Below are 72,089 nucleotides of genomic sequence, written 5' to 3' on the forward strand. Positions count from 1 at the left end.
CATTATTAGTATTCTTTTTTTACTAGAAAAAAAACTTTCATTTGTTTCGTATGAGTCATTTTATTAACATGTTTATTATTATTTGTTTGTTTTGGATTTTTTAAATGCAATCTTATTGGTAATATTGTCAAATTATCTATTACATAATTGAGAAGTCGATTATAAAGGCTCATTTTTTATACTCGTCCCAGGCCCCAAAATTTTAAGAGGTTCTTGGATATGGCCCTGTGCGATAGTGTGTATTGCATACAATTATTAGTGTTGTATTTGCATATATTCAATAGTATGTATTGTATAATGTAATTGTGTTGTATTATATGCAACAAAACACTATTGTATATATGCAATACACCTTAGTGCACATATGCACTACATCGACGTTTTTTTAAGGCACAATATCATCTTATTAGAAGGAGGAAAGGAAAAAAAATCACAAAATATTGTTTTAAAAAAAGTTAAAAATAATTCTTTATTAGTTCTTTAGTTCTCTTTAAGAGATGTTCTCTTTAGATTCCACCCCTATATATATTATATATATAGGGAGAGGATCAAGAGAAAACTTATTTTTAGAGAGAAAACTTAAAAACTCATAAATAATTATTTTTAATTAAAAATAAAAAAATATTTTCAAATTTCTGTTTTTGCCATTATTCTTATATTTTCTTACCCTTTGCTCGAAAAAAATAAAAAAAAATAAAAAAAACCCGTTGTAATGCACATATGTATTACTGTGCAATACCGTTGTATTACACATGTGCATTACTATGTATTTTTAAGTTTAATAGTGTTTAATTGCATATATTCAATATTTGTATATTGTATATGTGTAGTAGTGTTGTATCATATGGAAAAAATAATAATAAAATAAATGTCGATGTAGTGCACATATGCGTTAATGTTGTATTACACATACGTACTAATGTGTATTCGATATGTGTATTATTCTTATATTGCATATAACCAATAATGTGTATCAAATATGTGTAATAGTGTTGTATTCTATGCAATAAAAACACTTTTGCATATATGCAATGCACAATATATATTACCCATGTACACTACACCGACGAGGTTACCGACAGGGTTTTTTTTTTGAACCAATAATAACATATAAGAATAATTGAAAAAAATAAGAAACTTCAAAAAATATTTTAAAAAAAGTTAAAAATAGTTTTTTAGGTGTTTTTAAGTTTTCTCTTTAAAAGGAGTTATCACTTGATCCCACCCCTATATATACTAGCTTTAGAACTCATGTGATGTACGAGAAGCTCAGAAATACAAATAAAATATAGCGATTAAAGGATTAAATTAAAGAAAAACCTATTTTTTATCAATTAAATAACTTAATAAATTCAAATTATATTTTCTGATGGAATATTCATACAAATACGTGGTGCATTCTCACGCAATTTTTTCATATCACGAAAAAGATACTCCTAGTGACATTATAAGTTTGTAATTATATTTTTTAATGGAATAACGAATTCTAACAAAAGATGATAAGATTATTCATGATAAATGATATAAAAAGAGAACATCTTGTATAAATTTTGCATAACTAAAACACACTTCTGTATTACAGATTTGAAAGAGATGAATGAGAACTCTATGGATCTGTGACAATCGTCAATTTCAGGTTAACTCCGTTAACTCAACTCCGTCAATTCAAACTTAAAGATCATTGAATCTATAACGCACACCTCATTACATTTAAACTAGGGTTTAAATGACGCTTGACACTTACTACATGTGTAGTCTTTCGGGAATTGCACCGAAACGCAAACGAATTGACGCAAACCATTGGTGAATAAACGAAAAACGTCAAAACAATAATTATATGATAATTATGTGTTAGACTTATGTGTTATGTGATAATTGTAGGTTCCTGGACGGATCGTACACGGGATGTCGCTATCTGCGCAGGTGCGGAATCCCTGCGTAGGTAGATACGAGCGTAGAATACGTATAAAACAAACACACGAGCAATAACCGAAACACGTTATATTGATAACCCGAACACGTGACACGAGGTCACTATTACAGACTCTGACTAGTAAACACGTAACTCTCAACTGAAACGAACCCTAACAAAACTCGCGAACTCCCACAACTGTTACGGTGAACAGTTTATATAAACACGACAACTTCGCCTCAGGCGAAGTTGTCCATAACTTTGCTTGTTCAACAGGTTCGCCTGAGCGAACTTGTTAACAACTTCGCTTGTTCAACAAGTTCGCCTGAGCGAACTTGTTAACAACTTCGCTTGTTCAACAAGTTCGCCTAAGCGAACTTGTTGACAACTTCGCTCGTTACATAAACATAAACATAATCAAAAACATAATTACATTACAGACTCGATTACAAACGTTAGACTATGAACTACTGACATACATGTACCAACAGACTCCCCCTTGGCAGTAGCTTCATATCTTGATCTTCAAAGCTTGAGTCTTGTAATCTTGTATCTTTACGCGTGCGCTCCTTCTCTAACACATACCGACACCACCCTTTGATATTTCCTTGCTTGATCCTTCCAAGCAGGAATGTAGAAGATCTTCTTTTCGTTGAGCATCTTCAGATCAGCTTGCGATAGATTAACAAGATGCATCGGGTCGTAAACCCTAAGCACTTCTTGTTCATCCTCATCTTCCATTACCGCCTCCGCTGTTTCACAATCCACGAACCACCATTTTAGGTCTTTGAGCACGTCCTTGGGCATAAGCTTCATCGGTACTTCTTTAAGGCACCGGATCGGTTTATACTTCATAACCATCCAAGGCTTTCCATCAGCTCTCAAACCTCTATCCTTGTCTTTGACAAGTTTCCCCTTTTGTGGTTTCAGCAGCTCAAACTTCTTCTCCTTAATGCTCTCTTTCCATACGATCTTTCCGATGACTCTAGCCATGTTATTGTCACTTCGATTTATCAACCCCAATCTGGCTAAGTCTTTAACCTCACATTCAGGCAGTGTGTTTAATGATCTCAAAGTTCTCCTGAAGTACTGAATCCCGTCATATCTTTTGATCACGAAGAGCCGCAGCTGCTCATCATATATCCAGCAGATAATACCTTTCTTTGCTTCAGCGTATCCCTTAATATTGTAACTCTTTTTGAACATTTTAGGGACCGCCGGTTTCTTCGTCTTTACGAACCATTGAGCACAACCTTCCTTCCAATTCGGCTGCTCTTCCCATTCAGTATCTTCCACAACTGTCTCATCACCCATATCGGGCATCTCAACCTCTGGAATCTCGTGTTCAATATCTTCATCTACTATCTCCCCTTCTTCTATCACGTTTTCAACAATAATTTGCTCACCGATCTTCTCAATCTCATCACTCGGCAGCACATCTTCTTCAAGCATAAAATCATCATCATCATCTAGCTCTTTCAACGCGTCAATTACATCATCAACATCATCATCATCATTATCTACCACATCATCACCAGCTGCGCTTGTAGACTCCCCCTCAGCTGTGGAAGTACCAAGAGCTATAGAAGTTCTTGGCAGCTCACCACCTGCACCTTCCGGTGCATTGGGATCATCGTCATGATCTTCTCTCCGTTTTGTCCTCAACTCATCTCCCCTACAGCTCATCTCCCCATGAGATGCCAAGAACGCTTTCATAGCGTCTATGATCTTCCCATGCTCGACCAGGAGGGAGGCCTGTAGTTGGTTTGCTTCCACTAGGCTTTGAATAGTCTTGGACTGCTCAGCTACGATCCGCTCTAGTGAAGCTATCCTTTCGGAGTCTGAAGTAGGCGTTGGAGTTGGCGGGACATCAGCAGCAGAAGTGACCGCAGGTGGTACACTTGGTAACCCTGCAGTAGTAGTGACGGTAGACTCAACAAATCGTGCTACTACCACCGATGGAGTAAGCGATTGAGGTGGTAGAGACACAATTGTTGGAGTCGACGTCTGAACGACAGTAACCTGTGCTGTAGAAGGAATAAGAGACATACCAGACAAGGCAGGTGGAGCAAAACGTACCAGCCTTGAAGTTTCTCCAGCTCCCGAACCCATACCTGTCCGTTCTCTTCTTGAACGTCTGAGCACTAGCTGAACTGCTTCTTCTTCATCATCTTCCTCGACATCGTCGTCAACCGTTCTCATCCTCTTCCCAATCGTTCTCTCCCTAGACACCAGCAAACGTCTAGCTTCAGCAAATGTCTCATCAAGATCGGAGTCAGCTACCAAAGTAACTGCTCTAGTAACATCCATGACCTGAGAACCCGAGACATCCATATCAAACAATCCTTGGCCGCTAAAAGCAGCATCAAGGTCGACGTCTTCAGCAGTAGGCACAGCAGGCGCAGCTGATACAGCATGAGGTGCTGCCGCCTGTTGTGGTCTTGGGTCTCTGAACTCGTCCCCACCAGCAGGAACATACTCCGGATTGACAAGATACCCGAACAGTGGAGTATGCCTGGGACGCAGCTCAGGCTTGCTTCGTGCGCTAGAAGTGCGACACTGAGCAAAGATACGCTTCGTCACACATTCAACGTATCTAATAGGGCGTCTCTGAGGTAGCAACGGAGCCACATGATTGAGAATCATTTGTAAGAATCGAGGATACATAATAAATCGCTCACGCGCCACAGCCCTCCTCTGACGATCAATCTCGTAAAATATCAGCTGACTAAATGAATATCTTCTGTTGTAAGTCAGGGCAGTCATGGCAGACTGCATTGTCGCGCCCATTCCATCAGTTCCTGCCTTCCTCCCAGACATGCACACGATCAAGACGTGCATTAGGAAGCGCCACTGATCTAACAAAAATCCTTTTCTCCTCTGCGTGTCCCCCAACGGACCTGAATAACCCATCCTGAGATATGCCCCATCACGAAAAGGAGCGACGAACTCCGTTGGGTCATCCCTCGTTTCTTCTCCAAGCTGCAAAGCCAACCGTATATCTTCTGAAGAGAACTGCACAACATGACCATTTACGGTTGCTCGCATCACCGGGGGCTCAACCCGGAAATCATAATCTACCGACTGCCAAAAGTCTTCAATGTTAGGTAGTGAAATAGGCAGGGTATTCGTGATCGCATGGAAGATCCTTGAGCGTAGGAGAAATGTGATTATTTCCCTGTAGTCCTCCACGCCACTTGCGTCTGGGTCTAACATGATGTACTGGTTATGCGCTGGAAAGAACTGTCTTTGATCATTACCGTCATCACCACCAGCACCGCCAACAGCAGCCATATCTGCACTAAACGAACCAAGTTAGATAACTGTTAAGCAACTCACAAGTTCGCGTTATACCATGAGCGAAGTTGTGATTAAAACTGTATAGGCGAACTTAAAGGTGAGGCGAAGTTGGGAACAACTTCGCTTCATCTGTAAGTTCGGCTAAATAACTGTTAAACAAATTGGTTTAGGCGAAGTTGAAGATAACTTCGCCTTATCACAACATCGCCTCAGGCGAAGATAAGTGTTAGGCGAAATTAAGCTTCAGGCGAAGTTGTGGATAACTTCGCCTTAGGCGAAATTAAGCCCCAGGCGAAGTTGTGGATAACTTCGCATAAACCCTAACTTCGCCTGAACTTAATCGGCGACTGTTAGGATTCCAACACCGGAAATCCGGTGTTTTCGGCTAAGATCGACGATCAAGGACATCAATACACATGATATTAAGGATGTGAAGTTGGAAAGGATGTCCATGGACACGTTAACACAAGTTTTTAAGATTTCGGTTTTGAAGGTCCGACGACCCGAGGTCTCGAACCGGGTAAAAACGATCAAGAACGAACAAGTTTGTGAGAGATATCGACAACACATACCCTCAATGATAATGAAACTAGAAGCAAAGATCGAAAACGGAGATAAAAACAAGTTCGCCGGAAATCGCTCAAGTTCGCCGGAAAACTCTCAAGTTCGCTGATATTATAAATGAAGTTTACTGTTAATAAATCACCTTATATAGGGTCAGAGTTGGTCAGGCGAAGTTAAGGATAACTTCGCCTAGGCGAAGTTAAGCACAAGTTCGCCTGATTCAACAACTTCGCCTATATTTTCAGAATCAACCCTTTAAGTTTGAACATTTTGCAAATAACATTTGAAAGTTTCATAAAGAGTTAAACAAAAATGATCAAGTCTAAGTAACCAGATATAAAATAATACAACTACAAAAATAGAAAAACTTATAAAAATTTAACGAAATAAGGGATCAAATTTCAGTCTAGTCAGGGACCACTATGTTTTTAGAAAAGATCCTAACAGGAATCACACTCACTATGTGACTGTCATATAGATCCGTGTTTAGCCGTATTATGACATAGAGAAACAGGTTGTAAGCATGTAAATAACTTAAATGGTTTTCATCGTTTCTGTGATATGGATTAAGGTTCAATTTAGCTCAAAATTTAAGTGGGCAACAACTCAGAGATAATGAAGCCTTCTATCTATTCTCAAAGCGTATTTGGCTATACCCAAGTCACCCCGAATTGACTTCGACCCATAGTGTCTGATTAACTTGTAGATACTCGTTGTCTGCTTCCTGTTCTCTTCTTACTCCAGTATTGAGAAGTCTTGATTGTTACAATAACTCATAAGTACTTAAATTTTTTTTTTTTTTTTTTTTTTTTTAACCACACATACTTATAGACTTCGGAGTACTAAACCACTGCAAGTCCCGAATCTGGATCACTGCAGTGTCTTGAAATGCTTTCTTCATGGGAATCAGAACACTTACGGGCTCGTGTATGACTGGGTAGTCGCTTTTCTGCCTATCATTCGGAAAGAAATGCATAAAGACATTCAAAACTCTTAAGGAGTTTCCACGTAAAATCGAGTAATTTAAGTTAATATCACATACACTTTTACGCACCATAAAAATTACCATGACATACAATGACTGTCCGAAAGTCTTTTAAGCCTAACAACTTCACTAGTTAAGCACACACAATCAGTATATATATCATTTTCCAAGGTTGGATCAACTTTCTGTTAAACATAGCACATTTACTTCATACGAAGTAATAGACTTGAAAAGTAATTTCATTTCCCAAAAAAATTTTGACTTCAGTCACCCCGATCAAGTCAAAGTCTTCAGGTAAACGGCAATCCTGAAGATCCAATGGATCAACTGGACCGACCACATACAAGTATGTGTCCTTCTAACTATGTATGACCGACTAATTTTCAGCGACAGAAAGAGAACACATCATAACTGCCCCGGTCACTTTCAGTCATCTGGTTAATGGCGACCCTCATTTTCTAAGTAGAAACAAGGACCAAAACATATCCGTGGATATGTCCATCAAACTGAGGTAACAGACTAATTTTAAGCAATAGTGACGTTTTATTTTTTATTTTTTAAGACACAAAAGAAAAGCATGGTTACTCGGGATTGATCATCCCGTTTAGCTCAATTAGGTTTTGAAATCTGGATTTATCAAACGCTTTTGTAAATAAATCAGCGAAATTCTCGAGCGTATCGACTTTTTCGATCTTAATCAGTTTCTTCTCAGCACAATCCCGTATGAAATGATGACGAATGTCAATATGTTTGGTTTTACTATGTTTCACGGGATTGTTAATTACTGAGATGGCTGCAGTGTTATCAATTAAAATAGGAGTGAGTAAGAAATTCAGACCATAGTCGCGCAATTGTTGCTGAATCCACAAAACCTGTGAACAGCAGTTGGATGCTGCCATATATTCAGCTTCACATGTTGAGATTGCAACTGACGTCTGTTTCTTGCACTGCCAGGAAACTAATCTTCCACCGAGAAACTGACATCCTCCTGTTGTCGACTTCCGACTCTGATTGCACCCTCCATAATCAGAATCAGTATAAGCTACCAGTTCTACGTCTCCTCCCTTCGGGTACCACAACCCTAGCTTCGGCTTGCCTTTGAGATACCGCAAAATCCTCTTCACACCCTTCATGTGAGATTCCTTTAGGTTTGCCTGAAAACGAGCACAAAGACAAACAGCAAACATTATATCAGGCCTAGAAGCAGTTAAATACATTAATGAACCTATTATCGCCCGATACAGAGTTGGGTCCACATCTGCGTCACCATCTGATTCAGCGCCCAATTTGTGATTGACGCAGATTGGAGTGTCATATGGAGAACTGTCCTCCATCACATCATGAACGTACTTCGTCTGATGAATGAACATCCCGTCCTTCTTCTGATCAACCTGCAATCCTAGAAAGAAAGTTAGTTCACCCATAGCACTCATTTCGAACCTTTTCTTCATGACATCCTCAAAATCTTGACACATGGAGACTCTTGATGCAGCAAATATGATGTCATCCACGTAGACTTGAACTAGTAGGAAGTCGCTTCCTTCTCTCTTCACGAACAGTGTGCTGTCAATTAAACCCCTTTCAAAACCATTCTCGAGCAAGTAGTCCGATAACGTTGAATACCAGGCACGAGGTGCCTGATGTAATCCATATAGCGCCTTGCTCAACTTGTATACGTGATCTGGGAAGTCTGGGTCAGGAAAACCCGGAGGTTGCTCAACATACACAACCTCATCCACTTTCCCAATGAGGAACGCACTCTTCACGTCCAACTGAAACACTTTCATCTTTTTAAACGCAGCAAACGCCAAAAACAATCTTATCGCTTCCAACCGGGCGACAGGAGCAAACACCTCATTGTAATCAATACCCTCTTGCTGATTAAAACCTTTAACAACCAGCCTTGCCTTGTTTCTAATGATAATCCCCTTTTCATCCCTCTTGTACTTAAACACCCATTTTGTGCCTATAGCATGCACATTCCTTGGTTTTTCAACCAAAGTCCAGACTTCCATCTTATCGAATTGAGCCAACTCTTCTTGCATGGCCTCGACCCACGAGCTGTCCTTAAGAGCCATTTGATAATTTTTCGGTTCAATCTGGCTAATAAAGCAGGAGTACAAACATTCGTTCATTATACCCGTTTCTTTAATGCTTGTATAAACACAGGTGTGCTCATTCAAGTTACTTCTGGTTTGTACACTGGAGGACACATCACCTATAATATTCTCCAATGGGTGATCTTTGTGAATTCTCGTGGTCGGAACAGCACCGACATGCAAATTATCTTCCAAATTTGAAGAGATCTCATCAATGGTTGTTTCTGGCTGAGAGTGAAATGGATTGATAAACTCATCTTCAGGTAAGGCAGCAGGGGTATCAACAGTGTTTGATGTGGAAGGTTGACTTTTCTCAATAAGCTGTCGTTGCAATAGATTCTCTTCCTCATCAAGTATCATCTTCGACGCAATTCTTTCTTCTTCTTCAGAAATTTCCAAATTAGGGATGTTAAATGACTTAAACAGCTTAACATAGTCGAAAAGCTCAACAGGTCCATTGCTTGGTTTTGGCGATTGGTAACTAGTAATGTCGGTGTTACACACCACCTCCACCTTGCAAGTCGACGTATTGAAGACCCGTCTGTTGGGAGTCCCAACAACATAACCGACTAAGATTCCTTCATCGGCTACTTCACCAAATTTCGAATTAGTCTTCAAAATCAAACAAGGAGACCCGAATGGTTCAAGACCGCTCAAGTTGGGCTTCCTTCCATGCATAAGCTCGTAACATGTTTTTCCAAGTCTCTTAACGGTTAACACCCTATTCAGAACATAGCAGGCTGTAGCAACTGCTTCAGCCCAGAATATCACAGGAAGTTTTGAATCTGCCAGCATAGTTCTGGCTCCTTCAATTAAAGTTCGGTTCTTCCTTTCAACCACTCCATTCTGTTGCGGAGTATACGGAGCGCTGTATTGATGTTCAATTCCTTTCTGAAGACAGAAGATTTCCATTTCAAAGTTCTTGAACTCTGTTCCATTGTCACTTCTGATGTATTTAACTGATTTACTCATGACGTTCTCAACTTTTGTAATTAGATTCTTCACCATTTGAGCTGTCTCATCTTTCGATTTCAGAAAATATACCCACGAATATCGCGAGTAGTCATCAGTGATCACCAAGCAGTAAGAAGTACCTCCTAGACTTTTTACATTCACGGGACCGAAGAGATCCATGTGAAGTAGTTCTAGAGTACCGGCAATAGAGTTGACCTTCTTGGTGAGATGGGATTTCTTGTGTTGCTTTCCCTTCTTGCATGCTATACATTTGTCTTCAAAGTTAAAACTTTTTAAGGGAACGCCCATCACAAGCCCATTCTTGACAATGAAGTTCATCTTCCGAAGATGAATGTGCCCCATTCTCCTGTGCCACAATTCAGATTCTAATTCGCTTGCTTTCGTCATTAAACAAGATTCTCCCATGGCCATTTCAGTAGACCTCATATCCATCACATATGTATTTGTTTCACGTGGAGCTTTCATTACTATCCACTCGTCTGGTATCTGGAAACCAGGCTTCAACACGATCGCTTCATTCTTCGTGAAATGGACAGTGTAATCTTTATCACAAATCTGCGACACACTCAGCAGATTGTGCTTCAATTCCTCCACAAAATTCACATTCTCAAGTGTCATCCTTCCATTTGACACTGTACCTCTACCAGTAATTCTTCCTCCGCTTTCACCAGCAAAACTAACTCTCGCTCCCTGAACAGGTTTTAAGTCTTGCAACAAGTGTTTGTTGCCCGTCATGTGCCGGGAACAGCCGCTATCTACAATCCAAAGACTGTGGGCAGCCCTGTTCAACTGTTCCTGCACAATAAAACAGAGAATTAGAATCTTGGGACCCAAGACCAATTGGTCTTGGATCGATACGTCCCGTACCCTGGCTTTCCAAAGTTAGCATCAGGATAATTCCTGTAAGTCCTGTTAGGAAATCTCCTTGAAGATTGAGTGTGATGCCTTCCAAACCTATGTGAATTGAAAGTGTTATATCTTGTGGTTTGGTTGAAAAACTGAGGTTTGTTTTTATGAAAACTTGAATTAGTTACATTTTGGCATTTTGAAAAGTTTTCATTTTTAGCAGTATCAAACTGATGCTTATTCTCAGTTTTATTAGGCCTCACACCTCTGTATCTCGGCGTCAGAGGGCAATCTGCAACAAGATGTCCTAATTTATTACATCTAAAGCAACACCTACTCTCCATTTTCTTTTCAAATGTTGGTTTGGATGTAGAGGCAGTGTTACCGGCCGTTCGTCTCACAAAAGGTGGGACATACGGGTTGAGTGGAGTACTCTTTTTAGAAGATTTATTTTTATCTCCACCAGTGGGTAACACTACCTTCTCTTTCGTCTTACCTGATTCGGACAACTTATCCGAATCCGATGAGACTGGACTCGTAACAGAAATATTTACACTAGAAACAGGCGAACTCATTTCGCCATTACTAACAGTTGGTTCTTCACATGTAACCTTGATTGGAACTGTCTGAGGAACTTCAAAATCCACAGATTTCTGAATACTAGGGTTGAAAGTGTAGTTGTGGTTATAAGGTGGTGGCACCTCGTGATAACCAATTCCTCCCCTCTTTGCAGAGGTACCTTGATCACTAACGAGGTGATCTAGAATAGCTGAGGAATTTCGGAACTGCTCGAGTTTTCGGTTCAGTTCCACCACTTTCACCTGGTGGTCAGCAATCTGCTTTTCACGTTCAGCAATAAGTTTAGTCTTTTCTTCTAAAACCTCATAACTTAGGTCAATTACATCAATTTTTTCAGCAAGTTTAGTTTTTAAGCTTTTGACATCTTTTTCACATGCTTTTATTTTAACTTTATAACTGTTTTCTCTTGCCTTATTAAAATGATGATCTTCTTTAAGATTTTTAAATTCAGCATCTAAACGAACATACTGATCAGTTATGGTCGCAAGTTGCTCAGACAAATTCTCACATTTTGTACAAACAGGTTTAGAACTTACCTCGGAGGGTTGACCATCGTTATCTGCCATGAAAGCTTTCTCCTCACCAGTAGCTTTCTCCTCTCCAGTCATCTTCTCACAATCTTCATTTTCTACCTTAGCCATATTCGCCTGCTCACCAGTTTCATTCGCATGCAGGTTCCAGTTGTATTCACCGGCTTCTCTAGACAACATGGCATTGACTTCTTTACTAATTCCAGTAGGCTGTGCAGACCGGCCTTGACCCCGTTCAACTCTCTCGTTTCTGCATTCTTTAGCAAAGTGCCCATACTGTTGACAGTTATAGCACCTCACTTTAGACTTGTCGAATCCGGGCCTACCACCAACAAACTTTCTCCCCGTCTTTTTCATGAAACGCTTGACTCGCCTCACTATCATGGCCATTTGCCATTGCAAATCCATCTCCTCCAGATCATCAGCATCGATCTGGTCATAATCCTCATCCAAAACAGCAGGGTCCACAATCTTCCCTTGTATGTAGTTCTCATATGAAGCAATAAAAGATGCATAGACTGCAAACTGCTCTTCAGCAGATTTGACACTCATTGGCATCTTGGAATAGTTATTGCTTGAGGCACTGGGAGAGAAACTACTGTTGGATGTTTGAGGTTTCGAAGCACTTGAACCTCCAGCAACAAAGCAAACATCACCGTTCATGTTTACTGAAACGTTTCCTTCATGAGAAGAGTCAGAACCTGACTCTCCTTTGGAGTAGTAAGCAGCAGATTCAGGCTTCGAACTTGAGCCTGACTTAAGTTTGGCACCAAACATACCAGGGTCTTGAATCTGATCTGTTGGTGTCTCTTTACGAACCATATTAAGCTCAAAGGTTCTGAGCTTGTTTACTGCTGTCTCCAAATCACAATTTGGAAAGTCTCTGTCTTCCCTCATCAGAACTGTGTACATTTCCCACTTCGGTGGGAGAGCATCGAGAAGCTTTTCAACTATCTCCTCTTCTCTGTAAGCAATCGAATAGTTGTTTAGCTCTGTCATTAGATGATAATATCGAGTGATAATATCATCCAGAGATTCGTTCTTCAAATATTTGAAGACAGAGAACTGAGTCTTCAACAGTTTAATCTTCGAGGCACGAATACCTACGTTCCCTTCGAATCTATTCTCAAGAGCATCCCAAAGCTCTCGAGCCGATGTATACTTTCTGAAAGTATGAAGGATCTCCTGTGGAAGAGCCATAGTGATAGCTGCGTGAGCCTTGCTCTGATACCAATTGTAGGTTCCTGGACGGATCGTACACCTTCTTCTCCTCTTCCTCCATCTTCCTGTACTTCTTAACCACATCACGACCTTCGTACACCATGGTCGGTGGGATATATCCATCCTGGATGCACACCCACATCTTTGCATCCTGGTATTTAATATACTGAATAAACCGATCCTTCCATGCAACAAAGTCGGTTCCTTTTAACAGCCTTGGGGCCTTAGTGGCTGACCCCGCTTCGACTTCCATTTTCACCAATTCAGAGATGTTAATTTGCGACATCTTCTCAAAAACCCGAAAAATTCAGAAATTTGTCCAAACAGTACTAAAGGCGAAGTTAAGAATAACTTCGCTTAAGTGTTAACTTCGCTGGAAAAAATTCTTAAGTTCGTGTGACTCGGGGAAGTTGAGAATAACTTCGCTAATGGTAAGCGAACTTATCAGGTAAGCGAAGTTGAGGATAACTTCGCTTAGGCGAACTTAGCAGGTAAGCGAAGTTGAGGATAACTTCGCTTGTTCAACAAGTTCGCCTGAGCGAACTTGTTAACAACTTCGCTTGTTCAACAAGTTCGCCTAAGCGAACTTGTTGACAACTTCGCTCGTTACATAAACATAAACATAATCAAAAACATAATTACATTACAGACTCGATTACAAACGTTAGACTATGAACTACTGACATACATGTACCAACAATAATATTGCTTAAAACGTTAACTCAAGATGCAAACAACTTAGATTAAGCTAGAAAAATAATGTTTAGAAGTGGAGGGGCCTTGATGTAACTTATTATTATTAATAATATAAATCAAAAACCCTAATCTCTTTCCCTTTCTCTCTCAAAAACCCGACGGCACCTCACCCCCCTCCCCTCTTGCGATCGGCAGCCATACATCACCACCATACCACCCTTGTTTGATCTTGGTTTTCACAATTGAAGCATCCTACACTCGTTTCTAAGCACCTCTCGCGTTTCTCTTGGTTATCTCTGCTTTTTTAAGGTATATATATGAAACCCTAACTATTGAATATCATATATTAAGTGTTTTATGATTGATTAGGCTAGAAGATGATTAATTATGTGTTAGTGATTGATATTGATAGTCATATGTGATTTTGAACGGTGAAAGATTGATGAATCATTAATTGTTTGTAAACCCTAAAGGGTTACTACTGATTTTTATGATTAATAATGTTTATTGCGTGTTTTGAGTTATGTCATATGCTTAGGATGCATGTTAGATGATTGTTTATGTTTGCTGAGTTTGACAGCAGTGATTGTGAAAATTGAACAGAGTGTAACTTGTTGAGTATATAAGCAAAATGAGCTAATTATGAGTCTACAAAGTAGTACTCTGAGTCTAGTTTTCAGAAAGTCCAACCACGCCTAATTTGGGGGTGTTTTGGTTGGTCAAACGATTTAAATGCGATTAAAGGTCAAAACTGGTACTGGACAGGTTGTAAGTTATGATTAGACAACTGTAACTAAATGTTAATGTAAGAATTGGTTGAGATTATTGATACTACAGTAAACTAGGTTGAGTCTAGTTTCTAAAGAATATAAATTTGCAATTTTTGGACGTGTAAAAGTTAACCTTTATGATTTTACAAAAACGTTGTGCAAAGCTGAGTTGTTAGACCTGCTGTTAGGTTGTTTTGTAAATATTATATCTCATGAACTACGAGACCAATTGGGTTGGTTCCACTTCTGGAAGTTGACTTGTTGAGTTAGGAACCTAACCCAAGTGGTCTTGCATCTGTTGGACTATTCATTTAACGGGAATTTCAAATAAAATTCTGTTGCGCATGAATTTGACTGTTATGAGTTTGCTGTAATGTTTTGATCATTGTGAGAAACCTATGTGGAATAAAAATAAAATAAAACATGTTCTGGAAACCTAATACATGTATGCTTTTGTGATGATTTTTGATGAATTAATTGAGATGCTATGATCGGTGGAATAGTATAATCTTTCAAGTAGAATTCTGTCTCGGTAAAGTTAACTGCCGAACTTTGTGAAAATGCATGAAAAGTGCTAGTTGCTAGTTAATTGTTTTGTTTTGACCAAATTGCCCCTGCGGGGAATACTTGCTAAATAAGTGTGGTATTTTGACCAAATTGCCCCTGCGGGGAATAGTTGCTAGTGATATACGTTATTAATACATGACACGTAAATAATTGTTCACACACGTATCGTATCACAAATGTACTCGTTAAGTCACACACGATTCACAAACAAACACGAAACGTATCTTGTGATTAGGAATTATGTGCCGGGTCTGGAGACTCGATATTAGTTCCGATACTTAGAAAATCTCCTTATTGTTTTAGAACGCTAGAGAGAGTTTTCTGTGACGCGCATCACTTGGTGATTTATTTTGGGAATTCTTCGCAAACAGTGAGTTTCACTTACCCCTTTAAACTGTTTTCAAACGCTTTTCACTTGGGGAGATAACATACTCCGAAAACGCATTTAAGATTTTGTTAATATAGATTATATATCACTTGTAAAGACTAAGTGGCAAACGCGTTAACTAAAGTCCTTCATTCACATCGAACCGTTTAATATTGGATAATAGCGAGTCATTGTTGAGTAGTACTACTGGGTTTGACAAACCCCACCCAACGCTAAACTCGACTGGAGGTCGAGTGGGTGTAATCTTGGCTAAACACATACCATGGTCGGGATAGACCTGGTGGCAAGGCAAATGATAAACAGTCAGCTTCGGTGTCGAACACTTAGTAATACTTGTTTTATAGGCTAGCTACCTATAGATATATAATTGACATAACACTATCTGGTAACGCAAAACGCTTAACGCAAAACGCTTTATTTTATATAAACTTGTGAACTCACCAACCCCGTGTTGACACTTTTAGTATGTTATTCTCATGTAGCCGAGGCGGGCGCGCGGTTTAGGATCATGCATTGCTTGAAACACTTTTAGTTATGCAAACTTATTTTAAACTGTTATCATTGGGTTTTTAAGTCGTCCTGCGTGACGCAACATTGGTTTCTATGGTTTTACGCTTCCGCACTTATTTTCATTTAAACGTTTTTATGGTTTGATTATAACTAATGATTCCGATCCTGTTAGTTCACACCCTCTGACGGTAAAACTCCGTTAGTGGATTTTGTGGGTGTGACAGATTGGTATCAGAGCCATTGGTTATAGCGAACTAGAAGCTGCATGCATACTAGACTATAACCGCTACGACCCATTAGTTATAATGATACGCACTGCATATGTTTGTGTAGTCTTTGTAATCTTATCTCTTTACCTCTTTCACTCATACGCGCGCATACACGGCTTACCTGTAAGGATGTCGACGCTACCATCATCACCATCCGATCAGATGACTCATGCCCATGGGAAGGAACTGCAGTTCCCCACCTCATCGCCACCCCATGTAGTACCGGAAGTCGAAGCTCCTTCACCGAAGAGGTATCGCTTATCCGGAGGCATGTACGAAAACGAAGTTAGCTGGGATTGGTACCCTAATATGATTAGGCGTATGGTTTATCGCGAACAAGTTCCCCCGCTACCCCACCCGAACCATCCTGCTTACCCCAACACTCTACCACCCATAACCGAACCTGTAGAGCATGTGCTCGCAGCTGTTGTTTCTTGTTTGGATCGTGACGTGGGTTACATGCGCTATACGAGAGCTAACGTTTCCGGACTGTTAAAAGATGGAACCGAGACTAAGGAGGAAATTGCCCGCATGACAGCGGCCAGGAAGGAAATGCAAGAGGCTAGTGATCAACAGATGAAGATTATGAAAAAGATGCAAGCCGAGATGATAGACTTGTAAGAGCAACTCCAAGTAGCAAGAACCCGAACCGAGATAGCTTTAGAGCGTTGCGATGTCTTACAAATGCAAATTGCTCAGAACGCAGCCGAACCTGAGGCAGAGCCCGAAGAGGAACCCGAAGAAGATCCCGAAGAGGAGCCTGAGGAGGATCCCGAGGAAGATCCCGAAGAGGAACCCGAAGAGGAACCGGAGGAAGAACCGGCTGAGCCAGAGGCACACTCAGAGGTGTCCCAGACGATGTGCAAATGTGCAAATTCTTGGATTGGAACTGGCTAACGCTATGAACTGAGAGGAGTTCAAGAACATGATGCGAGAAGAGTACTGTCCTAGGGAGGAGATTGCAAAGTTAGAATCAGAGTATTGGTCATTAAAGATGGTGGGTTCGGAAATCGAAGCCTACACTACCTGTTCTCACGAGTTAGCTGTGATGTGTCCGCGGATGGTAGATCCGCCGAGTAAGAGGATTGAAATGTATATTGATGGGTTAGCACCGCAAATTCAGGGCATGGTAACGTCTTCCAGACCAGCCACGATTCAGCAAGCGATTCGGTTAGCTCACAAACTAACGGATCAAGAAGTGACCCAATGTGCGCTACCACCTAGGGGTTCAACCACTAAAGCCCGTGACAACCCGAGCACTGACAACAACAACAACAACAGCAACCCGAGCAGCGGGAAGAGAAAGTTTGACACCACCAGATCCTCATCCTCGAACCCCCCACAGCAGCAACACTACCAAAAGCCCGAACTCACTCGGGGCTTCAACAATCAGGGTCACAATAACAATAACAACAGTAGCGGGCAGGGTTCGAGCGGATATGCTGGGAAATATCCGAAGTGCAACAGGTGCAACTATCATTATGCTGGCCCGTGTGACCGTGTCAAGTGTCAGAGATGCGGAAAGATGGGTCACCAAGCAAAGGAATGTAGAGGAGACCTTGCGGCAAAGGGTGCACCTAAACCACCCATGACAACCAAGAGTGTTTTGAGTGTGGACAAGAGGGACATTTTAAGAAGGACTGCCCTAAGCTGAAACAGAACGACAACAATGGAGGTAATGGAAGTGGCAGTGGTGGTGGAAACAATGGTAAAGGAAGAGCTTTTGTTATTGGGTCGGGTCAAGCCCGCAATGATCTGTACGTGGTGACTGGTAAGTTCCCTGTGAATGATTGTTTTGCTTCTGTATTGTTTGACACTGGAGCTGATAGGAGTTTTGTGTCGAAAGCCTTTAGCCAACTCTTAGACTTAACTCCAACCCCGTTAGATGCTAAGTTTCCTGTTGAATTAGCTGACGGTAAGACTATAGTAACGACTCATGTACTTGCGGGATGTAAGTTAAAACTGTCAGGTCATATTTTTGATATCGACCTTATTCCTTTTACGCTTAGTAGTTTCGATGTCGTTGTCGGCATGGACTGGTTATCCGAGAACCGAGCGGAGATTATATGTTATGACAAGATAGTCCACATTACTACCCCTTCCGGCGAGATCGTTTCGATCCAAGGTGAGAGAAGCGGCATGACCACCAGCGTCATTACCCTCATGAAGGCGCAGAAGTATCTACGAAAGGGTCATCCGGCAATTTTGGCGCATATTGTTGAGAAACCCGCGGAGGAGAAGCGAATTGAAGATATACCGATTGTGCGAGATTTTCCGGAAGTTTTCCCGGAGGATTTGCCTGGACTCCCTCCTATACGACAAGTCGAATTCCAAATCGAGTTGACACCCGGTGCAGCACCCATAGCACGAGCCCCGTATCGGCTCGCACCGGCGGAGCTTCAGGAACTGTCCACTCAGTTGTCAGAAAGAAGGACGGGACTTTCCGCATGTGCATCGACTACCGGGAGTTGAACAAGGTGACGGTCAAGAACCGTTATCCTTTACCCCGAATTGATGATCTGTTTGACCAGCTCCAAGGATCGAGTTATTACTCGAAGATCGATTTGCGATCTGGTTACCATCAACTAAGAGTGCGCGAAGAAGATATTTCAAAGACGGCTTTCAGAACACGGTATGGTCACTACGAGTTTTCGGTTATGCCTTTTGGTCTAACTAACGCACCAGCCGTATTTATGGATCTCATAAATCGAGTATGCAAGGCGTACCTCGACAAGTTTGTGATTGTTTTCATTGATGATATTCCCGTCTACTCCAAGGACAAGGCTGACCACGAGGAACACTTAAGGGTAATTCTGGAATTATTGAAGAAGGAGCAACTGTATGCTAAGCTCTCGAAATGCGAATTTTGGCTTCGCGAGGTTCACTTTTTAGGACATGTGATCAACGAAAATGGTATCCATGTCGATCCCGGTAAAGTAGAGGCCATCAAAAACTGGGAAGCACCTAAGACTCCGACTGAGGTGCGGCAATTCCTAGGACTGGCCGGCTACTACCGGCGTTTCATCGAAGGATTTTCAAAGATTGCTCAACCCCTCACTGCTTTGACTCACAAAGGCACTAAGTACAATTGGGGTGACGCGCAAGAATCTGCTTTTCAACTGTTGAAAACCAAACTCTGTAGCTCCCCTATTTTAGCCCTCCCCGAGGGAACAGAGAATTTTGAGGTACATTGTGACGCATCGATACAAGGTCTCGGTTGTGTGCTGATGCAACTCGAGAAGGTTATAGCTTATGCCTCTCGACAACTACGGGTTCACGAGAAGAACTACACGACCCATGATTTGGAACTCGGAGCTGTGGTGTTTGCCCTTAAGATATGGAGGCATTACTTATACGGTACCAAGTTTACCATTTACACCGACCACAAGAGTCTCCAACATATCTACGATCAGAAGGAGCTGAACATGCGACAGCGTCGTTGGGTCGAGCTGCTTAAGGATTAAGATTGTGCCATCAAGTACCACCCTGGCAAGGCCAATGTAGTGACCGACGCTCTCAGCAGAAAAGAAACAGATAAACCCAGACGAGTGCGAGCATTGCAACTCACGATTCATGCCAGCTTACCCGATCAGATTCGCGATGCGCAACTCGAAGTTTTGAAGGATGAAAATCTTCCATCAAAACTCATGCGGGGCATGAACAAACAACTTGAAACCAAATCGGACGAGGTCCGATATTTTGAGAACCGGATTTGGGTTCCACGATACGGAGAGTTGAGAACTCTAGTGATGGACGAAGCCCACAAGTCCCGATATTCTATCCACCCTGGCTCGGATAAAATGTACCATGACTTAAAGGCACTTTACTGGTGCCGAACATGAAAGCCGACATTGCCACCTACGTGAGCAAATGCTTGATTTGTGCCAGAGTCAAAATAGAATACCAGAAACCATCTGGCCTACTACAACAACCGGAACTTCCAATGTGGAAATGGGAACACATCTCAATGGATTTTATCACGGGTTTACCTAAGACACCGACGGGATGCGATACCATCTGGGTGATCGTTGACCGGTTGACTAAGTCTGCACACTTCTTAGCGATTAAGGAATCGGACAAAATGGAAAGATTGACTCGCGTCTACATGAAAGAAGTGGTGTCTAGACACGGAGTGCCTGTCTCAATCATTTCTGATCGAGATTCTCGTTTCACTTCGCACTTTTGGAAGTCACTACAAAGCGCACTAGGCACACGTCTTGATATGAGCACAGCCTACCATCCTCAGACGGATGGGCAAAGTGAACAAACTATTCAGACCTTGGAGGATATGTTGCGTGCATGTGTGTTGGATTTCGGAAAAAGTTGGGAACCTCACTTACCTTTGGTAGAGTTTTCATATAATAACAGCTACCACGCAAGTATTAAAGCAGCGCCGTTTGAAGCACTGTACGGACGGAAGTGTCGATCACCTCTCTGCTGGGCAGAGGTGGGTGACAGCCAAATCACTGGTCCAGAACTGGTACTCGAAACTTCGGAAAAGGTTGTTCAAATCCGAAACCGCATGGCAGCAGCAAGAGATCGCCAAAAGAGTTACGCCGACAAACGCCGAAAGCCTCTCGAATTTCAAGTGAACGACCAAGTATTACTCAAAGTCTCACCTTGGAAAGGTGTGGTTCGCTTTGGGAAGCGAAACAAACTCAACCCACGATACGTTGGTCCTTACCGGATAACTGAGCGCATTGGTCCGGTGGCGTACCGACTGGACCTACCAACGGAACTCAGTGGCGTACACAATGTATTCCACGTATCCAATTTGAAGAAATGCCTATCTTATGAAACCCAAGTAGTCTATTTGGATGAACTGCAAGTTGATGAACATCTACGCTTCATTGAAGAACCAGTCGAAGTTTTGGATTGGGAAACCAAAACACTCAAGCACAGCAAGATTCCAATCGTTAAGGTTCGTTGGAACTCGAGACTTGGATCGGAGTTCACGTGGAAATGCGAGGATCAAATGATGAAAAAGTATCCTCACCTTTTTGAAGGGCTGACCAAACACAGAAAACCGCGAAACCCGACAAACCGTCAGAAATCACCGGAGGTATGAATTAAATTTCGGGACGAAATTTCTTTCTACTAGGGGATGATATGACAAACTGAAAATTTTTCTTACTTTTTCAGACACTCATCACGACTTAACTCAAATTTTCGGGACGAAAATTCTTTAACATGGGAATGATGTGACAATCGTCAATTTCAGGTTAACTCCGTTAACTCAACTCCGTCAATTCAAACTTAAAGATCATTGAATCTATAACGCACACCTCATTACATTTAAACTAGGGTTTAAATGACGCTTGACACTTACTACATGTGTAGTCTTTCGGGAATTGCACCGAAACGCAAACGAATTGACGCAAACCATTGGTGAATAAACGAAAAATGTCAAAACAATAATTATATGATAATTATGTGTTAGACTTATGTGTTATGTGATAATATTGTTTAAAACGTTAACTCAAGATGCAAACAACTTAGATTAAGCTAGAAAAATAATGTTTAGAAGTGGAGGGGCCTTGATGTAACTTATTATTATTAATAATATAAATCAAAAACCCTAATCTCTTTCCCTTTCTCTCTCAAAAACCCGACGGCACCTCACCCCCCTCCCCTCTTGCGATCGGCAGCCATACATCACCACCATACCACCCTTGTTTGATCTTGGTTTTCACAATTGAAGCATCCTACAATCGTTTCTAAGCACCTCTCGCGTTTCTCTTGGTTATCTCTGCGTTTTTAAGGTATATATATGAAACCCTAACTATTGAATATCATATATTAAGTGTTTTATGATTGATTATGGCTAGAGGATGATTAATTATGTGTTAGTGATTGATATTGATAGTCATATGTGATTTTGAACGGTGAAAGATTGATGAATCATTAATTGTTTGTAAACCCTAAAGGGTTACTACTGATTTTTATGATTAATAATGTTTATTGCGTGTTTTGAGTTATGTCATATGCTTAGGATGCATGTTAGATGATTGTTTATGCTTGCTGAGTTTGACAGCAGTGATTGTTAAAATTGAACGGTGTGTAACTTGTTGAGTATATAAGCAAAATGAGCTAATTATGAGTCTACAAGGTAGTACTCTGAGTCTAGTTTTCAGAAAGTCCAACCACGCCTAATTTGGGGGTGTTTTGGTTGGTCAAACGATTTAAATGCGATTAAAGGTCAAAACTGGTACTGGACAGGTTGTAAGTTATGATTAGACAACTGTAACTAAATGTTAATGTAAGAATTGGTTGAGATTATTGATACTACAGTAAACTAGGTTGAGTCTAGTTTCTAAAGAATATAAATTTGCAATTTTTGGACGTGTAAAAGTTAACCTTTATGATTTTACAAAAACGTTGTGCAAAGCTGAGTTGTTAGACCTGCTGTTAGGTTGTTTTGTAAATATTATATCTCATGAACTACGAGACCAATTGGGTTGGTTCCACTTCTGGAAGTTGACTTGTTGAGTTAGGAACCTAACCCAAGTGGTCTTGCATCTGTTGGACTATTCATTTAACGGGAATTTCAAATAAAATTCTGTTGCGCATGAATTTGACTGTTATGAGTTTGCTGTAATGTTTTGATCATTGTGAGAAACCTATGTGGAATAAAAATAAAATAAAACATGTTCTGGAAACCTAATACATGTATGCTTTTGTGATGATTTTTGATGAATTAATTGAGATGCTATGATCGGTGGAATAGTATAATCTTTCAAGTAGAATTCTGTCTCGGTAAAGTTAACTGCCGAACTTTGTGAAAATGCATGAAAAGTGCTAGTTGCTAGTTAATTGTTATGTTTTGACCAAATTGCCCCTGCGGGGAATACTTGCTAAATAAGTGTGGTATTTTGACCAAATTGCCCCTGCGGGGAATAGTTGCTAGTGGTATACGTTATTAATACATGACACGTAAATAATTGTTCACACACGTATCGTATCACAAATGTACTCGTTAAGTCACACACGATTCACAAACAAACACGAAACGTATCTTGTGATTAGGAATTATGTGCCGGGTCTGGAGACTCGATATTAGTTCCGATACTTAGAAAATCTCCTTGTTGTTTTAGAACGCTAGAGAGAGTTTTCTGTGACGCGCATCACTTGGTGATTTATTTTGGGAATTCTTCGCAAACAGTGAGTTTCACTTACCCCTTTAAACTGTTTTCAAACGCTTTTCACTTGGGGAGATAACATACTCCGAAAACGCATTTAAGATTTTGTTAATATAGATTATATATCACTTGTAAAGACTAAGTGGCAAACGCGTTAACTAAAGTCCTTCATTCACATCGAACCGTTTAATATTGGATAATAGCGAGTCATTGTTGAGTAGTACTACTGGGTTTGACAAACCCCACCCAACGCTAAACTCGACTGGAGGTCGAGTGGGTGTAATCTTGGCTAAACACATACCATGGTCGGGATAGACCTGGTGGCAAGGCAAATGATAAACAGTCAGCTTCGGTGTCGAACACTTAGTAATACTTGTTTTATAGGCTAGCTACCTATAGATATATAATTGACATAACACTATCTGGTAACGCAAAACGCTTAACGCAAAACGCTGAACGCAAAACGCTGAACGCAAAACGCTTTATTTTATATAAACTTGTGAACTCACCAACCCCGTGTTGACACTTTTAGTATGTTATTCTCATGTAGCCGAGGCGGGCGCGCGGTTTAGGATCATGCATTGCTTGAAACACTTTTAATTATGCAAACTTATTTTAAACTGTTATCATTGGGTTTTTAAGTCGTCCTGCGTGACGCAACATTGGTTTCTATGGTTTTACGCTTCCGCACTTATTTTCATTTAAACGTTTTTATGGTTTGATTATAACTAATGATTCCGATCCTGTTAGTTCACACCCTCTGACGGTAAAACTCCGTTAGTGGATTTTGAGGTGTGACAGGATCCATGGAGGTTGAATGAATGTGTGCTAATAAAATTGTTATTCATTTCATAATTTCCTTTTGCTTTTATCTTCTTAGACCTATAAATATCATTCATTAATTTTTAGCTCATTCATCTCCTATACTGAAAAAAAGATAGATATGATTTCATTAAAGATATAATTATTTTTATTATACTAATATAAATACCCGTATATTTTTAATCTCTATAATTTAGGTAATTAGTTATTTGATTAAATGATAGATTGATGCTTTGATTATACTGATATAATTAAGTTTTCATTAAAAATAGAAAATTATAGTTTGAGCGTGAAATTTTGGCCAAGAATGAATGCCTAAGTAACATGTGTTCCTAGTTATTTTATTTTATTAAAATACAGGTAGATTGATTTGCCAAATTTAAAATAATTTAAACACGATCACCAGCTACACATGATATTGATCCGTCACATTAAATATTGTCTTAGTCAAACCTAGACAGGTGGCCGGGATCGATTTATATTTTATAGCATTAAATCATATAAAGAATACATATTTACGTATGCAACGTAACTCCATTCCATAATTTTAATGTGAGCTTCAAATAATCAAATATATTGTTAAAAATGTAGAAATACACCCTTACAATGGTTCTATTAAACAACTCAAGAACTATGTCTTGATTTACAAATTAAACACCAGCTTGCAAATGAAAATAAGAACAACTAAACATTATAATAACATTAACTCATTTGGTATCATTACCTATTTACATCTCATGTTTTTTTAACATTAATTGAAGACATGAAACGCGAAATCTCCTCGTACAACTCTTTGGCTTTGGTTTTGTCAAAATATTCAATCCCGTGTTCGCCGTCGCTGTAGAAACATGTGCACTCTACACCTCTTGACTCTAAAGTCTTTGCAAACTTAACTTGACGATCTATCATCAAATCCCCGTCATATCATCACCGGCCAACCAACGTCTTTGATCCGCCTGATACCTTCCAGATTACCCATCATCAAGTTGCAATACCCATGGTCACGATTTGCACCGACAGGGAGAGCAAAATCCCACATCGTATCGCTTAAGGATAACGTAAAGAGAGACCCAGTGGTCGCCAGTCTGATATCTGACTCTGTCCTTTCCAGTCCTCCCATGAAAATATTGTGAAAGATCAAACCTTTAATATTTAAGGGCTCAAGATCCGTAAGTTGTTGGGATACACGTAATGCTGCGTGATAGACTATGTTTGCACCAGCACTAGTTCCCATTAGGTAACAATTAGACAAGTCAGCAAACTTGGTCAACCATGGATCTTGGGTTGACTTGATCCAATGCAAAGCCTCCTCTCCATCGTCATAGGCAGCTGGAAGGCGGTGCTCCGGTGCGTTTCGGTAGCCTACATTGATCACCACAGCCTGGAGGTGCGCGGCTAGTTGATCACAGAACTCGTGTATCATGGTATTACCTGCAGTCGTGAAAATAAAGCCACCGCCACGGTAGTAAACAATGAGTGGGAGCTTTTCCTCATGTGTTTCTTTCGGGATATGAATTCGGCAGCTGGTTTTGTTAATATCATTGATGGTTACATCTTTGGAGATGGCAGGAGTGCTGGAATCCTGGTCTGGTGTAGGAAGGCAGCATGGGAAGGACATGAGGCGAGTGTATGAACCGTCGGCATTAAGTACAACGTAGGCTGTGTTTTCTCAGGCTGGTAATGTTTGATCAGACATTGATCTGGACTTTTGAGAATGGAGATGAACGGGAGGATAAGGTGTAGGACAGAAACCAGCCAGTTGGCTTAAATAACCACTGAATAGATTTAACGTCGAATATGATTATTTATAAATAAGTAGCTTTTAAACCCGTGTAATACACGAGATTTGTCAAATAATAAAAATAAATAAGGTCCATTACTGATGAATGAGATGATAGATTAGGAAAGTAGAAGGGAATTATAACTCATTTTTCAAAATTATTTTGACTTGTAACCCATGGATAGGTATGATAAATTAAATGAGAAATTAAAAAGTTAGAAATAAAATTATAACTAATTTACCCAAATTATTTTGACCCATGACACATGGATAAATAGGACAAATAAGATGAGAGATTACGGAATTGGAGAGGAAATTATAACTCATTTGTCAAAATGGGTTTTGCCCTATAACCCATGGATAGGTATGATGAATGAGAATAGCGAGTAAACCAAGAATGAATATGAGATTGACACATTATCATTATTTTCTTTTATTAGTATAGTTATATTAGATTAGATGTATGTTCAGTAAGTATTTAATTATGTATTATGGCTTTTGACATAAATTTTATTGATGCTAATTTTAATTATTATTAACATTAAAACCAATTATAGTATCTTAATGACATAATCATAAAGAAATCCACATATTTCGTTATAATCATTTAGAAAAAGATTGATATTTGCTAGTTGTAGTATGTTTAAATATATTTAATTTTTAACATAAAAACTAAAAAAGTCAAAATTTATAAAAAAAATGCTAAATAAAGTTAAAAATTTCAAAAAGATTGATATTTGTTAGTTATAGTATGTTTAAATATATTTAAACTGAAACCTAATTGCAATCATTATATGGCAATATCCATGAGTCATATAAATTAAACCCATTATTCATGGATAGTTTAAGTCAAGGAGAACGAAGGTTAAAAAGAAATATTCCAAAATAAATATGATGATGACACATCAGCTTTAGTATTTTAATTTTTTAGTATTGGTATTTATTTTATTTTTTTCAAAGAGTGTCACACTGTTGCCAACTTCTAACACTAAATTATTAATTTTGGTTTACATAATACATTTGTTTAATCTTTTATTGTTTTTCATGTGGATATGGAGTTAGAATTCGTTTTCTCTGTCTAATTATTACGCAAACCCAGCTATTTCAATTATCTAAATTCTAAACTATGTAAGAGCATTCTCAGCCAGTTTCCTAAGCCTGATTCCTATAATTATGTGAGGAGGATTTGTAAATTATATGGTATGGTTATGAATGGTTGTGAGTAGAGAAGAGAGAAAATGTTATATGGAAAAGTTAAATTTGATAATTCACTATTCATACCCTATAATTTTTTAATATATTTGAAAAGTGGATGTGAGTGAAGAAAAAAGAAAAGATAATGATAAAGGTATAAAAATATTATTTAATCAAACAGGGGAGAGAAAAACAATAATTCATAATATAATTATATGATATAAGATAGAAAATAGGTTAGGAATGCTTTAATGATCTAAATTTATATTTGGAATGCATAGAAAAAACAACACAGGTATATATTATGTATACATTGTTACATATCTAATTAATATTTTATATCAAAGTGACTTGCTATTGTAATATGTTAACGAAGTATTAGTTGTTTTGTAAATAATATATTAGTGTATTGGGAAATTACATCTATAATATCTTCTATCTATCGATCAATATAAATGTCTATAAAAAAATTCTATGTGTCACTATCTGGTTTTTTTACACCCTCTTTCAAACCAACTGATTGCTTGATTTGTGATTTTAGTTTTTCACGCGTTTGATTCGAATTTGTGGGTATGGGTTTCATCATATCCGGATAGTCCTTAAATGAGTTATGACATCTATTTATTTGTGAAATAACATTCTAATCATCAAACAATAATTTTCATGGATTATGAGTATCACCAAACCCGGATAGACCTTAAACGGTTTAAACATCTCATTTATTTGTGAAACACTTTTATCGTCAAACTCTAATTTAATTTATTTCCTCTAAATATTCTCCGTCGCCGGTCTATCGTCTCCATCACCGGTTAATTTCTGATTACCACCCACCATCGTCAACCTCCCATCTTAGACATCAACTACCATTGTTACCTACATCAACCACCTTATGTTCGTAAGACAAATATTTGTGTTAACGTTTGCTAGTATAAAAAAAATCAACATGCTCGTGTTCGTATGTGCCTGTTTGTTAAAAATCTAAAAAAAACTACACATCTCAATTAAAAGAGCCCAAACGTTAAAAAAATATAATAAATGTAACAAACTAATATATACGTATTAAAACAAAACAAAACTATGTTAAAAAAGAAAAAAAAATCACTACAAAATAAAAAATAACAAACGATTAAAAACAAAAACCTAAATAAACCCCTATAACACTGGGCCAGGGGGCTCAAACTAGTATCTAAAATAGGAGTCATGAGCAAATTAAGATGATTTATTTTTAAGAGTTTTACAAATTATACAACATATAGTATAACCCACACAACATGTTAGATAGGAGTAAGATGGTCCATTACAAAATATTCAACAAATTCTTTAAATATAGTTTCAATATTGTCCCCTTAACTTTACATAACTTTTAAAGAATAGTTACAACTTTGGCCCCTTATCTTTAGCCATATATATATATATATATATATATATATATATATATATATATATAGAAGTATAGTTTGAAAACCCTCTTGAGTTGAGAAAACCCATGAAAATCCTATGTAACATCGGTTTTTTTTTGTTACATGTAATAAATGTTGGTACATTTAATACAAAACATCGAAAACATAAAAAAAATGTTTTGCTATTTTTTTTACATTTTTTTAGTAATATTTATATATGTTCTCAGAAGAGAGAAAATATAAATAAACTTTTACATTTTTATTAACTTTAATTATGGACCACAAGATTTAATCTTTAATTAAAAACATGTGGTTGAGAATGGGTTTCTAGAGTTTTCAAAACTCAAGTGGGTTTTTATTCTATCCTAACCCTACATATATATATATATAATTGGCTACATAAAAATCCTACGTGTCACGATGTGGTTGTTCCCCACCCCTTCTCGGGCCACCAGATTGCTTCATTCCTAAATGATTGCTTCTTATGCGTTTGACCCGAATTTTCTGGTACGGGTCTCATTTATTTTTAAAACTTTTCATCATCAAACAATAATTTTCGTGGGTCATGGATTTCACCAAACCTGGATAATTCTTAAAAAGGTTAATATCTCAATTATTTGTGAAACCCCTTAATCATCAAACGATAGTTTTAATGGGTCATGGGTCTCACCAGGCCCGAATGACCATTAAACGGGTTATAAGACCTCATTTATTTGTGAAATTCTTTTAACATCAAGCCTTACTATAATTTCTCTCATCTACATATTCTCTGTCGCCGGTCTATCCTTTCAATCACCAGTTTACTTATGATTACCACCTACCCTCGTCAACCTTCCTTCTCATGCATCAACCATGTGACATTTGTCAATTTTGGGTTATTTTATACTTGTATTCTTAATGTAAACCCGACCCGTTTTGTATCCCGAACCTTTTGATATTATCAAAATGATGAATTTTATGTTACATATTTGTTTTATAGTTGTTGGATCTAAAAAACACCATTTTCGGTTCTTAAAAGGCCCTGAAAACGCTCAAAATGAACTTAAGGGACAAAAACTACCAAAATGGAGACTTGAAGGACCCATTTGTAGTTTGTGCTTTCTTGGGTCTATAACCAACCCATTTTCATGCAACACCCTTTATGAAAGACCCATTTAACTTACCCTATATATACACACCCATATTCTTCATTTGTGCTTGCTCATTTCCTCATTTCTCTCTCAAATTCTTGAATTCTAAGGTTGTTCTTCATAGTTTGACTCTCAAGGTCAAACTAAGCTAATCTTTCATTTTAACTAACTTCTCGATACTTAAAGCTTGATGTTACAACATATATATAATATACACTCCTTGTTTACCTTCGGTTGTTCATTTCTCCGGTCTCGGGCGGTTGATATGTCAGGCTAGTAAGGCAAGGTTACATTGAGGACTTTGTAGTCCTTGTTTATATATTTAACAAATCTAACTATATAACTTGTTATACTTGCTTAACTTCTGCATATTTTAGTTTATTGTTCATATTTGTCAAGTTCCATGGTATTGGGTATGTGGTGACTAGCCTCGGTTTCATCCCGAGTTGAGAACCGAACCAAAAACCGAACTTTCGTTTAAAAGCTTTATTGTTAACTTTTTGAATGTAAAACTTGAGTATTATTATTTATAAGTTATTTTACAAGTTCCATGGTAATTGGTATGTGGTAACCATTCTCGGTCTTATTCCGAGTCAAGGACCGAAACAAAAACCGAACTAAACCGAGTTCACTCGCTTAAGACACACAAGTGTGTTTTTAGACACCAAAACTCATATTTTTCTTCAAAATTATATTTTAAATCAATTTTAGTTAATTTCTAAACATACTTGGCATGTCGGTAACCAACTTGATCTTATAACAAGTTCGGACCGATAAAGTCGTGTACTCGCTAAACGAACGTTAAGGTTCTTCACAATAGAACTACATACTTGGTTAAGTATATTTTGATTTTATTGAGTTATCTCAAAACATTTATTATTTTGGGAAGTTAACTTTGAGCTTGGTCAATTATCAAGTCTCGAACCGACAAACCCGAACACTCGTTTTTTTGGTATTCTTATAATCAAGGGTTTTGCAATATTGCATTTTAACCCACATTATTACTTAACATAGGTTGAGTAAAAAAAGAAAAAAAAACTAATGAATAGAATACCGAGACCCGGTTTTGAGTAAACTTATTTTACAAAACTCGTTTATTTATTTTCTCAAATATTTACATTTTAAATCCTAAACTTTATTTATCATGTATCTTATTTTAAACCCTTCCAAGACTACTTACTAACACAAGACCCGTTTAATATAGGTCTTGCTCGTTACACCGATCTCTCCGATTATTCACGACATTATCTTTCAAGTTACTTGTTATTGTGAGTACTTTTTCATCCCCCGTTTTCCATCTTTCGTTTTGGGGGTGGCATTGCATACTTATTCAAATTCAAATGATTTATACTTGAGTCTTAAACCACAACACTTATTATATATGTTTACTTAAATAAATGCTCGATTTGGTGTTATATGCTTTACATGATTATGTGCAAATTCTTGAATGCTAGGGCGGGTAGCCTCTTGAATGCTAAGGCGGGTAGCCTCATCAAAGTATGATCATACGCTAATTCCGAGTATATATGGTATCCCCATATAGAAAGGTGTCGTCAATGTACTCTTATTGACGATTTCATTATTGTCGTCAATGTATTCTTATTGACGGTTTTATTATCTAAATTGTTGCTATTATTTATTGTTTTCATATACTAGTTGTGGATTTCATACTATATACTTATTGCCCAAAACTTTGAAAATTGTTCACCAACCTTTGTGTTGACAAACTCTATTTTATGCAATGTTACAGGTTTGATGTTAGCTTGATTGGATTACTTGAAGAAACTTATCATCTTGGCTTTAGGATATTAGAAAATGAAAGAACAAGTTATTTGTTTATCTATCTATTTGGCATTTTGTATGAACAATTGTTGTGTTATTTATGATGATATGGATTTAAATGAGTTGTTTAAATATTGTAACTTTATAGTGTCGTTGTGCAACGAACAATCATGTCGCGCCTCGACGTTTCCGCCTTCATTGGTCGGGGTGTGACAAACCACCATCGTAACCTACATTAACTGCTCCTTTTTCATACGAAAAATATTTGTGTTCATGTTTGTTCGTTTTAAAAAAATCAGCATATTCATGTTTGTTTATGTTGGTTCGTTAAAAATCTAATAAACCTACACATCTCAATTGAAAGAGCCATAACGTTAAATAAATATAATTAACGTAACAAATTACTATATACGTATTAAATTAAAACAAAGGTGCGTTAAGAAAAAAAACAAATCATTACAAAATATAAAAATAGCAAAACGATTAAAAACAAAAACCTAAATAAAACCCATAACACGGGGGCTAAAACCTAACTATCTATATAATTGCCTACAAAAATCTTACGTGTCGCTCTCATGTCGCTCCCCCACCCCATTTAGAGCCACCCGATTGCTTGATTTCAAAATGGAGGATTCTCATTGATTTAACTAAAATTCGCTGGTCATGGGTCTAATGATGGAGTTTAGATCGGGTCAAACAAAACGGGTTTTTTCATCCTTTTCACCTTCTCCATGCTCTCACAGTCTCAAACCCTAATTCTCTATAATCTCTCCCGTTACCTCTCTTTCACTTCTGTGCTTCTTCATCATCGTTACGCAGATGGACTGGGTCAAATAGATGATATCTTATAACTCTACAAAACCCTAAATCACGCACCACCATCTATCTTTGTTAATTGATTTGATTTAAGGCGTTTATACTTTGAACCCTAATTGCTCCCTGTGCCATCCTATTCTTTGTTATGATTCTTCAATCACAATCATCATCTGAATCGCAAGAAACATCTGGATCGAAGTTATGTTGGACATTATACAAATATTTGGTACTTTTGTATTTGTTTCATAGACTTTTCAAAGTGAAAATTAAGTCATTAACAACATTTATTTGTTATTATTACTAACTAATTGAAAGTTACCTATAAATTTTTTAATTGTTATTTTTTTATTGATGTTATTAATCAAAGTAATGTTAAACAAATATAATTTTAATAAAATACTATAATATCTTCAATCATATTTCTTTAAATGCGTTAAATATTATATACCGCCTACACAAATTTATATATTATATACACATGCATATTCATGTGTTGTGTAGGTGGAATCATGAATGCGCATGTCAAAATTTTATAATTTTAGGCTATTAACATGATTTGTTATTTATTATATGTAGTTTAATGTGAAAAATATAAAAATAATTTATTTTTTACCGTGTAAGGTTTATATATGTACTATTTAAGTGACATCACGAATGCGTATGTGAAAATTTTACAAGTATAGGTTATTATTATTATTTGTTATTTATTATATAGTTTAATGTAATAAAAAAATTTATTTTGTACAGTTTAGATTCATTTATGTACCGTGTAGGTCCATATTTGTACTGTTTATATGGTATTTCAAATTGTATATGTGCAATTTTTATTGTGTGTAGGTTCATTTATGTACCTACGTGTAGGTTTGTATATGTACCATGTATATGATATTTCGAATTGTGTATATGTAATTTTCATCATGTGTAGGTTCATATATTATTGTGTAGGTTCATATATGTACTATATAGGTAGTATTTCCAATGGTGTGTGTAATTATTATCGTGCGTAGGTTTAATTATGTAGTGTGTAGGTTCGTATATGTACTATGTAGGTGGGATTTTGAAATGTGTATGTATAATTTTATTCATGTGTATGTTCATTTATGTAATGTGTAAATTTATCGACAGTATTGAATTTAAGAACTATTATCTGAAATAAGGTATGAAATTCAAATTACGAGAATAAAAAAATTAATATTGGTAAATCAACAAAATTGAATTCGATAAAATAAAAAATCAAGAATTCAATATATGTTGATTTGACTGTATTTTAAAAAATATGAAAACAAATTAGTTGTAACTTCTCCATACCTTATGACCTACCAAATATGAAAAAAAATGCACCTTTTACTATAACACCCTTGTTATTAAAAAATGATAAAATAAAAGAAAAAAATTTGATTGGTTGGATTCATTACTCGCACTTCTCGTAATAAGAAACACTTCTGAAATGAAAGGATTTGATACACTAATCATTTATCGTACAATAGGTACGTGACTTCCTTCACCCTTGATTTTGAGAAACCCTAAATCACCTCCTCTGCCAACGATATCCTCGATGTTAACCGTCATTGGAAAAACGATCTTTGCTTAATCCATCTCCACCTCTACCACTCGCCAATGCCATCAACACTCTCCGTTGCCATAATCAGCGTCCAAAATGAACTCGCCGGAAAAACGCAGAACATTGCTCCCTTTTGTTCATAGGTTTGTTTAGCTTTTAACAAGATTGAAATTGAAATTGTTGAACCGAATTGATATTAACCGTGAAATTGATTCAATTAATCATCAATTTGAAGCTTCAATAGATAAATTTTGACTTTGAATGATGGGTTTTAACCTTGAATGTATCAGGATTTAAGCATGAACGTTTTAGGTTTTTAGCCTGAACGTTTTAAGGTTTAACCTTGAACGTTTTAGGGTTGGGAATTTGGCTTGAACGTTTTTGATAGTTTTGATAGTTTTATGTTGAACGGTGAGCCAAACTGTTATTAATGGTTTTTTTGTCAACTGAACCGTTGAAAATTGAAACCGATCAACCAAAATTAAAACAAAAAAATTATTGTGATATCAAACCAATTACCAGTTTGAAAGATTTCTAACCAAACAATGAAAACCCATAAACATGTTACGTGATTACCAAGGTCTGCGTTTCACGCTGCATCGCGTATGGACACATCCAGTATCATACAATAACCTTGCGTTAAAAACCATAAAATTCAGTTAATTATGTTTATGCTTTTATTTATTGTATGTAAAAAGTATAAAAATGAAAGAAAGCAAACCACAAAAAGAAATAAGTCAGGGAATCAAAGAACACATTCCACAAAGTTTGTTATGAAAGTTATGAAAATTGTATAAAGATGGTGTATTGGTTTTTATTAATTCAACTATTATATTTTAGTTGTTGTCGGTCCCAGCTTTACTAATTGATTGATACTGATCCCACCTTTTATCATATTTGTTCCTAACGATCCGCGACTAACAGAATGCTAACGCTGCTAGTTACAGGTCGTCGGAAAAACGCTTTTGGTGGGAAAACTCACATTTCTTTCCGGAAAACTCAACATTTTCGTCACAAACATCTTTGTAACGTTAGGTTGGACCTTTAGGAACCTTTTTATGATAAAAGTCTCAATTATTGAGGTCGTCGGAACCCCCAAACTATTATCGAAATCGGTTAGTGGTGCTCAAGTGGTGGTGATTAGTAGGTGGTGGTGGTGGTGTTCAAGTTGAGTTTCACGGCAAAAAAAATTGACTTTTCCTGCCAAAAGGCGTTTTCCTGGCGACCTACAACTAACAGCATTAGCATTCTGTTAGTCGCAGACAATTGGGAATAAATATTATAACAGATGGGATCGTTATCAGTCAATTTGTTAGTTGAAAACTGCGACGACCGATTGATGATAGTTGGGATTAATAAAAACTAACACACCTTTGAAGATTATAAGATTGATGTTTGTTTTTGTTTGTGTAGTAAAAAATAACCTGAAATTTGTTTACCTACTTGCAAACGTAACCAAAATTTCTACCCTTAAGCCCAAAATTCATAAAGTCATTTATTTTTGTTATGTTTACGTGTTTATGGTAAGAATCAATTTCTATACAAGTATATGAATAGACCAGATTATATTTTGGTGGTAAGCTTTACTAAATTACTAGGTTTTAGCCCGTGTTGTGTTACACTTGATGAAAAATATTTATACTTCACATTTATATTTATATATAATAAAATGCAAGTTCAACCATCTTTAAAAATTATAAATAAAAATAAAACTAACATAACCTTGAACATTAAAAATGTATATTTATTTAATATTATAACATGAAAATGCGTACACAACATTGTAGGTTCCCTAGATGGATCTGCACGGGATATCTCAATCTACACAGGTGCGGAATACCTGCGTAGGTCGTTACGAGTGTAGAACACGAATCAAACAAACACACGATACGTATAAACGAACACACGTTATATTATAACCGAACACGTGATATAATCACTGAATACACGTCTCTCGACTCACACACGTCTGTATACGATAACTTGAACAACTCGATGAACAACTCGATTAACCTTAAACAAACCGTAACCTAGGAATATATATACACGACAACTTCGCCTGGCATGTTCAGGCGAAGTTGTCCATAACTTCGCTTGACTAACAAGTTCGCCTAAACAGCGAACTTGTTAGTAACTTCGCTTAAGACATATAAAACATAATTAATCATTACAGACTCGATTACAGACACACGACTATGAACTACTGACATTATGCACCAACAGACTCCCCCTTGGCAGTAGCTTCATGTCTTGATCTTTAAACACGTGTCTTGTAATCTTCAATCTCTTGGTCTTCATGCATGTACTCCTTCTCTCACGCATATCGTGACTACTCGCTGATATTTCCTCGCTTCGTCTTTCCAAGCCGGAATATAGAAAATCTTCTTTTCATTTAACACCTGCAGATCAGCTTTCGATAAATTAACAAGATGCATCGGATCATACACTCTTAGCATTCTTGTTCGTCTTCATCTTCCATCACGGCTTCAGCAGTCTCGCAATCAACATACCACCATTTAAGATTCTTCAACACATCTTGAGGCATAGTCTTCATTGGAACCTCCTTAATGCATCGGATCGGTTTGTACTTCATTACCATCCATGGCTTGCCATCTGCTCTCATTCCTTTTTCCTTATCTTCCACTAGCTTTCCTTTCTGTGGCTTTAATAACTCAAACTTCTTTTCTTTAATACTTTCTTTCCACACGATTTTCCCAATAACTCTCGCCATGTTGTCGTCGCTTCTATTAATCAACCCCAATCTAGCCAAATCCTTCACCTCACATTCAGGCAATGTATTGAGAGACCTCAACGTCCTCTTAAAGTATTGGATCCCATCATATCTTTTCACCACGAACACTTTTAGCTGTTCATCATATAACCAACAGATAATGCCTTTCTTTGACTCAGCGTACCCTTTAATATTATAAGTTTTCTTGAACATTGTAGGTACCACTGGCTTCTTCGTTTTGATAAACCAATGAGCATAGCCTTTTTTCCATCTAGGCTGCTCCTCCCATTCTGTATCATCACCTACTGTATCTTGACATACATCTGACTTCTCAACTTCAGGGATCTCGTGTTCAACATTCTCATCAACTATCTTACCCTCTTCAACATCATCTTCAATCACAATCTGTTCACCAATCTTTTCAATCTCTTCGACTGGCAATATATCATCATCACATGTAAATTCATCATCATCTAACATATCATCATCCAACTCCTTCAAGGCATCGATCACATCATCTCCCATCTCCTCGTCATCTACCATCACCACCTCATCACCACCAGAACTGCCAGCTGCACCTGTAGACTCCCCCTGAGCTGTGGAAGTCCCAAGAGCTTGAGTAGTTCTTGGCAACTCACCACCTGCACCTTTCGATGCATTGGGATCATCGTCTCTGTCATTCTTCTTCTTTGTCCTGAGCTCGTCGCCTTTACAGCTTGTCTCCCCCTGAGATGCCAAGAACTCCTTCATAGCATCTATAATTTTTCCATGTTCAACCAGGAGGGACGACTGTAGTTGATTTTCTTCTACTAGGCGCTGAATAGCCTGGGTCTGGATAAGATTGATCCTAGATTGTTCTGCCACGACCCGTTCCAGTGCAGCTATTCTCTCCGAGTCTGATAGGGTTGCATCGAAATCGAACCTCATGTGAGATATGTCTTGAGTATACTGAGGAGGGATTTCGAATGAAACCGGGACATCAGAAGCAGGCGTAACCGCAGGTGGTATCATACCCGATAACCCTGCAGTTGCAACGACTGTCGACTCAAAAAATTGTGCAACCACTTCTGAAGGAGTAAGAGTTGGAGGTGGTAAAGACACAATCTCCGGAGTCGTCAGCTGGAAAGTAGTGGGTGGGATGCCGAAAGAAGATGATGTAGCCACCACGGGAACATCCGCGGCGCTTAAACTTGTAACTTGTACTGATGTAGGGACAATCGACATACCGGACAGTGCGGGTGGAGCGAAACGTACTACTCTTGAACTCTCACCTGCTCCCATACCTGCACCTGTCCTGTCCCGTCTTGAACGTCTGATCAACTTATGAATGTCTTCTTCTTCTTCTGACTCACTATTGTCATCTGTCCTCTTTCTCTTCCCATACGTCCTCTCTTGAGTCACCACCATACATCTTGCCTCATCCATTTCCTCATCAAAATCTGAGTCAGCCACCGATGTAGCTGCCCTAGTAACATGCACAGACGAGGCACGTTCAACTGGGACCTGAACGTTCTCCTCTGGATCCACCCGATCCATATCAAAGAATCCTTGACCACCAAATTCTGCATCAAGGTCCACTTCCTCTTCAGCTGACACAACAGGCGCAGCAGGTATATCTTGAGGTGCTCCGGCCTGTTGTGGTTGAGGGTCTCTGAACTCGTCCCCATTGGCAGGAACATACTCCGGGTTGATTAAATACCCAAAGAGTGGAGTATGCCTGGGACGGAGCTCAGGTTTGCTCTTCGCGCTCAATGTCCTGCACTGAGCGAAGATACGTTTGTTCACACTCTCCACGTATCTGATCGGAGCGGCGCTGAGGTAGATTTGGAGCCACATAGTTCAAGATCATCTGGATGAATCTTGGATACATAATGAACCTCTCACGCGCCACTGCCCGTCTTTGTCTATCGATCTCATAGAAGACCATCTGACTGAAGCTATAACGTTTGTTATAAGTCAGAGCAGTCATCGCCGACTGCATGGTCGCACCCATCCCGTCAGTACCCGCCTTCCTCACTGACATGCAGACAATCATTACGTGCATGAGGAAGCGCCACTGATCGAGTAGGAAACCCTTCCTTCTTCGTGTATCGCCCAACGGGCCCGAATAGCCCATTCGTAAAAACGCTCCATCTCGAAAAGGAGCCACAAAGTCCGTCGGGTCATCCCTGATCTCATTACCGAAACGTAAAGCCGCCCGGATTTGTTCAGAAGAGAACTGAACTTCTTGATTGTTGACGGTTGCTCGCATAACCGGGGGCTCAACGCGGCAATCGTATTCCACCGTCTGCCAAAAATCCTCAATATTGGGTAAGGATATCGGCAGAGTAGTTGTGATCGCGTGGAATATCCGCGAGCGAAGGAGGAAAGTGATGATTTCGCGGTAATCCTCCACACCACTCGCATCTGGGTCTAACGTAATATACATATTATGACCCGGGATGAACTGCCTTTGATTATCACCTTCGTCATCTCCTCCAGCATCTCTAGCACCAGCAACAGCAGCCATATCTGCAACAAACGAACCAAGTTAGATAAACGTTAAGGCGTAACACAAGTTCGCTTGTTACCATGAGCGAAGTTGTAATAAAATCTGTATAGGCGAAGTTAAAGGTGGGGCGAAGTTGGGAACAACTTCGCTTCATCTTTAAGTTCATCTAATAACTAATAAGTAAAAAGGTCCAGGCGAAGTTAACTTCGCCTCACCACAACATCGCCTCAGGCGAAGTTAAACCTCAGGCGAAGTTACGGATAACTTCGCCCAAACTGTAAGTTCGCCTGAATCTGAATCGGCGACAGTAAGGAGATTCAAATCCGAAAAAAAAACTGATGTTTTAGGTTAGTTTGACGATTGAGGGGTCCGAAAAACATGATTTTAAAGCAATCTGGACGATCAGTTTGTTCATGACCACGTAAAGACAAGTTTTGAAATCGGGTTCAAAAGTCCGACAGTCCGAGGTTTCGAAACGGTTCGACACGACCTTTGATAAACAAGAAAGAACATGGGTTTTACGATATATCGACACCTCGAACCTTAAATCGTAACGGAATCTGAGAAATAGATCAAGGAATCGGAAAGAACGACAAGTTCGCCGGAAAACTGATAAGTTCGCTGGAATTTCGGAAGATAAGTTCGCCGATATTTTGAAAATAATGAACGATTGACCTTAAAAATTCCTTTATATAGGGGCGGAGTTATACAGGCGAAGTTGTGGATAACTTCGCCTAGGCGAAGTTATGCACAAGTTCGCCTGTTTAACAACTTCGCCTCTATTTACAAAATCAAACCTTATACTTTGAACATTTTGCAAAAAACTTCCTTTAAAGAGTTAAAAGATGCAATCAAGACCAAGTAACCAGTTATAAAATCATAAAACTACCCAAGTACAAAAAACTGTTAAAAATTAAAGTACAAGGGATCAAATTTCAGTCTCGACAGGGACTACTACGTTTTAGAAAAGATCCGAACAGGAATCATACTAATTACGTGACTGTCACATAGATCCGTGTTTAGCTGTATTATGACATAAAGAAACAGGTTGTGAGCAGGTAAATAACTTAAAATGGTTTTCATCGTTTCTGTGATACGAGTTAGGTTCAATTATGTCTCAAAATTTAAGTGGGCAACAACTCAGAGATTATGATGCCTCCTATCTATTCTCAAAGCGTATTTGGCTTTCCCCAAGTCACCCCGAATTGACCTCAACCCATAGTGTCTGATTAAGTTTGTAAGTACTCTTCATCTGCTTCCCGTTCTCTTTCTTACTCCATGATTGAGAAGTCTTGACATTGTTAGCTCTAGAATGTTTCAATAACTCATAAGGTTTTTTTTTTTTTTTTTTTTTTTTTTTTGAATAAACATTTACATAGACTTCAGAGTAGTAAACAACTGCAAGTCCCGAGTCTGGATCACTGCAGTTTCTTCACACACTATCTTTACGGGAATCAGAACACTTACGGGCTCGTGTATGACTGGGTAATCGCTTTTCTGCCTATCATTCGGAAAGATATATATGAAGACATGCAAAACTCTTAAGGAGTTTCCACGTAAAATCGAGTAGATTTAGTTTGTATCACATCTACTTTTACGCACCATAAAAAGCTACCATGACATACAATGACTGTTCTAAAGCCTTTTAAGCCTAATAACTTCACTAGTTAAGCACACAGAATCAGTATATCTATCATTTTCCAAGGTTGGATCAATTTTCTGTTAAACATAGCAAACGAACTTCTTACGAAGTAATAGACTTGAAAAATAATTTCATTTCCCCTAAAAAAAATTTAACTTCAATCGCCCCGATCAAGTCAAAGTCTTCAGGTAAACGGCAATCCTGAAGATCCAATGGATCAACTGGACCGACCACATACTAGTATGTGTCCTTCTAACTAAGTATGATTGACTAATTTTAAGCGAAAGAATGAAAACTCATCATAAACCGCCCCGGTCACTTTCAGTCATCTGGTTAATGGCTATCCTCATATTCTACAAGTAGAAATGAGGACCAAACATATCCTAAGACATGTCCTTCAAACTGAGGCAACCGACATAATTTTAAGCAATAGTGACATTTTTTTTTATGCACAAAAAGCATGGTTACTCGGGATTGATCATCCCATTCAACTCAACAAGGTTTTGAAATCTTGATTGTCAAACGCTTTAGTATATAAATCAGCGAAATTATCAAGCGTATCCACCTTTTCAAGCACAATCAGTTTCTTCTCAGCACAATCCCGTATAAAATGATGACGTATGTCAATATGTTTAGTTTTACTGTGCTTCACGGGATTGTTAGTTACTGAGATAGCAGCTGTGTTATCAATGCAAATAGGAGTAAGTGAGAAATTCAGACCATAGTCGCGTAACTGTTGTTGAATCCACAGAACCTGGGAGCAGCAGTTGGATGCTGCCATGTATTCTGCCTCACATGTTGAAATTGCGACTGAAGTCTGCTTCTTGCATTGCCACGACACCAATATGCCACCTAGAAACTGACATCCTCCAGTTGTTGACTTCCGACTCTGATTGCACCCTCCATAATCAGAATCTGTGTAAGCGACTAGCTCCAAGTCTCCTCGACTCTGGTACCACAATCCCAGCTTTGGCTTGCCTTTGAGATACCGCAGTATCCTCTTCGCACCCTTCAAATGAGATTCTTTTGGGTTTGCCTGAAAGCGTGCACAAAGACAAACAGCAAACATTATATCAGGCCTAGAAGTAGTTAAGTACATTAAAGAACCTATAATAGCCCGATATTGGGTTGGGTCCACGTCTGCATCGTTGTCTGAATCAGCTCCTAATTTGTGATTGACGCAGACTGGAGTATCGAATGGAGTGCTGTCCTCCATCTTGAAACGTTTGAGCACATCATGGACATACTTGGTCTGATGGATGAACATCCCATCCTTCTTCTGATCAACCTGCAATCCTAAAAAGAAAGTTAGTTCACCCATAGCACTCATTTCAAACCTTTTCTTCATGACGGCCTCAAACTCCTTACACATGGAGACGTTTGATGCAGCAAAGATAATGTCATCCACGTAGACTTGTACCAGCAGGAAGTCGCTTCCTTCTCTCTTGACGAACAACGTGCTATCTATCCTCCCTCTTTCAAACCCATTTTCAAGCAAGTAATCTGATAAAGTTGAGTACCAGGCACGAGGTGCCTGATGTAGTCAATACAACGCCTTGCTTAACTTGTACACGTGGTCTGGAAAGTCTGGGTCAGGAAAACCCGGAGGTTGCTCAACATACACTACCTCATCGACTTTCCCATTCAGAAACGCACTCTTCACATCTAACTGAAATACCTTCATCTTCTTATAAGCAGCAAATGCCAAAAACAATCTAATGGCTTCCAATCTTGCCACAGGAGCGAACACTTCATTATAATCAATCCCCTCTTGTTGATTAAAACCTTTAACGACTAGCCTCGCCTTGTTTCTTATAATAATCCCTTTCTCATCTCTCTTGCACTTAAAAACCCATTTTGTGCCTATCGCATGCACATTCTTTGGTTTTTCAACCAAAGTCCAAACTTCCATTTTCTTGAATTGAGCCAGCTCTTCTTGCATGGCTTCGACCCACGAGCTGTCCTTTAGAGCCATTTGATAATTCTTTGGTTCAATCTGGCTGATAAAGCAGGTGTACAAGCATTCGTTGATTATGCCTGTCTCCTTAATGCTTGTGTAAACACAGGTGTGCTCATTCAAGCTACGTCTTGTTTGTACACCGGAGGACACATCACCAATCACATTCTCCAAGGGGTGATCTTTATGAATTCTCGTGGTCGGAACAGAATCGACATGCAAATTGTCTTCCAAGTTAGAAGAGAGCTCGTCAATGGTTGTTTCTTGCTGAGAGTGAAACGGATTGAAAAATTCTTCTTCAGGAGAGGCAGCAGGGGTATCGATAGCATTTGATGAGGAAGGTTGACATTTATCAAACAGCTTTCTTTGCACTAGATTTTCTTCCTCATCAAGGATCATCTTCGTAGCAACTCTCTCTTCTTCTTCTGCACTATCCAAATACGGTATGTTAAAAGACTTAAAAAATCTATCATAGTCGAAAAACTCAGCAGGTCCGTTGCTTGGTTTTGGCGGTTTGTAACTTGTGATATCGGTGTTACACACCACCTCAACCTTGCTGGTCGATGTATTAAAGACACGTCTGTTGGGAGTCCCAACAACATAACCGACTAAGATTCCTTCATCGGCTACTTCACCAAATTTAGAATTTGTCTTTAAAATCGAACAAGGGGACCCGAATGGTTCAAGACCACTCAAGTTGGGCTTCCTCCCATGCATAAGCTCATAACACGTTTTATTAAGTCTTTTGACAGTCAAGACTCTATTCAGGATATAGCAGGCTGTAGCAACAGCTTCAGCCCAAAACACCACAGAAAGCTTCGAATCAGCCAGCATAGTTCTGGCTCCTTCAATTAACGTTCTATTCTTCCTTTCAGCCACTCCATTCTGTTGCGGAGTATACGGAGCGCTGTACTGGTGTTCAATCCCTTTCTGAAGGCAGAAGATCTCCATCTCAAAATTCTTGAACTCCGTTCCATTGTCACTCCTGATGAACTTAACCCTTTTATCCATAACGTTCTCAACTTTGGTAATCAAATTCTTCACAATCTGAGCCGTTTCATCTTTTGATTTCAGGAAATATACCCACGAATATCGTGAGTAATCATCAGTGATCACCAAGCAATAAGAAGTACCTCCTAGACTTTTTGCATTCACGGGACCGAAGAGATCCATGTGAAGCAATTCTAGAGTACTGACAATAGAATTGACCTTCTTGGTGTGATGGGATTTCTTGTGCTGCTTTCCCTTCTTGCACGCTAGACATTTGTCTTCAAAGTTGAAACTTTTCAAGGGAACGCCCAGCACAAGTCCATTCTTGACAATGTGGTTCATCTTCCGAAGATGAATGTGCCCCATTCTCCTATGCCACAATTCGGACTCCGATTCGCTCACTTTTGTCATAAGGCATGATTCTTCCGTGGCCATTTCAGTCGACCTCATATCCATAATATAAGTATTCCTCTCACGTGGAGCCTTCATCACAATCCACTCCTCTGGTATCTGAAAACCAGGATGTAACACAATCGCCTCATTCTTTGTAAAATGTACGGTGTACTCCTTATCACAAATCTGCGATACACTCAGCAGATTGTGCTTCAATTCTTCGACAAAGTTTACTTTCTCTAGAGTCATCTTTCCATTAGACACCGTACCCATTCCTGTAATCTTGCCTCCACTTTCTCCAGCAAAGCTTACTCTCCCTCCTTGAACATGTTTCAAATCGTGTAACAAGTTTTTGTTACCCGTCATGTGCCGGGAACAGCCGCTATCCACAACCCATAGGTTGTTTGCAGCCCTGTTCAACTGTTCCTACACGATAAAAGCAAAAGATTAGAATCTAGGGACCCAAGACCAATTGGTCTTGGATCTATACATCCCGAGCTTTGGCTTTCCAAAGTTAGTATCTGGATAATTCCTGTAAGTCCTATTAGGATACCTCCTTGTAGATTGATTGTGAGGCCTTCCAAACCTTTGTGAATTAAAAGAATTATAGCTTGTGGTTTGGTTATTAGCAGTGTAAAACTGAGATTTGTTTATATGAAAACCTGAATTAGTCACATTTCTGAATTTTGAATGGTTTTCGTTTTTACCAGTATTATGATTACCATTAGGCTTATTCTCAGTTTTAGTAGGCCTCACACCTCTGAATCTCTGCTTCAGAGGGCAATTTGCAACTAGGTGCCCTAATTGATTACACCTAAAACAACACCTATGTTCAACCTTTTTATCAACAGGTGTTTTAGATGTCGAGGCTTTATTACCGCCCGTTTGTCTCACATAAGGTGGGACATACGGGTTTAGCGGAGAACTCTTTTTAGTTGTTTTATCTTTCTCTCCACCATTTGGCAATACCGCCTCCTCTTTTGCCTTACCAGGCTCGGATGACTTATCCGAACTTGATGAGACTGGACTCGGATCAGAAATTTTAACATTTGAAACAGGCGGACTTGTTTCGCCTCTACTAACATCTGGTTCTTTACTAGTTACCTTAATTGGAACTGTCTGAACAACCTCAAAGTCAACAGATTTCTGATTACTAGGATTAAAAGTGTAGTTGTGATTATACGGTGGTGGAACCTCATGATAACCAATTCCTCCCCTCTTAACTGAGGAACCTTGATCACTAACAAGGTGATCAAGAATAGCAGAGGAATTTCTGAACTGCTCAAGTTTTCTATTCAGTTCCACCACTTTCACCCGGTGATCAGCAATCTGTTTTTCTCTTTCAGCTATTAGTTTGGTTTTTTCTTCCAAAACTTCATAGCTTAGATCAATCACTTGAATTTTTTCAGCAAGTTTTGCTTTTAGACTTTTAATATCTTTTTCACAAGCTTTTATTTTAACTTTATAGCTATTTTCTCTTGCTTTTGTAAAATGATGATCTTCTTTTAGAGTTTTAAACTCAGCATCCAAACTAGCATACTGATCAGTTATAGTTGCTAATTGCTCAGACAAGTTTTCACATTTAGAACAAGTAGGTTTAGAACATACCTCGGAGAGCTGGTCTTTAACATCTGCCATTAAAGCTTGATCTTCCCGAGTAGCTTTCTCACTTCCTTCAGTTTCAACCTTCGCCAAATTGGCCTGTTCGAAAGTTTCTTCAGAATGCAGGTTCCAGTTATATTCACCATCTTCTCTGGAAATCATGGCACTATAATCTTTACTACCCCCATTATGCTGTGTAGACTTGCCTTGGCCACGTTCTACACGCTCATTTCTGCACTCCTTTGCAAAGTGGCCGTTTTGCTGACAGTTGTAACATCTTACCTTCGTCTTGTCAAACCCTGGCCTTCCACCGACAAACTTTCTTCCGGTCTTTCTCATAAAACTTTTCACTCTTCTCACGATCATAGCCATCTGCCATTGTAGATCCATTTCTTCCAGATCATCAGCATCAATCTGGTCATAGTCTTCATCCAACATAGCTGGATCAACAATCTTCCCTTGAATGTAGTTCTCATAGGAAGCAATAAAAGAAGCACAGAGAGCAAACTGCTCTTTAGCAGATTTGACACTCATAGGCATCTTAGAGTAGTTGTTGCTAGGAATACTTGGAGAGCAACTACTCTTGCTTGCTTGCGGTTTAGAACCACTAGATCCACCTGCTACAAAGCAAACATCACCATTCGTGTTGACTGACACATGCCCCTCATTTGATGAGTTGGCGCCCGACTCTCCCTTCGAGTAGTAGGCAGCTGATTCAGTCTTCGAACCTGAACTAGAGTTGACTTTAGCACCATACATACCTGGATCTTGAACCTGATCCGTAGGTGTCTCCTTTCTAACCATGTTAAGCTCAAAGGTTCGGAGCTTGTTGACTGCCGTTTCCAGATCATATTGGGGAAAGTCTTTGTCTTCCCTCATCAGTACCGTGTACATCTCCCATTTTGGTGGGAGAGCATCAAGAAGCTTCTCAACTATCTCTTCTTCTCGGTAAGAAATTGAATAGTTGCTCAGTTCAGTCATCAGATGATAATATCGGGTGATGATATCATCTAGAGATTCATTCTTTAAATACTTGAAGACTGAGAACTGGGTTTTGAGCAATTTGATCTTCGAAGCACGGATTCCCACATTTCCTTCAAACCGGTTCTCAAGAGCTTCCCAAAGCTCTCTTGCTGTCTTGTACTTTCTAAAAGTATGAAGGATCTCTTGTGGAAGAGCCATAGTGATAGCAGCATGAGCCTTGCTCTCGGCCTCATACATCTTTTTCTCTTCATCTTCCATTTTGCTGTACTTCTTGATCTGATCACGACCTTCGTACTCCATAGTTGGTGGAATATAACCATCCTGGATGCATACCCACATTTTCGCATCCTGGTACTTGACATATTGTTCGAACCGATCCTTCCATGCAACGAAATCGGTTCCCTTCAGCAACTTTGGGGCCTTAGTAGCTGACCCTGCTTCTACTTCCATCTTAACTAACTCAGAGATGTTAATTGACGACATCTTTCTCGAAAACTAAGAAACCCGAAATCAAATTTTTTTTTCTTCGAAAATTACTGTCGGCGAAGTTACGGATAACTTCGCTTAAGTCTTAACTTCGTTGAAAAACTTCGCTGATTCTTAACTTCGCTTGAGGTAAGCGAACTTAGGAGGTAGGCGGAGTTGTAGAGAACTTCGCTTGAGTTAGGCGAACTTGAGAAGGTAGGCGAAGTTGTGGATAACTTCGCTTAACCTTATATCTTCGCCGAAACCCTACGAACAGTGACGGCAACTTCGCCTGATGAACACCAAGTTTCTGCAGATCTGGAATCTGGATTTTTCGAGGTTTTTGACGGTGTAAAGGGTTGTATACGATGGTAGGAGGTAAGAATGACACAAAAACACAGAAAACACGTCCCGCGAATAGTCGAAACGGGACGATTTCTACACCCGCGTGAATATCCCGAACCACACAATCGAGCAAATGCTCTGATACCAATTGTAGGTTCCCTGGATGGATCTGCACGGGATATCTCAATCTACACAGGTGCGGAATCCCTGCGTAGGTCGTTACGAGTGTAGAACACGAATCAAACAAACACACGATACGTATAAACGAACACACGTTATATTATAACCTAACACGTGATATAATCACTGAATACACGTCTCTCGACTCACACACGTCTGTATACGATAACTTGAACAACTCGATTAACAACTCGATTAACCTTAAACAAACCGTAACCTAGGAATATATATACACGACAACTTCGCCTGGCATGTTCAGGCGAAGTTGTCCATAACTTCGCTTGACTAACAAGTTCGCCTAAACAACGAACTTGTTAGTAACTTCGCTTAAGACATATAAAACATAATTAATCATTACAGACTCGATTACAGACACACGACTATGAACTACTGACATTATGCACCAACAAACATACCCGTAAGCTTAATCACAATAAGCTTTCAAAAATTTCTTTAAATACAGCATTTATTGTTCTTTGTTCGTAAGATTAGATTGTTTGTCTAGTATGACTATTTTAATGCCGTCTCTAGTCTTCACTCTTGACAAAGCAACATAAAGCTTGTCATGTGTAAAAATTGGCTCTTTTAAGTACAACACAACTTTTTCTAATAATTGTCATTGACTTTTATTTATAGTCATTGCAAAACAAAATGCAACAGGAAACTGTCTTCTCTTTAACTTGCAAGGAAGACCGACCTTAAGTACCAATCTATGGTTAGGCAAACCAGACATCTTTATCCCATTAAGAAAACCGTGAGAGTACAACGTTGGATCAAAGTCTTTAGATACTCTTTCAACCTCATCTACACTGTCTGAACTTAGATATTCCATCTCTTCACCAGAAAAAAAAAATCCTAACATAAGGTCCTTAATTTCATGCATGACCTCATTTAAAGGAGCCAATATTGCATGTTCTTGAAATTAATTCACCTCATTGAACCTTTCTAAAATTGATGGATAAACAAAATTGATTAAACAAGATATTGGATCTACTGATTGTTGATTTAGAAGATCATTTGGAATTTATATAATTGCTTTACCGTCATTTGAACCACCAAGATTGCCTTGACCAATATCCAATAACCAATCTGCAAACTCTGTGATATCATGAACATGTAATGATTGAGAACCAAGAGTCAGTTTCATGTTTTTTTAACTTCAGAAGGCCATATATACGAAGAACTTATTGTAGCATTAACACAATTAGTTCTTGTTCCATTTTGTACACCTGACAATATTTGTCTATAATCACCACCAAAAACAACAATCATGCCTCCAAACAATGACTCTGCTATATTTCTAGGATGAACTATCATAACATCTTCTAAGGTTCTGTCCAACACCTCAAATGCATATTTATGAATCATCGGAGCTTCATCCCAAATAATTAACGAAGTCTTTTTCAATAATTCGGACACATTAGTATTTCCTTTAACCTGGAATAATATAAAAAAAGACACATACTTATTCCATTCAATAAAAAAAAGTAAAAAAATTTTCTAAAAAAATAATACATATTAAGTAATTCAAACAATACCTAACACTGAGAATCCTCGGTTAGATTTATTGGAATAAGAAATCTCAAATGAGCTGTTCTATCACCTTCCAATAATAACGAAGCTATGCCGCTTAATACAACGTTCAAAACAATATGACCCTTCGACCGCATAGAAGCAAATAAACGTTTTCCATAAATATGTCTTCCCTGTACCACCATAGCCGTAGACAAAGTCCACCTTTGTTGGCACTCCATGACTTCATTATCTCAATGCATACACCTCGTTGTTCGTGTGTTAATGAAGCAAAAAGACGGTTAAATTCATTTTGAAGAGACTTAGTATCATTAGATAGCTCTTCAACAATGAGAGAGGATTTGTTGCAGATGATGTGGAGTCCTTATTTGGGTAAGCCATTTGTTTATACTTCCGAAGAGTTGAGTTGTTTGAACCAAAAACCTTCAATCTCAAATAAAGCCAATTTCTTGAGTTAGTTTCAGTAAATATCAAATATGCATAATCATAGCAATTAATGTAGTATTCTAGGAATCTTAGCAATATAATTATAAGGTTATTAAAAGTTTTATGTTACTAAAAATGATCTCTTGTAAAATACCTGATTGCTTATTTTTATTTTATTTTTTATGAAGGTCGTCAACTAAAATTTGCCAAGTACTTTCCCAAACAAAATTACAAAAATAACATAGCCGATCAGTTGGACAGAAAAAGCCAAATGAATACAACAAAAGTTTCATGATTAGTTATCATAAAGATCTAATGTTTCTTTATATACAACATTTTTAGTCTTGAAAATTTACTATCTTCATAAAAAAATAGTTCTTTCAATGCGTCTCTGGTTTTAACTCTGGACAGGGCAAATACAATTGACCGTCACCGAAATCTATGTGTTTAAGATATAAACCAACTCTCAAAAGTGATTGGCCTTGACTTTTATTAATCGTCACTGTAAAATAAATAGCAAGCGGAAACTGCTTTTTTTAATCAAAGTATGGTGATGCGTGGTAATCTTGCAGTTGCCACATCCCAAATCTTCACCAATTAATATTCCTGATTATCAAGGTGACAAAATTACATAAGCATCAAAAAAGTAATAAATAAAATTCAAAAATTGCTAATGTACCTATAGCCCTTATTCTAAGTTGAAGCAAGTACAGAACCAATGTGATTATCTTCTTTGTAGATGATAGATTTCTATAGAAAAACCAAAGGTAAAATTAAATATATGATTAGAATGAAAACAAATACTTGCTGAATTAATGGAATATATGTGGGTGTTGTATACAGATGTATGAAACCAAACAGACTCGTAATTGAAATAACCTACATAACCGAACCAAAAACTAAACTCAACCCAAAATTGCCTGAGCCAATTTTGACGAGTTAAAAACAATGATAGTAAAAAGTCTTTTATTTTGCATAGTTGACCCGTTACAAAGATTAGTAAACAAGATTAAATTGCCACTTTTACTCACAACGCGTAAAACGCTTTTACTAGTTACCAAAGCATGAAAAAAGTTTTTAGCTTATCAAAGCACGCAAAAAGAAATATTAAATATATTCTTAACTCTTTACGCATGTTTTACTAGTTACCAAAGCATGCAAAAACGTTTTTAACTTTTAAACATGCTTAAAAGGTCACACATTTATCAATTTTAAACTAAATCTAGTAAAAAGGTTTCTATTGTCCATTTTTTAGTTAATGAAAAGTAATACAAACGTAAAACCTATTTAAAAATCAAAAGGGCATAATTGTTATTTTGGTCCATCTTCATAAATTCAGATATCATGCTTCTATTTCATCAAAGTTTCCAGTTTTTGTATCCTGGATATATATTACTTGTTGACTACATTTTATTTAATTAACAAAAAATACCCTCTAAGAGTTTCGTTTTTAAGACGAATCAAATTCTTATTTAAACAGTTGAAATTGCTAAATCTAAATGTATATAAAAAGAATTTAATTACCCGGTCGACTCGTTACCAAAATCAAAGGTAATTCGATGGAAATCGCTACTTCTATAAATAAAAAAATCTTTTATTATACCCGGTTCACTCATGACCATTGACTAAACTAAATTTCCATTAGCCATTGAAACAATAGCATGATGACATTTAAATGTTCAGGAAGTCTCTCGAAGGATTAAATCCGCTTACAATAAATGAAAACCGAAAAAAACATTCACAACTATAGAGATAATAAAATAATTAGAATTGAGCATGAATGCAACACTTACAAATGAATGTAAGAATAATGGGGATCCCAATTAGATATAGAAAAACAATGATCCTCTCTAGAAATAACACTGCAAACACAAAAAAGCAATGTAAGTACATAATTTGGAATTAATAAATAATTGCAGAAGAATCTCTTTTACTAGCAAGGAAAACTAAAATTCATAAACCTTAACTGATGTTTGGATGAAATAATTTTTACAAAATTTTTAATCTCATCAAGCTGTACATATTTATAAAAAATTAAAAGAGCATTCATCAGGACCCGCCAATGGAATGATCATCCCACCTGAATGGACCAGCAGCTACCGGCAAACCTCCACCCAAAACACATCCATCAGGGCCTGCGGAAGAAACAATCATCCCACCAAAATATCTTTTGCTCCATCGTTGTCAATTGACATAAATGCCCTGACAAAGACAAATATGTCAAATCGACCCTGCAACAGTTTCACACTTATTTCAAAAGTTATGACCTTGAAAATCGGATGTGGCCCTCATTTGAAGATTCTGATGTCACTAATTATACCTTTTAATAAAAAGATCTGCATAGCTCGGGAGCCCTATACCATCTTATTGCAACTTAACCCTTCATAATTTATATTTTTTTAAATATGCATTACATTTATCAAAGTATGTATGGTGGTTCTTTACACCTTTACATAAAAATAGATAAAAGATATAAATATTATGTAGATAAATCGACTCGCATGACTTAAAAATGCATCTTTTAGCTAACATATAGATACGGTTCCTGAAACTGACTAAAACTAAACCATAACTGGATGATTATTATCAGAACATGAGAAACCAATATCGATTACAGATTATTATTAGATTTGAAAATTGATTTTTCAAAATTCATATGTTAAATCAAGGATGCTCTCTACCAAAATGATGCTTGATAACTTTGTAGCTCCCTTGAAAATAGAATCCCATAATATTTATTAGAAGGGTTAACTCTGAACTGACAAATTAATAAAAGAAGCAAATCTATTAAATGTCTTTGTTTATATCAGTAAACGGGTCTCCATTATAAAATTAAGAATTACCCAAATAACTGCAAAAGTTTGAAGAGTTTATATAGTTAGGTAAGATATAGTTGGCCGCTACCATCGTTTCAAATTCACACCCAACATCAAATATGTTTTCATGACCTGAAAAAACAGTAAAAACATTATTTGAATAATAAGAACTCAAAATTTACCATTCTAGAAAGGTAAAATAAAAGTGTACCAACTAACATACCATTTAATAAAGAATTCTCGGTAATAGATAATGCTTCTTTAAGAAAATGCGAACACTTTGATCAGCTCTTCTCAAAGAAACAACCGTGTCTTTCTATGGCTTTCTGGTTGTCTGTTAAACAAATTTTAACAACCTACAAAACAACAAATCATATATGATGTATCAAATAATAACTAAACCCAATTAAAAAAATAAACAAAAAGGAACCTCATAAGCACATAGAAGGCCCCAACTCATCAATGCGATAAATAATCTTAGCATGGTCATCGGAAAGCCTCTCTCAAAGAATCTCATGTTTCTTGTCACTGTGTTTGAAATGCGTTTGCAATGTTAATTGCAGTTGTACTTAAAACCGTGAACAAAAAACAGAGAATCATATAATATTAAGTGTTCATTCTTCTCATTTTTATTTTTATAAAAACTAACATTAAGATCTTTCATATATGGTGCCAGGATGATTGATTTAAAATTTGTATAGTTAACCTTGCTCGACTAATAAAACTATATTTTAGCGAACCAGATTGTGCAGCATTCTCCACATCCAACTTACACATAAATTGAACAGTAACAAAATAAATATCATCAAATGAAAACAAAATAAAAATGATCAAACCAAATTAATAAAACAGACTTCTTACTCTGTGGGGGTGATATTAGATGAATGCTTTTGATATATAACAAAATAAAAGGTGATGCTAAAGCATTAACACCCATAGAACTGACTAGATATGGTTCATGAGGAGGAACCATTGGAGTGAAGATTGGGGAATAAGTTACAAGAAATTATTTGTAATTTTAATTCCTTTAATTTTGGCTAGGTTTTATTTGTTTCCTTTTTATGTGTAACCATTTTGTTATATAAGAATGTCTAGGTTCATAGGATAGATAGTTTTTGAATATTAAGAATATTATGAAGAACGCTTGTTCTTGAACCTTTCGGTTCGTATCTAACCTTTCGGTTAGATGAAGTATATGAATAAACTATGAGTTTCGTGAGCCATTTGAGTAAAGCCGTGGATTCGGCATCATTTGGTATCAAAGCTTTGGTTGTTCAAATGGCTCTACGTGAAGGCGAGTGTTTCCTTGTTCGAAGAGTCGCCGACCAAGGCATCGACAAAAACGTTGGTGATTCGCGTACTCGAGGAAGAGATGGGTTTCTATTTGCAGATTCGTCGATAGGTGCAGTAAAAGAATCCTTTTCGACTTACGGGATGCAATCGTTGAAGGAAACTAAACTTTTAACATTACGGGTTTTCCGTACTCATATTTGTATTCGTTTATCGGGTTACGAACCTTATTCAGATCTTTTTCATTAATAAAGTTATGCGATTATTATTAAAATAATTCTTTTTATCTTAGTTTATAATTCCTTAACTTTCAATTATGCCAAATAGCCCTTAGAAACCTTTCAAATCGCTTAAAACGACTAAAAATCGCATTTTCGGGAACTACAGGGACTAGTTTTGTCAATTCTTTCATATTTTCGATTAAATTAGCGAAATTTAAGATTCAAGATTTGTCAACTAATTATATAAAATATTCAAACTTTGTTTTATTGCTGTCCAAACCGAATCTTTAAGTTATTATACATGATTTTGTCATTAATTGATTATTTGGTTTCCTAAAGTAGCTATTTCCTAATAAACAAGTCTTAACCCTTAATATTTAAACAAGGCATATCATAAAACCCTAAATTATTACTTCAACACCAGCCAACACATCTAAAATCCATGAAATTTATCTTTAACCATTGTCGGTTTCTTCAATTTCTTCAAGTTCTTCAAGCCTTCGTTGACTTTCAAGCTTCAAGACCCTTTGACCTCGATTATCTCTTGTTCCATTCATCGTTCGGGTAAGTTGTCTTCTTCAATATTGTAGATTTTTATCTGTAAAACAAAAGCACACAATCAATTTTGCCGATTGAGGGAGTCTCGGTGGTCAATTAGACTCAAACCCGTTTAAGGGCATAATAGTCAACAACTTTAACCAATCAATTTCTCATGCTTCTGGTCAGAACCAACGTTCGGTCCAGAAGACTTTTATTCTCGTAACGAAATTTTAAGGCTACTGACCAAAACCGGAATACCGACTCGCTGTTCGGATTCTGGTCAGTACCAGCTCGCTTAAATCTTAAAACAAACATAACTTTAATTATAAACGTCCGTTTGGATTGATTCCAGCGGAAACAAGTTCATTTTTACTTATATAATCATATCCTAAAATCTCATATTCTGAATTATATATATCGTTTGACATGTAGTGGACGACTCGCTTATTCGTTAGCTCGTTTAATCACATTTAGTAATCGCTAAAAGTGAGTTTATCATTCCCCTATTTTACCAACTTTTCTAAACGTTTTGGGGACATACGCGTACCTATCCGTATTTCATAATATATATATATATATATATATATATATTCAAACAAATGCATACGTGTAATTGTGAGTGACTTAATCAAACATATGTGCTACTTGCTTACTTGTGTTACCATTCAATCATTCGCATATTGGGATTACTATTCATTCATTAATTCATATAGCGGGTGCTCCTGCTGGTGACCAACGCCCGATTCGATTGGCAACGGTCTACATACTTGTTTATGGTTTGATTATATTTACCGCACTTATCACGTTATGCTTATTTATATTGTTGTCTCAAAACTTATGATATTCTCACTCAACTTTATGTTGACAAAACTCAATTTTCTACGTATATGCAGATTGCTTGAAGTTGAAGTATGGACATTTAGTGAAGATTGGGGAGGAATCATTATAGTGAAGATTGGGGAATAAGTTACGAGATAATAATATGAAATTACTTGTAATTTTAATTCCTTTAATTTTGGCTAGGTTTTATTTGTTTCCTTTTTATTCGTAACCATTCTGTTATATAAGAATGTCTAGGTTCATAGGACAGATAATTTTTGGATATTAAGAATATTGTGAAGAACGCTTGTTCTAGAACCTTTTGGTTCGTATCTAACCTTTCGGTTAGATGAAGTCTACGTATAAACTATGAGTTTTGTGAGCCATTTGAGTAAAGTCGTGAATTCGGCATCATTTGAGTAAAGCCATGGAATCGGCATCATTTGGTATCAAAGCTTTGGTTGTTCAAATGGCTCTACGTGAAGGCAAGTGTTTCCTTGTTCAAAGAGTCGCCGACCGAGGCATTGACAAAAATATTGGTGGTTCGCCTACACGGGGAAGAGATGGGCTTCTATTTGCAGATCCGTCGGTAGAGGCAGTAAAAGAATCCTTTTCGATTTACGAGGTGCAATCGTTGAAGGAAACTAAACTAGGGTTTCATGTCCAGGACTGAAACTTTGGGGAGGAGGAGTATCCTTTCAGTGATAGCCATCTATCTAAAAAAAAGAAATAAAAAACCCAACTAATCTATGAATTTCGATATTGCTGATTAATCTTGTGAATCGGTTATATGATATTCTTTTATCGATTCCATTTGCTTGATGGGTTAATCATTGGTGTTTGATTATGTGCCTAGCAGACGGTGCGAAGCACCCGACGCGTACGGGCTCGGGCGAAGTGCGATGGGCGCAATGTGGCACTTTGATGGCGCACTTTGCACTTCGCATGCGAGGGCCGCCTTAGTGTTTTTGCACCTTCGCGATACGCGAAGGAGTATGCTTAAGCTTCTTCGCGATACGCGAAGATATGACATGAAAGCTACGCAACATTGACACGTAGCCTGACACGTGTCAAGCCACGTGGCATAGCTAGGGCTGACTCGGCAACCCTACTGCAGCTTCACGATACGCGAAGATTCCTTCGCGATACGCGAAGATGCTCAATTTCGAGTATAAATAGGGAGGCTTATTGGACTGCACAAATCGTTCAAAAAAAAAAACTTTTGATCTCTCTAAAATTTTCTTATATAAGGCTAGTATTATACCAAGTAATTGTAACGGTACCTCTCCGATTGAAAGGAACTTTTATAACACGAATCCAAAAGCTCTACCTAACCAAGGTATGACATTGTGCTATCGTGTAAAGTTTCATGTCTCGTGATTATCATTATGATTATGGGTTTATACTAATAGAGATATACTACATTGTGTTTAATCTAGATGCTTAACACCAGAAGGCTTGTTAAATATAAACTTGCAAGGTGAGACATTCGAAATTTTTGCATAACTCGCATTTGCGTGAGACAATTGATTTTCCAACACTGTCATGATGCTTTTCCAAAACCATCAAACTCATGACGGATAGTTTAAATATTTTCAAAGGATTTAAACTACATTACAGTGATTAAGTCTCTGTAGACTTACTGGATGGTTACTACTGGTATTGTGGAGTTTTGTATACGGTCGAGTGACAAGTACCTTTCGATAATTTGTATACAAGGCTTGCCTACTGAGCTATTACACGTTATTTATTGGACAAGTGTTAGCCAATAAGTAATATGACCACAGTCACAGATACGGTCGAGTGACAAGTACCTTTCAGTAATTTGTAAGTAGGCAGATGTAAAAACATCTTAATGTTGTAGCTGTAAAATGTGTCATTTATAAATGAATGTACTCACCAGTATTTCCTGCTGATCAAATATTTTTTAAACATGTTTCAGGTGACCTGTTAGAGACAAAGGAATGATGCATGCAGGCTTCCATCTTAAATAAGTGGCTGGTCACCAGAATAAAGAAACATGTTTTGTAAATTAGGGTTTATCCCTATAAAACTTATGTTTGTATAAAAATAGGTTTTTATCCCTGTTTATGAAATAAGAATTATGGTGTTTTTATAACTCTGATTAATTTTCCTAACTACGGTTCTGATGAAATATTCCGCTGCAAATTATTTTAATAAACATCGATACACCACTCAACGTTCACGGCTCCCCTCCCGGGGTATAGCGGTCGGGGGTTGTGGCAACTTTTTAAAGTAATTAGATAAAAAAGAACAAACGCTACATAGAATGAAAAAAAAGTGAAATTAGGTAGCATAACTAAGAAACATTAATAACTTATTAGAATTTATAACCTGTCCTTCACTCATCAAATCCTGAAAATGCACTTTAAGTTCGAGGCAACCTCTTTTGGAATTGATGAATTAAGATGCAGTGGCAGGTAGCGTCGGTGAAGCCGTAATGGCGTTTTCCGATGTAGATGTCTTTGGATGAAACGACCCAATACAAAAAAATAGTAATCAATCTTACAGGTTGATAGATAGGAATCGGCGGAGCTTTCGATTTGGGTTAGGGAACATGGAACCGATGCCACTGATTCTTGGAAGAGATGATTAAATAAGCAATAACCCTGAATGAATATTAAGGTCAGTTATTACGGTGATGGCTATTAAGAGCGTCAAAGAGGAAGAAGGAGAAGGAAAGTGGGTAGAATAGGGTTGCTGGATAAGATCCAGAGATGGTTCAGACAAGTATTAACATGTCCAAATCGGGTTACCATTTTGATTACAGGTCTGTGTTTTCTAAGAATAGATTGATTATAAAAGGAAATAAGTGGCATGACATCTAGGTGGCATCCTATGTGAAGGCCCTAGGGAGAGAATTAATAGAGTAGTAAGATGCAAGCTCATTTATTTTTTTTGCTATAACTCAAAAATTAAACCGAGGAGAAGAATATATTCTGAGAGGTGTGGACTCCATTTTGATTAGAAAGTGAATTCAATATGAGCAAGGTGATTCCTTGTTCAAAATGCTAACACCTGCTACAAATAAAAGCCATTTAATGGTACACAAAAAAGTGTCACAAGAAGCTAAAGAAGTGTCGCTAAAGAACCCTGTTAGAATGAGTGACACACAAAAACACTGTCACTAGAAGCGCTACCACTAAAGCCCTTTTAGTGGCACTTTTTTTGTCTGTCACAACAAATTTTTGGTTTTTTAGTGACACTTTTTTTCTTCAGCTACTAAAAAAATTTTGGACTTTATTGACACTTTTTTATCGCTTGCCATTACAAACTTTTAGACTTTTTTAGTGGCTCTTTTTTTCTGCCACTACAAACTTTTGGATCTTTAGTGGCACTTTTTTTGTCCAACATTACAAACTTTTGGGCTTTGTGACACTTTTTTGTCCTGTTAAACCTTGAACTTTTAGTTACACTATTTTTGTCCTGCAACTATAAAACTTTTGAGCTTCACTAGCATTTCTTTTACGGCCACCACAAATTTTTTTAATCTTGCACCTTTTAGGAATATAAAACAATAATGGCAAAACTCTAGAATATAGAAATCAAAATATATTTACCACAATTAAAAGTTCGATCAAATACAAGATGGTTTGATAATTCTAAATCAAGTAAAAATATCAAATATTTAAAAAGAAAAGTAACAAATACTTGAATAAAAACTAAAAACTTCACCACGCTCGTTAACCTCTTTCAACAACTTCAAAATTCATGCGAGGTACCTAATAAGAAAATTAAAGACTTTTAAATATGTAAACAATATGGCCACTAAGAGCATTCCCAACCCATCCCTTAAAATTATGTGAGGAGGGTTTGTAAATTATAGGGTGTGATTGTGAGTGTAAATTATAGGGTGGAGAGACAAAAGGTAGTGATTTTCTGTAAATTTGGGGAAAAGGTAGTGATTTTTTGTAAATTATAGGGTGAAAAGAGAAAACTGTAATGATAAAGGTATAAAAAAATATTATTTAATTGAATAAAAGAAAGAAATATAGTGTTTTCTAGTGTAATTATAGAAATAGGGATGAGGAACGGGGCTAGGAATGCTCTAACTTGTCTAACCAGCTTAATTATCAACATAAACTAGATAATAACCTATTAAAAACAACCATATCAACACTAGCCTTGTTTAAGGATGCAAATGAGCCGAGCTACTCACGAACTACTCGAGATCGGCTTGTCAAAAAGCTCAATCGAGCCAAATAATAAACGAGTACTTTTCGCGCTCGAGCCGGCTCACGAACTTAGCATTTTTATTATATATATATATAATTATTAACTAATTACTACTATTATTGTTATTATATATGTAATAATAACATATGTTCGGTAACCGGTTTCAGTTAAGTGGTTCCTATACGTAGTTCTTAAATTAGAAAAAGGAATTTTATAAAAAAAAATATCGTAACAGATATCATTTTTAAGGTAAAAAAAATACCAGTAAGTCGTAGCAATTATGCAGATTCCATATGACCACAATCAATAATCAAATCTGTTGTCTGCAACTTGTAGATGATAGTGAGAATATAAAAAAAGGGATAATTAAATATCTTCAATTAAGAGCATATGAAGTTATAATCGAGCATTACTCCCTATACATAATACAGAAAATTGGTACCTCTCACAAAAAGGTAACTCTAAAAATGAGGGAAGTGAAGTTCATATAAAATAAAAGTTAAGACAGGGTCAAGATACATATTTGACCATAACCATCGGCTCAAATAATTTCATAACTGTGAGGGAAATAAAAACTCACCAGCATTTGACTTTTCATAACGAGATATCCATCTATATCAACAAAAGGAGTAGGCTTTGAAGCTCCAACAGCCACAATAGCTCCCGAGTTCAACAAAAAACCACTTTAATAAGGCCATGTCTAACGTGCAAAGTTAAATATTTACAAAACCATGCCACTAGTTAACGCATACCTGCCCATGAGGTAAAATAGCATCAAGGCGATTCACTCAAAACATGCCTAAGTTGGATAATGCAAAAGTCCCTACAACTAGAACCGCATAACTCAATACCATTTTGTCCAAGATTTTTGTAAAGAAACAAGATCCAAACTTGTTACCTGAGTTGTAATCATGGGGTACATCTAATTTTCTCCATAAGCTCTTTCCATTTCTCAGATAATAGATAAAGATCCAACTACAACAGGACACAAGAACCTATGTGAACAAACTAAACAACACATAAAATCACTACAAATCCACAAACCTTGTCAGCATTCCTGGAGAATAAGGGTTATCGAGCGATCATTGATAGAGACTGCCACAACAATATCAATGCTTCTGTTTTAAGTAAAGTTCTTTCCATCTTTGCAGCTTGCATTTACCACAGGGTGCTAAACGAGGGCCATTGCAGCAACATTTTCTAGCAAAGCAGTCATGGTAACACCCTTAGACTTAAGTTAAAGATCCCAATAGTTCAACAACATGAAACACATAGTTCAATCAAATTACGCACATGATCAAATACCAGAAAGAAATAGGTAAGTCTAGATCTTGGCCTTAGGAAAGTCAATGAAACAGGTTCCAGGTCAACACGACCCGACCTGTTAAGCAACCAACCCAAGTTGACTCACCAATCCTTGGCATTCATTACTTTTTTCAACTAAAGGCATTTTGGTTATCTTCTAGTATAGGCACGACTCTATAACTATTATAGTCGGCCCTAGTAGATTGAACAATATATATATATAGTTCTATATTGGATTCATATGATAACACAATCAATTACTGTTAGTGATTTTAGTGTAATTAGGGATTAACTTGTTGATCAAGTTAATTGTAATACGAATCTAATTAGTCGAGTGTGGAGTGAATACTATTTGATCTTATTATAATTTATAATCCTATTGGTACTTAGGGGCGAAGCTCCTAAGTCATAGGGGTTCTAAGGGGGCAGACCGGGGTCTCAGGTCAGCGCCTCTGGTAGCAGGTTCAAGGGGTGGCAGCCCTAGCAGGGTCCAAGGGGGCAGCGCCCCTGCCTGGGGTCCAAAGTCAGCTTGGAAATTTTCGAGCATATTTTGCTTTTTTGAATTCGTATTAGAAAAATAATTTAATTACTTTTCGTTATAAAGTTTAATGAAACCAACAGGAGTGTAATTTCAGTTTTATGATAACTACAAAGCAGTTATCACTATCCCTGCATCAAACCCTAATATAACATATTTGATCATACGATAACATCTATGGTTCATCATACGCTCACAAATATCATACTCAAGTGTTGCTAAAATCAATATGAGTTTCATTCGGTTATAATATTTGGGAACCACAAATAATTTTGATCTGATAGTGTTTACATGACTCTCAGATATCCAAAGACACTCGCTTGCAGAAATTCCCCAACAAAGATCAAATTTGTTTTCTGTGAAGATGGCGAACGGGCAATCGTTGAAGGACCTGACGAGCAAGCTTGACAAACTGGAGAAATTCGAACGCCAGGATTTTCGCATATGGAAAAAGAAGATGCACTTCCTTTTAACTACCATGAAAGTGGTGCACGTGTTCGGTACGCCCATGCTGGTGGTTGAAGAAGAAGGAAACTTGGAACAAATTAGGAGGAAATCAAAATGGGAAAATGACAACTACATCTGCCTTACCCTAATTCAGAATGGTATAAGTGATTGATTATTTGATTTGTACCATAACATTGAAACCGCTAAGGAACTGTGGGATATACTTGAAGCCAAGAATATGACAAAATATTCTTCGAGTAAGAAGTTTCTTGTGAGTAATTTTAACAATTACAGAAAGGATGAGTCTAGGTCTGTTGTGGAACAATACCATGAATTCCGTCAAATTTTAGGGCAGTTTTCCCAACCCAACATGAACATGGACGGATCCATTTCTGTTTCATCAATCATTGACAAGTTACCCCCTTCATGAAAGGATTTCAAACACAATATGAAACACATGAAGGGTTAATTAAGTTCGGCTGAACTTGGAAGTCACTTAAGAATTGAAGAGGGCTTGAGAACATTTGAAACTATTGATGTCAATGATGTTAAAAAAACAGGCTGGTCAATCTGATAACATGGTTAAGGATGTTGGAACATCTAACGGTAAGAATAAGTACAAAGGGAAACGTAAGTTTGCAGCAAACAACAAAATAGGTCAAAATAAGAAGTCAAAAGAGGGCTGTTGGAAATGTGGCACACCAAGTCACTTTAAGAGAGATTGTCGGGTTGGAAAAGTGAACAAAAATGGTCCAAAGAATAAGCATGATTTAGGTCCAAGTGGGTCTAAGGACCAAGGAAAGCAACAAGGTCAGAATTTCATACACAATTTTAATCTGGTTGAGAATTATATTTCACTATAAATGAAACATGTTTTGTGCAGGAGGATGATGTTTCTTAGTGGGTTGATTTGGGTTGCAGCTAGCCATGTATGCAAAAATTTTCAGTGGTTTGAAGAAATTGAAGATGGATCTATTTTAAAATGGGGAATGTTGCAACCGAACTGATCAAGGGACTAGGCAAAGTCTAGCTAGTTTTTACTTTTGGAAATTGTTCGCGTTTAGACAATGTTTTAAATGAATAGAGAATCCGTGATTGATTCACTCTGAATGATCTACTCTATGATATGATTGCGACATGATTCAATTACTTTAACTGTGTGCAGTGTAGTGTGTGTGAAAATGAGATAATTTACAGGGTATATATAGGAGATGACTCATTCGTTAGACATGCCTAACGAATGAGTGTTCCATTCATCATGCCATTCGCTATATAAACCATAGCGAATGACCTTCATACGTCAACTCATTCCTTAAACATCCTTAACGAATGAGAGACAAAACATGTGGACTCATTCGTTATTATAACACAAACAAATAAGTTTTTACATAAATTATCAAAATACCCCCTATACACTAATCTATTTATCACACTAATCTATTAAACACAGACTTTTTGAACAGCGGTAGGTGGAATACTTGTATAGTTCCAACAATTAACTAACATGACTATGGAATCTTCAACCAACCAAAACAATTTAGTCAAAAATCAGTAGCCATCCAGAAAAGAAAACAAATATTTAATTCAAAGTTTTCTAGTATATATTCAAGTTCGTTCTTATGGAAGGGACATAACTTCATCATCGGCCAATTCATCTCCATAATGTCCGGGGAAAACCCACCCGTAGTTGTATGCAACGCTGACGGTTCATACGCTCGCCCCATATCCTTCCCATCCTCCCTTCCCACACCGCATCCAGAGTCTGAAAACCCTGTACTTAGCAAAGATGTAACCATCAATGATATTAACAAAACCTGGTGTCGAATTCATATGCCGAATTCAAAACTGGAGGAAAAGCTCCCTCTAATAGTTTACTTCCGTGGTGGTGGCTTTATTATCACCAACGCAGATACAACCATCATACACGAGTTCTGTGACCAACTAGCCGCACACCTCCGGGCTGTGGTGGTACATGTAGACTATCGAAACGCGCCGGAGCACCGCCTTCCAGCTGCCTATGACGATGGGGTAGAGGCTTTGCACTGGCTTAAGTCAACCCAAGATCCATGGTTGACCAAGTTTGCTGACTTCTCTAACTGTTACCTAATGGGAAGTAGTGCTGGTGCAAACATAGTCTACCATGCAGGATTACATGTATCGCAACACCTTACTGATCTTAAGCCCTTGATAATTAAAGGTTTGATCTTGCACAATATATTCATTGGAGGGGAGGCTCGGATGGAATCCGAGATCCGACTGGCAACCACCGGGATTCGCTTTACGTTATCCTTAAGCGATACGATGTGGGATTTTGCGCTCCCTGTCGGTGCAAGCCGTGACCATGAGTATTCCAACTTGATGTTGGGTAATCTGGACGATATGTGCCGGATCAAAGACGCTGGTTGGCAAGTGTTGATGTATCTTCATCATGGGGATTTGTTGATTGATCGTCAGATAGAGTTTGCAAAGGCTTTAGAGTTGAAGGGTGTGGAGTGCACGACTTACTTCAGTGAAGATGAGCATGGGATTGAATATTTTGACAAGGCTAAAGCTATAGAGTTGTACGAGGAGATATCGCGTTTCATCTCTTTGGTTAATGGTACCAAATGAATTGCAATATCTAATAAATAAACCTATCATAAAATGTTACCTGTTGATTCTTGTTTACGTTTGCAAAGTGTTATCAATATATTTTATATAAAGCTAGTAGTACTGTCAAGTGTGTAATTGTAGATCATTGAAGAGTGTAAGGGTTTTATGGTGATGGTGATCACAGTATTTGAATATTATAACAATCTAAAGCTAATGAGTTGTCAGCCGCGGGATCTCGGGTTTCATGTCTTCCATTAAGGTTAACAAACATGAGATGTTAGCTGATAATTATGATACACCAAATGAGTTGCAAATGGGATCATATAATGTTACTTTTCCTTTTCATTTTTGTTTGCAATGTTTTATATAGGTTTATGATATATTAGTTCAAAATTGTTTGATAATTATAAATAATATCTTTTTTCAAATAAAATAGGATATTAATTTTTAACATGTTCCTATTTTATAGGATTTTCATATCAAATATTTGATTAGATTGTTTTTTAATATAAAAAGATGTTATAACAGTTTAAGAGCATCTGGGTTTGGTGAGATCTTTACCTGTGAATTCGAATCAAATGCGTGAGAAGTCTTTATTAACAAATATAACAATCTGATGGCTTGAGATAATGGTTGTTTTACGTTTTTTAATATTTATTTTTTGGATTTTAATTTTCTTTATTGTAAGAAAGTTAATAATATACTTTTAGAGCCCGTTCGTTTCACGGACTTTTTTTTAAAGGATTTGGAATTGGAATTGGAATGGAATGGAATCTTTGAGAATCCCTTTCATGTGTTTGGTTGGTTAATATGTATTGGAATTGGAATCTTCTTCATTCTCGTTTTTTTTTTCTTTTTTTGAAGAACGAGGACAACGAAGGAAACATTTTAGTTTTTTTACATTTTTCGTTTTTGATTTATATTTTGAGTTATGATTTTTTTATTAATTGTTTTGAATTTTTTTTGGGGGGTTTTAATTTTCCATAACAATAATTTAAAATAGGTGGGATTTTGAAATCCCATGAAATGTGGGATTTGATGGGATTTTGTTTCCATTCCCATTCTTTCATTTAATGAAACGAACATATCAATTCATGAGATTTAAAATCCCATTTCTTAGAATTCCTTTCAAATCCTTGAAACAAATAAGACCTTAGGGTTTGATGATGAAAGGGTTTCATAAATAAATATATGTTATAACCCGTTTAAAAACTATCTGGATTTGGTGACCCATGACCCGCTTATTTTTTTTACTGTAAAATTGTTTATTAATTACAAATAATATCTTTTTCTTTTTAAATTGGATATTAAATTTTAGTATATCCTTATTTATAGGATTTTCATATCAAATAATTGGTAAGATTAATTTTTAATTTAATGAGATGCTATAATCCGTTTAAGAGCCTTCTGGTTTTGGTAAGACTCATACCCATGAATTTGGGTTAAATCAATGAGAGGTCTCCATTTAAAAATCAAGCAATCTGGTGGCTTCCATAAAAGAGGGGAGCGACCACATCGCGACACATATGATTTTACGGTTTTCGTTTATATATCTACCTATTCTTAAAGTAAAATAAATGGGGACACTTGTCATGTTTTGGTTAATTCTCACAATTTTTTCCTTCCAAAACTAATATATCTTAATATATGTAATAAATAAATAATTATTCACTTTCCTTTTACACTATATTTATATAATATCTATATATTTTTATAAATATAAATATTAACATATTATTCTACTATATATTTTAAATACTTGGTAAATTCTAAAAATTAACAACAAATCATGTTTCTCAAATGAAAATTGTTTCGGGTTTTTTGTGGAAGTTAAATTTGATTTTATGGATCAAAAATTGGTAAATAGATTGTTTGTTACAAGTTAAATACATTTAGGTCAAATTTGTTACGAGTCAAAAATGAAAATTTTTAGTATTTTAAAAAGTTTGAGAATGCAAAATAGATTTATCGTCAAATTTGTTATGGGTTCAAAGTGTTGAATTTAAAATGTCAAAAGTATGAAAGTTAGAATTTTAAACATGATTCGGGTTTCAAGTTTATTTTTAACGGCATTTTATAAAATAATCAAAAGGTTCAGGATTTAACAAATTGACTATTTTTCCCTCAACTATTAAAACTTAAGAAAAGATTGTGACACTTTCGACATGCCACCCCCATGCTAATCAATGCTTCAAACATTTATCAAATTTCAAATATTTATATATGTCAGCATTAATTTTTCCTTCAATGGTAATCAGAACGTTGTATGGGAAGCATGTCATGCAAAACTATGCTCAAATGAAACAAAATATTCACAAAATTGAATGGGTTAACATGTTATTGTTTATGTTGTCATTATGACCAAGTCGAGAAGCCCTCTAAAACTTATCAACATATTTTTTATGGTGTAGCTCAGAAAAACATGGTTCTTGAAGAACATCGATTGTTACAATTTAATATCCTATTTTCCTTTGATGGGTGGTAAATTGATAAATATATCAATAAATGTAACGCCTCTTTTGTATTTAGACTGAGTGGTTAGAACTACTATCGTATGAGAAGTCTTATTTTCGAAATTGGTTCATAACCAAAATTCTTTCAATTATACATATATGACACTGAGAATGAATATTTCAATAGAAAGAAGCATTCTCGGGTACGATTTTTCACGAACTTTTTTATTAAGTTCATTTAAAAAAACCATTTTGTGATATAAATAAAATCTATTTACGTACGCATTGTATAGATACAAGAATAAATGTAATACATTTTTTTCTTATACGCTATTTAATTATTTATTTTACTTATAATTTGAATTATCCCGTGTAATACGGGCTCTAAAACTATTATTAATAATAATTATAGATTCTTCTTAGAAACATAATGGTGATTGTGTTTAATCAAATCTAGTTATTTTGTTATAACAAGAGGACAAAAAGGTTTTAAATTATAATTATTTATTTTATTTTAACTTATTGGTAAATCAATGTTAAAAAAAGATACGCTTTATTATTGATAAATGGTTATAAGGTTTATAATACGTTGAATAAATAGTAGCATGTTATAATTTCGTTCACACTTGATTTTAATACATGTGCGTTGCGCAGGGTTTTAAGGAGGGCAATTTTACAAAGCATGTGTTACGGCGCATCAATACGCTAACACTAACAGGTCGACTTTTGACCCATTCTTTTTTTTTTATCTAAACCTTTTTACACTATATGCCGACAATTGGAAATTCTTTAATTCATTAAAGAACAAAAGATGAAAAAACATTCACACAAACCAACCTATTTATCACAGGACTATAATTTGCTCCAACTTTTCTAGACCCTTGAAATTTGAACCTTTTCATCTACAACAACTCTTCATGCCACTAAGATTCTACCATGATACAATAATGGTAATGGGTTTACCACATGGTTCCAGCAGAAATGGCTATTCTGTTAGTACATGCGCAGACTAAGTTGGCGGGTCAACTCATGCATTACCTATATATATTTCTATTAGTCAACTTCAAACATGCTAGGTTCATTTTTCAGTACACAATTGCAATATGTTGTCGAAATTGCTAATAAGTCGAAATTGCTAACTTTATTAGTTCAATTAACGGGTTGAAACATATTAGTTTCAGTATATTATGAAACAACTCAAGTCAACTGCATTAAGCTGAAAAAAAACTTAGTTCTTTAAACTATTAAACGCTTATTTTTTACATATTAAGGCTAATGACTAATTATTCGTGTGTTGTGAAACTGTACATTATGTGAATATGCATTACCTGCGTGTCTGTGAACACATTGGAAGCATATATCTCAGTCAGTTGCAAACCCAAGGCATTCTGCATCTTCACCAATAATCACTCCTTGTTACATATGGAAGATTATCATTTAAAGTATCTTCATTTGTTTAATTAGTGCGTTCCTGATATCGTAGAAACACTTAAATCAGATTCTTACCATATAAATATCAAATAATGAATGAATCAATTTGTAGGAACCATTTTTATATTAGTACACCATTTTTAACCCAACCATTTAGAATCATTTTTATGTAGCCTCCAAGTGCTATATATAAGCCATTAAAACAGACAATGGTAAAAAAAACAGGCACCGAGACTTCTAAAAAAGTCTTAGGTGTTTCAAAAAATAAACTGATGCCGATACGAATCAACAGAAACAAATAATCGTTTGTAAGACAATTAAATGTAGGAAGGGAATGTATATGATTTAATGTGTAAAGGAATTACAAGAAGGAGAACGAAAGAAAATCAATGATAATCCAGGGTTACACACTCTCTCATTGCGTGATGCAGGAGCCACTACTTTCTAACAAAATTCATATCTGCCTAACAACAATATTTCCTTTCTATTTATACTAACTTTCTTCCCAAAACATCCACAAGCCACTTTGCACTTTATCCCTTCTAAAATAAACCAATATCTCTTTTGGACCAACATGATTCTTATCATTGCCCGCCCCTTCAATATCAGTCTTGAACTGAAGTCAGGAAACCGATTTTTAACCCGACATCCTCCCAGGAAGCATCATCAATCGCTTGACCCTGCCAATGGATCAACCATTGTTCAACAAAATCCAATCCATCTTTAACATCACGCGCCAACACAGTTTGCGGAAATTGGTGAGGTGATTCTGCCATATCCAATTCTGGAGGAAGAACTGTCTCAGTTGAGCCCAAGACAGCCTTTTTCAAAAGGGAAACGTGAAAAACTGGGTGAACTTTAGACGTGGCAGGCAGAAGCAGTTTATATGCCGCAGGCCCAATCTTGTCAATAATCTGAAACGGCCCAAAAAACTTAGCTGCCAATTTCTGATGGATCCGACTAGTGACCGAAAGTTAACGGTACGGCTTAAGCTTAACATACACCCATTCACCAATAGAGAATTGCACATCTCGGCGTTTCTTATCAGCTTGTAACTTCATAGTCCCCTGGGCGTTAGAAAGATGATGCTTAAGTTGCTTCAAAGCTTCATCACGGTCCTGAAGTTCTCGAGCAACAGATTCAACACGAATTTTACCTGGCACAAATTGGAAAACCGAAGGAGGACGTCTGCCATAAACTGTTTCAAAGGGATTAATACCCGTAGAAGCATGGAAGGTGGAATTGTACCAAAATTCAGCCGATGGTAACCATACCGACAAAGGCTTAGGCTGATCCACCGCAAAGCACCGCAAATAAGCTTCTAAACATCAATTGATGACTTCAGTTTGACCGTCAGATTCCGGGTGATAAGCAGAGCTCATGTTGAGTTTAGTACCCATGGACCGAAATATTTCTTGCTAAAATTTACTTAAAAACAGAGGATCCCGATCACTTACAATAGATTTAGGAATCCCGTGGTGACGAATGACTTCTTTAACAAATACTTCCGCTACCGACTACGCTGTAAAAGGGTGTTTCAAAAGGATGAAACGAGCATATTTCGATAACCGATCCACCATTACTAAAACCACAGTAAACCCTTTTGAAGGTGGTATTCCAACTATAAAATCCATAGAGAGGTCCTCCCAAATCGAATCGGGAATGGCTAAAGGCTGTAAAAGGCCCCCAGGTAACACCGAACTAGCCTTACAACATTGAAAAATATCAAACTTCTGAATAAACTTCTTAATAGTAGACGTCATGCCCAGCCAATAGATATTTGATGCTAAACGACGGCATGTTCGATAAAACCCGAATGACCCCCGTAGCGGTAACATGGAACTCGTGCAAAAGAGCGGGAATGAATTTCGAATGGCGAGAAATGACCACCCTATTCTGATAAAGCAAAACATTATTTTTGACCAAATAACTTGGGCATTGATCCGGAGTAGTCGTACAATTGGCAATTAATCCTTGAATTTCAGTATCTTGCTTAGCTTCATCAAGTAATAAAGCACCATGTAGCCAAATCGGAGAGGAGATAGCTTGAAAACGTTGACCTGAGTTCGCACGACGGGATAAAGCATCGACTGCACGGTTTTTCCAACCGGGTTTATTTTGAATGTCAAAATTATAACCCAACAATTTAACCACCCAATTCTGTTGATCACAAGAAGAGACGCGCTGTTGGAGAAGGAATTTTAAACTCTTTTGATCGGTGCACACAGTGAACTTAGAACCCAATAAATAGTTGAATGTGATATAGCCAATGTTGGACTGCCAAGACCAGTGCCATTAACTCCCTTTCATACGCTGATTTGGACAGACTTCGATCACTTAAAGCTTTACTAAAATAAGCAACGGGCTTTTTATGTTGCATTAAAACCGCGCCTATAGCACACCTTGAAGCATCACATTCAACTACAAAAGGAATAGAAAAATCAGGCAAAGCGAGTACCGGAGCCGACACCAATGCTTGTTTGAGTTGGTCGAATGCAGTTTGAGCCACCGGAGTCCTTAAAAATAGTTTTTTTTGTTAAATCTGTTAAAGGGCGCGCGATGCTATTGAAATTTTTAACAAACTTTCGATAATACCCCGTCAAACCCAAAAACCCACGAAGAGCCTTTAGAGTCTTAGGAGTTGGCCATTCCATCACAACTGAGATTTTTTTTGGATCCATGGCTACACCATCGACGTCAATGATATAGCTCAAATAATCAATGGATCGTTGACCGAAACAACACTTTTCTGAATTGGCCCTAAAGTCATGATGTAGTAAGGTTATAAAAACCTCTGTCAAATCAGCCAAGTGATCCTCCCACGTAGAACTGCGAACGAGGATATCATCAAAAAATATGACAATTTTGTGCTGTAAAAGAGGGCGAAAAATGTCATTCATCACTGCTTAAAAAGTAGCCGGAGCATTCATAAGACCAAAAGGCATCAGTAAGTACTCATAGTGTCCATCATGAGTACGAAAATCTGTCTTGTCGATGTTATCGGGACGCATTCGAATCTAATTGTAACCCGATTTAAGGTCCAATTTAGAAAAGAAAGTAGACCCATGTAACTCATCAATTAGCTCGTTGAGCACTGGAATAGGATATTAGTTTGGAATGGTAGCATTATTTAGAGCGCGGTAATCATCACACATACGCCATGAATTGTCCTTACGAACCAGAATAACCGGGCTTGAAAACGCACTTTTACTCGCCCGTATCATTCCCATTTTTAGTAATTCTTGAACCTGTCTTTCAATTTCAATTTTTTGAGCATGAGGGTATCGATATGGACGCACACTAATAGGATCAGATGTCGACAATTGGATGCCATGATCATGTGAACGGATCGGAGGAAGAGAGGATGGTGGTTGAAAGATCCCTCCAAATTGTAACATTTCGGATTTTCTAAACCCGTATTCATTTACACATAACCCGACCAGAAACATTTTAGATCTTTGTCATTAATAAAAATCAAATTTATGAGTAATTAAGTTTCCATATGTTCACTTTAGGCCCTTCATACTTTAAAAGATGTTCAATTCTTAATTTATGCATAAAAGATTCATTAATTATCCAATTCCCAAACCACAAGGACCAAAACTGTCAAAATATGAAACTCCACCTTAGGAGGCTGGAGCACCACGTGGTGGGAAGCCTCTCCCCCACCATGCAGCGCTATGGAGGCTCTGATCAGATCATTTAAGTTATTTCGTTTCCTAGTTCGTTTTTAGCATGTAAATCGCTTATTTTAGGCATAAATCGAGTAAATTAAGGTCCAAGAAAGGGATATTAACCAAAATACAAGTCCATACTCTTAACTTATTTATCAAGCACGAAATCTCTGGTTTATTTCATAGATATTC

The 72,089-nt window shown here is 37.2% G+C and overlaps 2 pseudogenes; one reads left to right on the top strand and one right to left on the bottom strand.

The window, feature by feature from the left end:
• Positions 1 to 24,907: 24,907 nt before the first annotated feature.
• LOC143579384 (carboxylesterase 20-like) lies at positions 24,908 to 49,369 on the bottom strand (annotated as a pseudogene).
• Positions 49,370 to 63,402: 14,033 nt separating this feature from the next.
• On the top strand, positions 63,403 to 64,396 carry LOC143579802 (carboxylesterase 1 pseudogene; annotated as a pseudogene).
• Positions 64,397 to 72,089: the final 7,693 nt, after the last annotated feature.

The sequence above is a fragment of the Bidens hawaiensis genome, unplaced genomic scaffold (genome assembly GCF_021521415.1).
Source record: "Bidens hawaiensis isolate Kalapana, Puna unplaced genomic scaffold, B.hawaiensis_p1.1 tig00001463_1, whole genome shotgun sequence".
NCBI classification, from domain to species: Eukaryota; Viridiplantae; Streptophyta; class Magnoliopsida; order Asterales; family Asteraceae; genus Bidens; species Bidens hawaiensis.